At 51.8% G+C, this 53,488-nt stretch overlaps 1 protein-coding gene across 2 annotated transcripts; it reads left to right on the top strand.

Moving 5' to 3' along the window:
• The first annotated feature begins 8,618 nt into the window (after window positions 1-8,618).
• On the top strand, window positions 8,619-53,260 carry GOLGA3 (golgin A3). 2 transcript variants are annotated; one of them, XM_067014407.1, is made up of 24 exons: window positions 8,619-8,712; window positions 14,717-15,029; window positions 17,125-17,367; window positions 19,534-19,646; window positions 23,935-24,587; window positions 25,035-25,146; window positions 27,017-27,323; window positions 29,492-29,694; window positions 32,266-32,403; window positions 33,926-34,087; window positions 34,356-34,724; window positions 35,505-35,582; window positions 36,334-36,597; window positions 37,628-37,722; window positions 38,443-38,662; window positions 40,981-41,124; window positions 41,704-41,901; window positions 42,845-42,961; window positions 45,147-45,286; window positions 46,048-46,180; window positions 46,403-46,525; window positions 47,597-47,761; window positions 49,142-49,305; window positions 49,823-53,260. In XM_067014407.1, the coding sequence occupies exons 2-24, from the start codon at window positions 14,897-14,899 to the stop codon at window positions 50,037-50,039; spliced, it is 4,491 nt and encodes a 1,496-aa protein (XP_066870508.1). In that variant the 5' UTR covers window positions 8,619-8,712; window positions 14,717-14,896; the 3' UTR covers window positions 50,040-53,260. The 2 variants fall into 2 exon arrangements, with proteins under 2 accessions (XP_066870508.1, XP_066870509.1); XM_067014408.1 differs by having other exon boundaries at window positions 8,628-8,712; window positions 17,125-17,247.
• The last annotated feature ends 228 nt before the right edge of the window (window positions 53,261-53,488 follow it).

Below are 53,488 nucleotides of genomic sequence, written 5' to 3'. Positions count from 1 at the left end.
TGACTTGGTCCCAGGTTGAAGGCACGGCTTTGTGTCTAAGCCCCGGCCTGGCTTGTGCGGGCACGAAGCTGCCCTCCATGCTTAGGACCTTGACTTATCACCCGCCTTCACTTCTGACCCTGACCCCTCCCTCAAACTCAGATCAGAGACACAGGCCCCGTAGCAGATGTAGCAGCTTTCTTGGCCAAGGCTTAAACACGCAGCCTTCCTTGGGCTACGCTGGATCCGTCAGTGAAGGGCAGGGCATGCGCCGCGTCAGACTACTGGTCCACGGTGCCGGCCCGACTGCGCTGGAACTTGGATTCCCCACGTCTGACAAGCACACCGGGGTCAGAACAGAGCTTGTCAGCTCTAACCTGAGGCAGGAGCCCGGGCCAGGATGGTGGTTCTCCAGGCTCGCTGACAAGCTGTTTCACAGGGCGCACCATGCGGTGTTGCTGCGACTTTTCTCTACTTCCTGTTTCGTGACACCACCACCCCCGCCCCCCACCGCATCCAGCCCACAGTGGGTTGGAGCCTGCTGTGTGCTCGTGTCCTGGTGGCTCAGCTCGTGCCCGACGACTCCCGTGTGCTTGTGGCCGGCTCCTTGGGCCCAGCCCGTGTCCTCACACAGCCTTGCTCAGCCCATCCCCAGACCCGTGTCCCTCTTGGGCTCCTGGTGCCCCCGTCGGATGGGCTGGCCCTGCCCGCCCTTCCCATCTGCTGGGCATCCTCCAGGGGCTGCACACTTGCCCTTCCTGGCCTGTGGGTTCAAGCTCCCAGGCAACCGCCTGCAGTCCTCTTTGGGCCAGCCTCTGTCAGCGCTCCTGGTGTGACCAAGGACCCAGCAGGTCATTTTAAGTACTTCATAGCTAACAGGATTGGAATCACAGGCCCAGATCTGAGAGCCCCGGCACGACATCGGTGGATCTTGCCCCAGGGGAGTGCCCAAACAGAGAGTGGATTCTGAGCCAGGCCTCTATCAGTGGGGGCCCTGCAGCCAGACCAGTCTTCATGCAGCCGGCAGAGAAGACGCCCAGGAGAGCTCAGGTTCTGAATCAGGATTGCTGCTGCAGAGGGCACCGGCAGCCCAGCACCAGCAGCTGACCTGTGCTCTGGCGGAAGGAAGAGAAAATGGGGGATGGATTGGGTTTGAAAGTCCAGAGTGAGCCTGACTTCCAGTGCGGCTGGATGCGGGACCCTTCTCTTCCTGTGTGTGGTGGCCGCTTCCCAGACCTCAGCTTTCCTCCAAGCTGACACAGGTGAACTGGTGGCCTCCCCACCAGTTCAAACAGAAGCCTGTCGCTGACCCCAAAGCTGATTAGCAGCCAGACCCAAGCCTCTCACCACCTTCTAGCCGCCAGAACCCCATAAGCAGGTGGGGCTGGGGGAAGGCAGGCTCCAGTGTCACCACCAGGCAGCCCGCCAGAGCTCAGCCCATCCCAGGCCTGACGCTGACGGGAACCGTGCTGCTGGGTCTCGGTTACTCCCCCTGGAAGTGCTGGCCCGCAGTGGCATTCGTAGCTCCCTGCAGAATTAAGTCCGAGGACCTCAGCCCACAGGGCTGCCACCCCATCTGGCCTCCGTGGCTCTGTCTCCTCATTCCCACCCCTTCCTGGCCCCTCTGAGATGGAAGCCAGCCATGAAGTACGCACCGTGAGGGGTGTTGAGGACCCCCCAGTCGAGCCGTCCAGCACCCCCCCGGGCGTGACGCGTGCTGGTTCATTTCTGTGTTGCAAGTGGATGTCCTTTCCATCCTGTCCCATGGGACGCTGGCAAAGCAAACGCAGCAGAGATGAGCTGTGCGCGTTCCTTCCCGCTCTCAGCCTCTGCCCTGGGCCCCGGTGGAGCTGGGAAGCTGGAGGGAGGCCCAGCCCTGCGGATCTGCCAGCTGAAAGTCCTGACCTGCGGAAGGGCCTCGTGGCCAGCTCCCAGGGGACAACCGTCACCATCTCAGGAATGACTCCCGCCAGTAACTGAAACACAGCCCTTCAGAAAATTGTATAAACTTGGAATTCTCAAGTTATGATCGAACAAAGGTAATGAGCACTCGGGACGCAGCCCTTCTGGGTAAACGCACGCGTCCGGCTGCACCCTCTGCTCGCGAGGGCGCCCACGACTGTGCCTGGAGCTCCTCTGCGGTGCCGCCTTGATCCGGTCTGTGGGCCTCGCTGTTGGCAGCTTGAAACTGGCCCCACTAGGAGTATTTACACTGTGGAAATGGGCAAAGGCTGCAAATCAGGGTCATTTTGTTGTTGTTTTCTGGAGAGAAGGCTGCGAAACACCAGCACGCCGCTGCCCCCAACCAGTATAATCGTGAGAAATAATAGTTGTTGGAAGCCACTGCGGTTTGGGTTGGCTTGTTACATAGGAATGAATGGTGCTACCGCGGCCCACAAAGGCCCAGCACTGGGCGGCCCCGCCCCTCCCTCAGCAAACCCCCCCCAGGGTCTTCCGCAGCTAGACCCAAACCCGGGCCCTCGCCCGGGCTGCCTGGCGATGTCTCCTCCCCACTCCCTCGAGGGGCCTCCCAACCAGCCGTTCTAGCATCAGCCCGTCCGGCTTTCTTCCTGGTGCCGACCATTGGAAAGGAAACGTTTCCTTACTGTTTATCTCCCCTTCACAATTCAGAGCAGGACACTTCCCGCCTTGCTCGCCGGTGTAAACTTGGCTGAAGCGCCCGGGGCCGCTGGCAGTCGGGTGCTCGCAAAGACCCTGCTTTGCACCCCTCTCCTGGGGCTCTTCCCCTCCTCTCTGTTGAGCCTAGTGTGTTCTCTCATTTTGTTTTCTGTGTGTTTCCTTCTGGAGACGGTGAGCCTGACCTGCATCCTCACCTCCGGTTCTCCCCCGCCCACACGGAGCAGCGGCAGGGCGAGTGTGGGAAGCCGTGCTGAGTGCTGAGCCAACCGTCCGTGCTGCTGTGGGCGGCGCTGCTCTCAGCAGCAGCTCTGTGTGCTGGTGCCCGGGGCCTGCATAACACGCACCACAGATGGGGAGGCCTAAACAGCGGACATTTCCGGTCTCACAGTTCTGGAGAGAGGATTCGGTGTCGCAGGGCTGGTTCCCCCTGAGGCCTCTCTCCTGGGCGTGTAGACGGCCGTCTTCTCCCCGTGTCCCCACGTGGGGGTCCCTGTGTGTGCGCCCTGATCTCCTCCTCTTATAAGGATCCCAGTCACATTGGGTTGGGGACCACGCATATGGCCTCATTTTACCTCAGTTCAGAGGCCCCATTTCCGCGCACAGTCACGTTCTGAGGTCCTCAGGCTTAGAGCTTCAACGTGTGAATTTAGGGTGGCAGAGGCAGACACAGCTCAGCCCACAACACTTTGTCATCAGACATCAAACACCACAGGGTTTTATAACATCAGGTGGGCTTCCTTTAGGCAAAGCCCACACCCTATATACTATTAACACCCCGGCGCAGGCTGAGCAATGCCCTCTGACCCTGTCTGCAACGATGTCCATGTCCTGACCCCTGGAACCTGTGAATGTCACCTTATCTAGCAGAAGGGACTTTGCAGGTTAAGGGCCTTAAGGGGAGACAACTCTGGATTGTTCTGTGGGCCCTCAGTGCAATCGCAAGGGAAGCAAGAAGGGCAGGCGTTAAAGGATGCGACAGAACCGGAGGCTGGAGTGACATCTGAGGGCAGAGCGACAGCCGCAAGCCAGGCCGTGAGAGCTGGAAGAGGCGAAGGATGCAGCTCCTCCTGGGCCGTGGGGAGCAGCGACACCATGATTCTGGACGTCGGACCTCCAGAAGCGCGAGAGGGTGAAGCCGTGTCGTCTGGTGTGGCTTCTTCTGGTGGCCCCGGGAAGCTAAGACACACCCTCACCGTCTTCTCCTTCGGTTTTCAGTCTTTAGGAAGGCTCCAGCGTTTTCTGAGGCTCGGCAGGAGCGGGTGGAGAATTCTGTCTCACCTGAGCCCCCAGGGACGCCTCAGCTAGTGGATGTGTTGCGGGACGCGGCTGAGCCTCTGCCCCGGCCAGCAGGGCCGCAGCCTCAAGGTGCCCGCCACCCGTGTCCGCACAGCGCCTGAGCCACCTCTTCAAACAGCAGGCAGATGATGTCACCCCTGCCTGAAACGCGCCAGTGGCTTCCCACCACTCTGACGGACCCTGTGCGGTTTGTCCCCACCCTGCCTCATCCGGACCCCTCCTGCTCTGGATGTGCGGTGCCTTCCCTTGTAAAGCTGCTCCCGACCTGCGGGCGCCGGCCTCACGCGGAGTCAGCTCAGACAGGACTTCCTCAAAGAAAACATTCAAGTGTGGGATTAACATATACACACCAGTGTATATAAAATAGGTAAACAACAGAACCTACTGTACAGCACGGGGAACTGTATTCAATATCTTCTAATAACCTATAAGGGAAAAGAATCTGAAAAACTGTAGCTATATATATATACATATGTGTATGTATGTATAACTGAATCACTTTGCAGTACACCAGAAACTAACACAACATTGCAAATTAACTACACTTCAATTTTTTAAAAATTAAAAATAAAGTTAAAAAAAACCCCAAACCCGTGGCTCTCCTTGCTGTCCCACAATTACCTGCATGACGCCTTTTCTTACTTTCTTCATATGTTTTGAGCAACTCAGCTGAGGGGTCCTCTCTAAACTTCCTGTCTTGTATTTCTGTGCTTGTTGCCTGCCTCTGGGGTAAAATGTAAGCTCCTTGACGGCAGGGATTGTGTACGGTGTCTAGAATGGTATGTGGCATACAGGAAACCACAATGAATACTTACTGAACGAATGAATGAAGAATAACCCAATGTAGGGGCTTCCCTGGTGGCGCAGTGGTTAAAAATCCGCCCGCCGATGCAGGGGACACGGGTTCGAGCTCTGGTCTGGGAAGATCCCACACGCCGCGAAGCAACTAAGCCCATGCACCACAACTACTGAGACTGCGCTCTAGAGCCCGCCAGCCACAACTACTGAGCCTGCATGCCGCAACTACTGAAGCCCACGTGCCTAGAGCCCGTGCTCTGCAACAAGAGAAGCCACCTCAATGAGAAGCCCGCGCACCACAACAAAGAGTAGCCCCCGCTCGCCGCAACTACAGAAAGCCCGCGTGCAGCAACGAAGACCCAACACAGCCAAAAATAAATAAATAAGTTTATTTTAAAAAAAAAGAAGGACCCAATGTAAATGGCAGCCCCTCCCACCCTAACACCCTGCCAGCTTTGCGAGTTATCACTCTGAAGGTCTGGTCTTCCCCGCAAAAAGGAAGCTGGACTGGAACGGTACCTTGTGTCTCCTGTGTCCCTCATCTAACCCCCCCACCAAGAACACCGACCAGCACATTTGAGGCACTGGAATGTGTCCATCCACAGATTAATGGATCATAAAATGGGGTATATCCAGACAGTGGAATATTACACAGCCCTCAAAGGAACAAAGTTCTGATACATGATAAAATATGGATGAATCTCAAAACATTATGCTAATTAAAAGAGAAGGCAGGGCTTCCCTGGTGGCGCAGTGGTTGAGAGTCCGCCTGCCGATGCAGGGGACATGGGTTCATGCCCCGGTCCAGGAAGATCCCATTAAAAAAAAAAAAAAAAGAAGAAAAAAAAAAGAGAAGGCAGTCACAAAAGGCTGCATAGTGTGTGATTCTTTTTATATGGTATGTCCAGGATAGGCCAGTCCATAGAAACAGAAAGTAGGTTAGTGGTTGTCAGGGGCTGGGAGAAGGGTCATGGGCAGTGACTGCATGTACATGGACCAGAAGGATCCTTCGGGGGTTATCAGAATGTCCTAAAACACTTGGTACTTAATCCAGTTTTACTCACTAAATGTAGTGAATCCAGTTTTATTACTAAAAGTTAGTAAGTGTAACTGAATTTACTTTAAAAATCATTGAATAGTACACATAAAATGAGTAAATTATATTGTATGTAAGTAATAACTTAATACAACCTTAAAAATTTACTGAGATTAGTTTTTTTTTGCTGCATGGAGGTGCCATCAATTTAATATATAATTAGGCTCCTTTGTTTCTGTTTGTATTTAAATTTAGTGTTTGTCGCATTTCACTTGCTAATTTAATTATTTCCTCAGTGTCCCCCACTGGTTGCATCCCATACAGCTGTGGTACAACATCAAAATCAGGAAACTGACACTGGTCCAGAGCATGTGCTCAGCTCTCTGGCATTTTATCCCACGTGCAGATTCATGGATCCAGCACTGCAGTTAAGGTGCAAAACTGCTTCATCACCACAACGACCTCCTTTGTCCTGCCCGTTTTACTCACACTCACCCACACTATTCCTTGGCAACCACTAAGTTGTTTTCCTTCCCTATGACTTTGTTATTTCGTGAATGTTACATACGTGTAATCCTATCGTACAGTACAGTCCTTTGGAGGTTGCTTTCCTCCCTCAGCATTAATGCCGATGAGATTTGTCCACATTGGTTGCATGTATCACTAGTTCCTTTTCTATGCTGAGGAGAATTCATGGTGTGCATGTACCAAGGTTTGTTTAACCATTTATCCATTGCAGGATTGGTTGAGCATTGGTTGTTTCCAGTTTTGAGCTATTGTAAATAAAGCTGCTACAAACAATAGTGTACAGGCCTTTGTGTGGACATAAGTTTCATTTCTCTGAGATAAATACCCCAGAGTGCAGTTGCTGGGTCATATAATTTAGTATATGTTTAATTTTTAGAGAAATTGCCCAGCTGTATTCCAGAGTGGCTGTACCATTGTACATTCCCATCAGCAACATAGATAAGAGATCTAGTTCCTCCACATCATTGCCAGCATTTGGTATTGCCACTATTTTATTTTGGTTGCTCTGATAGGTGTGAAGTAATATATCAAGGTGATCTTAACTTGCATTTCTGTAACGGCTAGTGATGTTGAACATCTTTCACAAGCAAGCTTATTTGCCTTCCATATATCCTTTTTGGTGAAACATGTCTTCATATATTTGCTTATATTCTAATCGTATTTTTTAAAATTTTACGTTTTGAGAGTTCTTAAAATATGTTAGGTACCAGTCCTTCATGTAGTTTGTAAATATTTTCTTGCAGTCTGTGGCTTGTCTTTTCATCCTCTTAATAGAGTCTTTCTCAAAACGAAAATGTTTAACTTTGGTTAAGGCCAATTTATTGATTTCTTTCTTTTGTGGATTGTGCTTTTGGTGTCATGTCTAAGAACTCTTCACCGAGCCCTCAGTCCTGAAAATTTTCTCCTATAAAAGTTTTATAGTTTTACACATTTTTACACTTAAGTCCATGATCATTTTGAGTTAAATTTTGCATTTGCAGATGACATGATAAGCTATGTAGAAAATTCCAAGGAATTTACAACCAAAAATCTCCTAGAACTAATAAATGAGTTCAGCAAGGTCTCAGGATACAAGATCAACACACAGAATTCGATTACATTTCCATATACTGACAATGAACATGTGGAAACCAAAATTTAAAACACAATATCATTTACAGTCACTCCAAAGAAAATGAAATACTTAGGTATAAACTATAACAGCACATGTACAGGATCTGTATGTTGAAAACTACAAAATGCTGATGAAAGAAATCAAAGATCTAAATAAATGGAGAGACATATCATGTTCACGGATTGAAAGATAACATAGTAAAGATGCCAATTTTCCCCAAATTGATTTATAGTTTTAATGCAATTCCTATCAAAGTTTTAACGCAATTCCTATCAAAATCCCACAAAGGATATTTGTGGACACAGACAAGTTTATTCTAAAATTTATCTGGAAGGACATGGACCCCAGAATAGTTAGAACAGTCATGAAAAAGAGTAAAGTGGGAGGAATCATCTAACGCAGTATTATGGCTTTGCTGTAAAGCTACCGCGGTGAAGACTGCTGTTGTCAGACGGATAGGCATGGTGATCAACGGAACGGTGCAGAGAACCCAGAAAGAGCCAACAAGCAGCCAAATGACTTGACAAATGTACAAAAGCAAGTTCCTGGAGGAAGAATAGACTTTTCAATAAACGGTGCTGGGACAATTTGATACCAGTAGACAAAAAAGAAAGAAAAACACCTTCACCTAAACCTCATGCCCTATGCCAACAATTTTCTTTCTAAAGATTGAAAGAAAAAAAACATACATATATATATATATATATATATACACACACACACATATATAAATAAACATTGCTACGGCTCCAAGGCAGGAGTCACTTTTGCATTTGTACCTGAAAGACAAGTAACGACTAGCGCGGTAGAAAGTTACGTGCTCAGGGTCCGCGCCACCACCTCCGAGCCACACGGACCCAGCCCCCGTCTTGGGTGCTTACTAGCCACGCCCCCAACACTGTAGGGGCGGGGCCAGGACGCTCATACACTGACAGCTGGGGCGGGGCGAGGGCGGGGACCGTAGCTTAGGCACGCCACTTCCGCCGGAAGCTTAATTGACGGCTTCCTGTTGGAGTTGGTCCGGCAAGTTCGGGAGCTGCGTTTCTGACAAGGGGAAGAGCCCCAAACTCACTTTTTCAAATCCGCCTCGGGCCATTTGTGAGTGGGCTCGATCTAGACACTGCAGCTGGAGCAGTCCCGGCCCGAGGACGGCTGCTGGCTAGCAGAAGAGGACCTTCTCTCTTCCGGAACGGAGGCTGCGCGCACAGGCTGTTTCCGGGGGGCCGGACTCCGTCGCCGCGCCGCGCTCCGCCCCGCGCGGGGCCACGTCTTCTCCTGAGCGGCCGGGCGGGGCGTTCGCCGCGGCTTCCTCAGCGCCGGGGTGAGGGTCGCGGGGTGGCTCCTGGGCAGGGGCTACGGCCGGGGCGGGCGCGGGGAGCTAGGGAACCGCGGCGCGGTCTGGGTGGGGGCCGGGCGAAGGGCGGCGGGGCCGGGGCGGACGCGGAGGGCCGGCCGCGGCTCCGCCTAGAGCTACAACGCCCCGCGCTTGTCCGGCTCCTCACCGTTGGTAGCCTCCGGGCCTGGAAGCCGGCTTGTGCAGGTGTTAGGGAACTGGCTTCATAAACATACGTACATTCGAGCCCTTCCGGAGCGCTGTCTACCCGTGCCGGGGAGTGATCTGTTCAGAGGTGCCCACAACTGCTGTTTGGTCTTGTTCTTTTGCAGAACTTCTGTCAAGATGACATGCGTGACATGGTGTCGGGTGTTTAGTGTGAAGCCTGGTTTAAAGAGCCCATGTGCTCTCATCCTCTCAGTCCACCTCGATTCCATCTCGATTCTGGGTGCTTAGAGGCGTTTCACTGGTGCAGTGATACCTTCCAGAGGCAGTGGGGTCAGGCATAGTCGCTAGTCTGCAAGTGATGCAGGTGAACAGCTCGGCCTTCATTCAGCAACTGTTTGTTGAGTGTCGGTTGTGTGAGCGGCACTGTTCATTGTAGGTGCTGGGATCCAGAGCTGAAGTCGTGTCAAGGTCCCTTCCCTCACTGAGCTCACGCTGTCGTGGAGGGATGCGGAGGATAAATGAGGTCATTGCTGAGAGAGTATTGGGCGGTGCTTGGGGTGGGTCTGTAGGAGAGCCTGTCGGCAGAGGTGACTTTTGAGCCAAGGCCTCTGTGACAAGAAACTAGCCATGCAAAACTGTGGGATAAGAGTGTTTTGGGCAGAATGAACAGCAAGTGTGATGACCCTGAGGGAGGAGTAGGTTTGGTGTTTTGAGGTAGAGAAGTATGGCAAGTATGTAATGAAAAAGGAAGAAAACGATAGGGAACAAGGATGCAGTGTAGGGAGGGGTCAGATGGATGCAGCGTCCTAGTTCGTGGTGAGAGGCTTAGATTTGATTGTCAGTGTGATTGAAAACCACTGGGACGTTGTAAGCCATTTACAGGTGACTCGTGGATTTTTCTTTTTTTTACATTTTAAATTGACCCTTAAATATTGCAAATATAACTTTATTGTAGTGATAGCCTTCAGTTCCAGTGGACCTTGAATGGCAAGAAAAGGAAATAAAAGTCATCTGACATTACTCAGATTCAAAAGTAACCTTCTTTTTTAGCCAGTTGCCTTAAGCAGCAGTATAATTTTTTAATTTAATTAAACTTACAATATTATGTTAGTTTCAGGAGTATAACATAGTAATTTGATGGTTTTTTTGTTGTTGTTTTTGGCCATGCCGTGCAGCATGCGGGATCCTAATTCCCCAACCAGGGATCGAACACATGCCCCCTGCAGTGGGAGCGCAGAGTCTTAATCACTGGACTGCCAGGGAGGGCCCTGATGTTTTTATAAATTAGGCTCCATACAAAGTTATTATAAAATATTGGCTATATTCTTTGTGCTGTACATTGCATCCTTGTAACTTATTTATTTATTTTTTTAATTAAAATTTTTTTTTGCGGTACGCGGGACTCTCACTGTTGTGGCCTCTCCCGCTGCGGAGCACAGACTCCGGACGCGCAGGCTCAGGGGCCATGGCTCACGGGCCCCTCCGCTCCGCGGCACGTGGGATCTTCCTGGAACGGGGCACGAACCCGCGTCCCCTGCATTGGCAGGCAGACTCCCAACCACTGCGCCACCAGGGAAGCCCTTATTTATTTTTATTTTATTTTATTTTATTTATTTATTTATTTTAACATCTTTATTGGAGTATAATTGCTTTACAATGGTGTGTTAGTTTCTGCTTTACAACAAAGTGAATCAGTTATACATATACATATGTTACCATATCTCTTCCCTCTTGCATCTCCCTCCCTCCCACCCTCCCTATCCCACCCCTCTAGGTGGTTACAAACCACCGAGCTGATCTCCCTGTGCTATGTGGCCGCTTCCCACTAGCTATCCACCCTACGTTTGGTAGTGTATATGTGTCCATGCCACTCTCACTTTGTCACAGCTTACCCTTCCCCCTCCCCATATCCTCAAGGCCATGCTCTAGTAGGTCTGTCTTTATTCCCATCCTACCCCTAGTCTCTTCATGACATTTTTTCCCCTTAGATTCCATATATATGTGTTAGCATACGGTATTTGTTTTTCTCCTTCTGACTTACTTCACTCTGTATGACAGACTCCAGGTCCATCCACCTTACTACAGATAACTCAGTTTCGTTTCTTTTCATGGCTGAGTAATATTCCATCGTATATATGTGCCACATCTTCTTTATCCATTCATCTGTTGATGGACACTTAGGTTGCTTATTTATTTTATACCTAGTAGTTTATACCTCTTAATCCCCTTCACCTACTTTGCCCCTCCCCCTTCCCTTCACCTCTCTGGTAACCACTAGTTTGTCCTCTGTATCTGTGAGTCTGTTTCTGTTTTGTTATATTTGTTCATTTGCTTTCTTTTTAGATTCCATATCGATAACATACAGTATTTATCTTTCTCTGTCTGATTTATTTCCCTAAGCATAATGCCTTCCAGGTCTATCCATGTTGTCGCAGTGGCAAAATTTTGTTCTTTTTTTATGACTGAGTAATATTCTGGCGCACGCACTTGCGCGCGTGTGTGTGTGTGTGTGTGTGTGTGTGTGTACCATATCTTCTTTATCAAAGCAGTATACTTTCTTGAATGAGAATATCTTCTGTTGGCTTTTACCTATTGATTTTGATGAGCAGTAATTGAAAGTAAAATAACACTAATAATAATAGCTGCTATTTATTGAGCTCATGGGACGTGTGCAGTTAATCCTGGCACAGATTTTTTATTCTTTTTCTCATCATCTTACTGATGAGATCGCCAGCTAAGAGTGGTTAAGAAATCTGCCCATGATCTCACAGGTGAGGGTCGGGGAGTCAGGACCTGCAGCCAAGATGTCTGATACCTGAGCCTGTCCTTTACATTACACTGCTGTATGGTGACATTAGGCTTTCTGGGTTTTCACTTTGGCCATGCTCTGTTGTTTTTCTTTTCTTTTCTTTTTGGCTGCCCCACGTGGCTTGCAGGATCTTAGTTCCCCGACCAGGGATGGAACCCACGTCATCGGCAGTGCATGTGCTGCTGGTCCAGAGTCCTAGCCACTGGACCACCAGGGAATTCCCATGCTCTGTTGTTTCTAATTGCCGACAGGAAGATCTTAAAGAAGATGGGGTAGATGGAGCTGTTAATGTGCATATACCAAATCCATGTAATCTGCTGTCTGGGGGAAGCTGGAAGTCACATAGGTGCCTGAGATGGTAGTTTCTCAGTCTGAAGTCTCTTGATGTCAGACAGTGGTGGACCTAGAGTTACACGCATGTTGTGAAGTTCTGAGTGACAGTTTGCCTCATCTCTTTCCTCTGGGAAACAGCAGAATGCACGTGGTCAAAAGCAGTACTGTGATTAGGCTGATCTCTGCTTTTTAATCACAAAAAGGAGTGCATGTTACTAATAACAGCTTCCTTGTGCTGTGCTCCCAGCTGTCTGACCCTCCTTGCCCTGTTTTTGTCAGCAGTCTGAGATAATGAGGCCCTGGACAACTGAATCATGCTAAGTAAGATTCACAGGAGGCTGAGGATACACGGAGAATGCCAGGGTATTATGGACAAGGAGAAGTGTCCCTTCACCAGAGGCTGCTTCTGGTGGTCTGTGAATTCCGTCTCTTGTCTGGCTTCAGGAAGAGCTGCATGTGAACAGGAGCCACCTTCATAAGTTACCAGAACAAGTCACAGTCACAGGGTCTCGAACTCTCGGGGGCTGCACCATCCATCTCTGGAGGGGTTAGGGCCTTGGGACTCAGAAGGCTTCTTGTTTAGTAAGAAATCCAAATAAAGGGAAGCCAATGAGTGGAGTGTGCGTTGGCACTGGGCTCAGACGGCCTGATTCATTTGTCTTCGGCGTGCCTTCCTCAGCGACGTGAACATCTCGGCCAGTGTTCCTCTTTCCTGCACAGTGTCAGGGTCAGGCACTGTCACCGCTTGCCGCGGTGGCACGTTCTCCGCGGCTCCTTGGCCGCCCCTCTGCCCTCCTGTTTCCGGTGGTGCGTTCTGTCTTCCGTAGGTGAGTCCGGTCCCGCTGGCTGTGTCCTGCTTCTCCCGCGCACAGACACCGCTTATCTGGCCTGTGACCATTTACGCGCAGCTCTCCCAGTTTATACCTCCCAGGGTGTTCTTTGCCCTCACTAGAACTGCAGCTCCCAACTGCGTTTAGTAGAAACAGACTTGCTCTGTATTTGACAAGGCTTTGTGGATGACCAGAGATGCAAATACCGTTATCGTTTTGTTTTGGAACCACTAGCTTGCTTGTTAAGGGGTGGAACTTGGTGAGGCAGAGATCTCAGTCAGTAGCCTGTGCTGAGCACTGCTCTGAGTAGGGGATGTTCCGGGGGGCAGGGGCAGACTCGGATTGGTGGTTTCTGCATCCAGGGTCTTACAGCGTGACGGAAGAGATAGGCACACACACACTGCGGTGTGAGATGCTTGCGGGGGTATCGTGATGGCAGAAGCGAGTGGGCCACGTGCTTTACCTGAGGCCCAGGAGGGACTTGAGAGCAGTGCCTGATGGTAGACATGGAAGGGCCCGTGGGGATTTGCCTGGGGTCAAGGAGAGAACGGCATTGGCAACGGTTACCCATGTTTTCACACATTTCTATCCATGGTCCTCTCAAGTACAAACCCTTAGTACTAGCTCCACACTTAATAGTAGACAAAGGGAATCCCCTGCTGGTCCAGCGGTTAGGGCTGTGCCTTCACTGCCAAGGGCCCGGGAGCTAAGATCCTGCAAGCCGAGAGGCGTGGCCACACACATAAAAAGTAGACATAGCCTTTTTATATTCGTAACAGCACTGTTATTGATCCATGGTATCGCTGGCCTGCCGGGCGCCAGGTTGCAGAGGGGAATGTGTGGATCATTGGAGCTGCGGGCCAAACACCACTGGGTTCCCGTTGCTGGGCCGCGCCACGGGGTAGACCAGGTTGTGCCAGCCACAGGGTATGTGTTCGTGGGTGACAGGGTGACAGAGGACTGTGGAGAAGCAGGCGCACCTGCCTGTCCAGTGAGAGTCAGCTCCTGCTTAGGCTCTTCAGAAATGTCTATATGGGATTTGTAAGCTGGGGAGGAAAGTCATGTAAATTTTTGTCCTGAAACCCGCGATAGTATCCTCATTACACTTCAAAAGTGCTAACCAGTTGCCAGACTTTGGGCAAAGTCTTGCTACCTTAAACTCAGCCTGGCAGGCTGGTCTGAAAGATAGCGGATCCTGTGAGAAGTGAAGGATGCGTTGGTTACCTGCTGCGACATGCTGTCTCTGCCCCCATCCCGGGACGGCTACTTCCCTGTGTCCTCGCCCCCTGTGCTTTTCTCCAACAGTGTCCGGTTTACCATGTCCCACACCATCACGTCTTCCATGTTGCCCTCTGGATCTGAGCCGTGGCCTGGGCACTGACATACCAGGTCTCCTGGGGCAGGAGCTTGCCCTTTGAGCCCTGTGAGCTCTTGGGCCTGTGTGTCCAGTACAGAAGCCACTGGCCACATGTGGCTATTTACACACAAATTAGTTAAATTTAAATAAATACAGACTCAGCTCCTCAGTCACCCAAGGCCCACCCCCAGCTCTGTGGCCACCTCTGCCGCTTCTGGCGCCGATCATGGAGCTTCTCACCCTGGCGGGACGGTCTTTAGCCGGCACCGGTGCAGGCGCTTTGCGGGGATGGGTCCAGGTGGGGCTGGTTCAGCATTTTATCCTCAAAATCTAGGATGTTGTAGGTGCTCAAGGATTATTTGTTGAATGAATAAATCTATATTTGTTTATTATACAGATGCAAATTGGGAACCAAATGTTAGTCTTGGAATTGTTACTTCAAGTCTGACAAATGAAGTTTCATAATACCTTTTTTCTCTTTTTTTCTCCTGTCAGGTATCATGATATTACTTGGTTTGATTTCAGGCCATTTGTGAGACTCTAAATCTTCCGAAAATGGCAACCCTAGTGCGGTCCGTCCCAGGAGCTCTTGGCCGTTGCTGATGGCAGAAACCAAACTCACTTGCGGTTCACGTGCAGCCCCCGAGTGTCAGCCCAGCCCGGGTCACCCTAGCCATGGATGGTGCAGCGGCCGTACAGGAAGGCCTTTTGGAGGACAGACCCGGCAGTGGGGTCTCGGCTCACCCTGAGGCCCCCCCAGAGCCCACTGGCTCCTTGACATCACTGGGCCGGTGGGATGAAGCCCAGTGTAAGTTGCCAGTTACTCCGTGTGCTGCTGACTTTCTGCCTTCGAACAGGAGAACGTGGGTCGGCTTGCATTTTGGAGGAAGCCTGTGGTGTCTAAGACCGTAATGAACTTTTTAATTCATTCGGAGTGTGTTTTTAGTAATCAGATGAGGGTTTGGTTTGGTTTTGTTTTTTAGTTGATGCCAACTTCGAATCAAGCACCACGCGTGTTAAATAGAACGGGAACTGGGTGGAGCTTTCTGCTCCGGCAGGACAGAGCAGCACTGTCACTGTCAAGGCTTCTGTAGGTCTTCACTGCCACATCATTGTGCCCTGCCTAACGTCTTCCCTTTTGGTTGGTTGCCAGAATTTTACTAACTGGGATCCAGAAATGGTCCACTAGTGATCTGAGGATTATTGGATCACATTTGCATGTTAGCTAATGCGTTATTTGTTCATCGGAAGTACGGGGTGAATTACCCACTCCATTCCATGCCCCTTCCTGGTCGGTGTGTGCTTGAAAATCATTAACATGTGTATGTACTGATTTACTAGCAGAAACTGCATTCCTGTTCTTGTAAGACAGTGCTCAAGCACCTAAAATGGCTTTGCTGGTTACGGCTCCTGAAACGCCAGGTGAGGCCAATGCGGCTCGGCCCGAGACCAAGAGCTCTACAGTGGGACGGCTCCTCGGCCTGCCACTAACAGCAAGGAGCCCTCAAGCGAGATCCTGGGTTTATCTCAGTCTCACTCTCCTCTTGAGAGAACGGAAAGATGAATGGTACCTGCATCTCGGGATGGTCGTGAGGGCCCCTGTGAAACGCAAGCACTTGGGGAGCGCCCGGGAAGTGGTGCTGGCCGTGTGTGTTTCGTCATCGTTATTTGTTTATCCATAATTAGGCTTGTGTTTGGAGACAATCAAATCTTATTATTTATTGGGACTTTTTAAAGTGCAATATGATGCTCAAAAAATGACTTTGTTATGTAAACAGGAAGGTTTAGAGACTCTCCTAGATCCATAAGTAACCCTGTTAGAAAGCAGAACTGACCCTATTAACTTGGTTCTGAGATGCAGGATTCCAACCCTGACCCCAGCAGGAGACTGAAGGGCTGTTTGTGTAAAACAACAGATGGTTGTCAGGGTGGTGGTGGGTCTCCCTGCTCTGCTTTGTGTCTGGGGCACCCCGTTTATATTCTGGTTTGCCTTTCAGAGAGACGTGACAGTAAGTAGCTATGTTAGTTGGAAGTCACATTTCAAGTGACAGAAACCCATTTTAAATTTGCTTGGGCACAGAGGGAACTTCCTGGATGCATACTGGGTACGTCATGAGAGCCAAGTGACGCTGACCCTGTGCGAGACCGGGGCATTGCAGTGCCGGGGCCCTGGCACCTGCCTGGAAGCCCCTCCACACGTCTCCCTGGCTCTTTGGCTGCCAACTGGCTGGTCTGTCGGGGAGAGTGCTTTCTTTCTAGTTTCCTTTTGGCACAGAAATAGGTTTCAGTTAGAGCATAAACAAGTCTACTCGTAACAGTGTTAGTGGAGGAGAGTGAGCTTGGTAGCCGTGTGTAGTCACCACTGGTCAACTTGGCTTTGTATCCGTCAGCTGTTTGTCAGCCATAAGCACAGACTCTGGGTTCTGCTCAGCTTTGCCATAATCGTTCTCGGCAGCTGTTCCGACTCTGCCTTTGCTTTCTCGTTTGGAATCAGCCCGCTGAAAACGTGAGGCTGTGACACGGGTTAGCACTGCTGTTAACAACACTTGTTAGAAACATCGTCAGCTATGTTTTAAGCATGTGTAGGGTGTTTTTGCTATTTTTTAAAAAACAGACTTTTGTAAGATTTCTCATTGGTCTTGTTTAAATGAAAATGAAACATTACTACTTAAATTCCACAGCCGTAGCGCGGAGGGTGAGGAGGGCGTCCTGCAGGTGAGTGTGTCAGGCTCTGCGAGGTTGAGTGACTTGTCCCCCCTCACCGCCCAGAGGAGGGGACGATCGTGCTGTCCTCTTAGAGTGAACAGATCCATGGCATGTGGAGATTGCTCACGTATCTAGATCCCCTCTTGTCCTGCTTGAGTTGTTAAAACCGTGATGGCCCAGCACACCCTCTTTTCCAGGTGCCGGTGTTGAGGTAAACAGAGCTTCAGATGAAGGAGGAAGCCAAGGAGACACCTGTCCGAATGGGCCGGCGCCACAGTTCCCAGACCCTCCGCTGACAGTGGGTCCTGAAGCCTCTCCAGGTGTGGCTGATTTCCATGACAACCTAAGGAAGTCTCAGGGGACTAGTGCTGAGGGCAGTGTTAGAAAAGAAGCTTTGCAGTCCCTCAGACTCAGTCTTCCTATGCAAGAAACGCAACTGTGTAAGCATCTTCCCGCTGGGCTCTTTCCCCCTCTCCCCCCACCCCAGGGCCCTTGTCACCCACCATCCTTCAGTGGCATAAGGCCCTGCACCCCCCCTGCCATTTGCTGTTTTATCACTGTGGTGGGTTGTACATTTAACAATTAGCTCCATTTCAGAGAGAAGATACACTTCATGATGGCCTGATGGTGACTTGGACTTGAGGCCCAAGTTTCAAGGGCCTGTGCGTGCGTGTCTTTTGTCACCCTGGGTGGTGAGCAAGCAGCCAGTGGGGTTTTGATCTTGACAGTTACACTTTGAAGGCTTTCTTTTATGAAGTACTTTAATCAGTATTTATTTTGTGCAATCCCTGGGGAGTCAGGGGTGAGCAAGTTGCAAACTGGCAGCCTCTGAGCCCTAGAAACCTCCAGGCCTTTCTCTAATATGTACGTTTTCATACACAGACTTGTGTAATTTTACTTAATGGGATCTTTTCACACATGCTGTTTTTAAGCCTCATCTTCCCTTCAGTACCTCCTCCCGTCCTCACCCCTCCCCTCCCCTCCCCTCCCCTCCCCTTCCCTGCCCTCCCCTCCCGTCAGCCACATTCTCACATAGTCCTTTACAGGCCTCTGAAAACAGCCAGGTTTGGGGGTCATTGTTTTTTAAAGCGGGGTTATGTCCCTCACATTATTGTGTGCTTTCCTCACCTAGCTTTATCACGGGGAGGTTGCCCCACATCAGCTGATCAGCTGATGCAACTCCATATCCATTCTCTTAAGGCTGGTAGGAGCCCCGCGTGTGGCCGGTGAGAGCCACGTTACCAGTACTGCAATGAGCGTCTCCCCACGCGTGTTTGCAGCGTTGGTGCTTTCTGTTTCTGTGGGCTCCACCCTAGAAGCAGAATTCTTGGTCAGAAGCAACAGCTGTGTTTACCTCCATCATGTGTGGTCACATTGCCAGGGCGCTGACGCCCTGTGAGAGGACACAGAGGCTGTTTCCTCTGAGTCTTTACTAGTCTGGTGGGTATGCCGTGGTGCTGCCTGATACTTTCATTTGCAGCTCCCGCTTCCCTGATTACTAGAGGGTTCTTCAGAGGCATTATTTTGTTAGGGCCACAGCGTACTTTAAACATCTCTGTACACTAACTGTTAGCATGTCAGCCGAGATGTCGTGTGGAATCCTGGGTCCTGACCTGAGGGGTATGTTAGCTCTGGCCCGAGGTACCCACCCGGTTCGCCCGCCCCCAGCCCAGCCCCGAGGCCATGTCTCTGGTTCTGCGCTTGCTGATTTGGGTTCCCTGCCTGAGGCCACAGCTCCTAGGTCTCTGCTGTCCGGACCACTCAGTGTTGTGAAAAGTGTGAGAGACCTCTTGAGTGATGAGTGCACAGTTAGTGACAACACTGCTGAATTCCTAGTGAACTACAGCAGCAGCTACTTACCTCCTAGCGTCCACATTTGAAGATGCTTCCGCCCATAAAGGGGCTCAGTTATGGCATTTCTCTGCTCCCGTCAGCCTGCTGTCTGACCCCCCTGGGGAGACCTGGGGCTCTCCTCCCTTTCGCTCGCTGTTCAGCCCTTTTCGTACCCAAAGTGAAAGGTTTGGATTTTAGATATTTAAATTTTTATTAGCCAGAATGTTGTCAGAGTAGTTCCCTCCTGTCCTCGAGCAGAGACCCTGGACTGGAGCCGCCTCAGGCAGGAAACTGAGGTGAGCGGCCCAGACATGACTGCGTGAAGAAGGTGAGTTCAGCGGCGGTGACCCCGTCAGGGTTGCTTCTTACGTTCCTCTGTACTGTCAGGGAGCGGACTTAGAGCTTGGTGAGAACCTCAGAACACTCACACTGGCACCAACTTTGAGTTCAGTTCTTTTGTTACTACAAGGCACAGGTTGCCTGTATCCTGTTTTCCCAGCTGGGTGCCCATAAGGCGCGATGCACTCGTGGCATGAGCACGGCCCCTGTGCTCGGCCGGTGTGTCTCACCAGCTGGGTCCTCTCTGTGGTCAGTGTCTAAGGCTCGCAGTTTTCTCTCCATCTGCAAACACTTCTTTCAAACTAGACAGCCGTGTGTCGTTCAAAGCTAAATCGTATCGGTAATAAAACACAAAACGGCCAAGCTGCTGTTCTGATTGGTCCTCTGTGCCCTGGTGCATTGTGAGTTTCTAAATGGCCATTTCCCCACCTCAGGCTCAACAGAGGCTTCACTGCCCCTGGAGAAGGAGGAGCAGGTCCGACTTCAGGCTCGGAAACGGCTGGAAGAGCAGCTCAAACAGTACAGGGTGAAGCGCCAGCAGGAAAGAGTGAGTCTCCCTCTCTTGAACAAGCTAGTGGAAAACTTCACGTGTGAAAAACAGCAATTAGTCAGACATAATTCTAGGATCTGCTGTTTATTTCTCTCTGGGGGGATGGGCTTCTGTGCTTCTCTGCAGAGACCATTTTTGTCATGCAGTTCCCATGCTTTGGGGAGATCGCGCAGGCTCAGGTTCCCAGCCTGTCTGGTCCTTCTTCTAAGGCTGCCTTTGGAAAAGCAGGGGCAGCAGATACTTGGGCAGGACTGCTGTTTGTGCTTGAGCGGCCAGTCTGGGTTTGGCTTGTTTATTGTATAAGTGGCACAGTTTCTACTGAATTTCGCTGTACAGTGTTAGAATATGTGCCACGTCCCACACATATGATAAGTATGTCCATATGCTTTGCTAAAATCTGTTTTGTTTAGGTAGGAAACTCTCGTTAGGATACCAGTGAAAGCAGTCTTTTTAATCACATCGAGTGACTCTCTAAGAAAGGGGGGTATGAAGGTTCATTTCACTCTTCATCCAAGTTTTCTGTGGACTTGAAAAATTTCAAGTTAAAGGAATTTTAAAACTAAACAAACTTTTAAAAAACGCTTTTGGGGATTGATTTAGTAGTGACAGGTCCTCATCAAGGTTGGCCATTTGTTTTCCCAAGAGAGAACCTTGGCTTTTCGAGCGTCAGGGCTCTGAAGCCAATGTAAACGGACTGGGAGGGACAGCACCAGGCTCTGAACTGACAGAGGCTCCCAGCCGGTCAGGGGCTTCTAGGGATCTGTCCAGATGGCCTGCCAGAAAACATTACAATGATAGTCAATTGTCAATAGTAATTATGTGTGCTAGGCACTGTGTTAAATTCCCCACGGACTTTATAGTGAGGCTCGGACAGGTAAGGAACTTGCAGTAAAGTAGCAGAGCCAAGATACAGACCAGACAGTGTCTGTGTGCCGAGCTTGTCCACAGCTTGCCTCACAGGGGTTTGCACTGCAAGTCCAAGCTCTGCCTGTGTCATCTAACGTTAGGCAATTTATGTGTCAGGAGTTCAGTGTGAAGTTTCCCATCTTTAAAAATTATATGTATGCATATATGTGTACAAAACCTTAGCCTCAGTAAGATAACTTTGGTCCGGCTGCTGGACTCATCACACACTGGTCTGACCAACCTGACGGGCCCGCCTGCTTGTTCACCCCCCCTTCCCCGCCCCATGCCGCACTAAGGAAGGCAGGCAGCAAGGTGCCGGCTGCTTTGGCCCCCACCTGTCCCCTGCTCTGGAGACCCTTGGGGCAGGGCCGGCCGAGGAGCGTGCAGCCTGGTAGGTGCTGTCCTCGTGCAGATTGGCATCTGGGTGGGTCCTCCCCATGACCCAGGGGAGCTCAGAGCTGAAGTGACCACCAGTGCCCCCGCTGAGCTGGGATTTGAACCTGCCTATCTGAGCATAGAGCTGTGCTTGTGACCCATCAGCGTGGCCTGTCGGTTCATGGAGTAGCATAAACCGAGTGAGGTGTTCTTTAAGAGTACAGGTTAGTTCAAAATGGGAGAATCTGTTGATAGAACTCATCATAATGGTCGTTCCATGTGGCAAGACTTACTGATCATTTCAGTAGGTGCTGAAAAGGTATTTGATAAAACTGAGAATTCTCGATTCAAAAAATACAAAACAGGCAAGCAAAAACAGACTAGGAGTAGAAAGATACTTATTTAGGAATGTAGTTCAAACCTTATATTTAAATGGTAGAGATGATGAATGAAAGTCCTCCCCTGTTTGAGAGCATCTCCATGCGTGTGCCTTGCTGTAGAGGTGGTGATAATTTTTACGCAGGGGAGCACCCTCTCTGTGCTGTTCTTCACACGACCTTTCTCACTCCCCTGTCCTTAGCTCCTTCTCCATCAACACAATAGAGGTCCTCCTCATCCTTTGTGACCATGTGTATGTACCAGCATTGCATTAACCAACCCACAGTGATTGACATTCAGGTGGTTTCTAATTTTTTGAAATTGTAAACAGTGCTGCAGGGAATGTTTTGTGTCTTGGTATACTTTTGTGGATAAATCCTTAACTGTCAAATTATTGGGTAAAAGGTTTTATGTATTTGTTAGTTGATATGTATTGCCCTCCACATAGGATGGACTGGTTTACATTCCGGTTAACAGTCTGTAGGATCCTTGGCAGCATTCGAAATAATGAAAATTGAATCTTTGTTCTCTGATAGGTGAAAAAAACCCAGTACTTCCTAACAGTAAGCACCTCTTTGCATGTTGGCTGTTTGGGTGTCTTTGTCAGTCTTTGTCCATTTTTCTGTTGGTTGTATTTTTACTGTGTTGGTACTATATGTGAGGAAGTTATCCCCTTCTAGTATTTTCGCAAATAATTTTTTCTTAGTTTGCCGTGACTTCTTTTCTGGCATACTTTTTGCTGCACATCAGTTTTTTGGTTTGTTTGTTTGTTTTTGGCTGTGTCGCGCAGCTTGCAGGATCTTAGTTCCCTGACCAGGGATCTAACCCGTGCCCACAGCAGTGGAAGCGCAGTCTTTTTTAAAAATTCAATTTAAAAAATATTTATTTATTTGGTTGTGCCAGGTCTTAGTTGCAGCACATGGGGACTTCATTGCTGAGTGCAGGCTCTTCGTTGTGGCATGCGGGATCTTTAGTTGCCGAACACAGGCTCTTTAGCTGTGGCATGTGGGCTCTGAGTTGCAGCATGCAGGACCTAGTTCCCTGACCAGGGATCGAACCCGGGCCCCCTGCATTGGGAGTGCGGAGTCTTAACCACTGGACCCCCAGGGAAGTCCCGGAAGTGCAGTTCTAACCACTGGACTGCCAGGGAGTTCCCTGCACATCAGATTTGAATGTTTACAGTCAGAACTTTCAGTTTTTGCTGTTACTTCTTTTGGGGTTCATGTCATATCTGAGAGGATCTCCCCGTTTGAAGGATATAAGTAAATTCACCTCGGTTTTCTTATGCTAAAAGTAAGAGACGGTATAAATAGTATTAAAAAGTTGTGTTTTTCTCTGTGTAAATCTAATCCGCTTGAAATGTTTTGGATGGAGGCAAGATGTGGGAGTGAGCCTCTGGACAGCTGGCCAGTTATCTCAAATTGCTTATTTTGTAGTCTGTCTTCTCCCCACTGGTTGGAATGCTACCTTATTGTGGTGCTTCTTAAATATCTATAGACCCCACCTATGCTTGGACCAGATCCTGGGCTGTGTTCTGTGTCGTCAGCCCACCTGCTGCTTTTCTCCTTCTCAGTGGATATAATTATGGCAGCTTTGTAGTGTGTGTTACCATCTGGGAGGCCCGGCGTGCCCTGACTCTTCCTTGCTGCTCTGGCTTATTTATCCTTCCTCTTGTATCCCAGCATCATTTCGAGATGCTCCTTGCCCACCTTGTCCCTTGCCACTTTGGGATTGTGCTAACTTTGTAGAATAACATAGAATATTAATCTGTAAGAGAAAGTCATGTTGATTCAGCGCCAAGGAAGGGTGTCTTCCCTCATCTCCAGCCTCATTCAAGGCCACTTGGGAAGTTCTAGCTAACATGATGATGTGAGAAAAAGAAGTAAGAGTTATAAATATTGATAAAATAGGAGAAATGTTGTTATTTGCAGGTGTTGGTAACACCTTGGAAAAATGCTGGAGAATCAGCTGAAAAATTGCTAGCATTATAAATGTATAAAAATATAAAGTTATTAAAATAATTGGGGTTTAGAAATTGTCAGTTTCAAATACAAATATGAAAAATCAAGTTATCCTAGTATGACCAGTTATGAAATTAATGGGAAAAGATAATATTTATAATATCAACAAAATAATAAAATATCTAAGTATTAAATTTAAATGACAACAAAAGTGGTTTAGACTCTAGATAAACACTACATAACCCTCTTTGTCGGGGGTCCGGCAACAGGTATGAATAAATGTGGGGAGTGGCTCACTATCCCCTCAGTAATTGTCAACTTAAAGTTCAACGGGACTCTTTTCTTAACTTGAAGAAAAATTTCAAGGTTTATGTAAAAGAATTATCATGGGAGAACAGCCAGGAATATTGTGTGAAGCAGGTGTGAGGAGGAAGGACGTGCTCTGGTGGGTGTTTGGAAATGCCGTCGGGTCAGAGTCAGGCGTGTACTTGGCCCTCACCCGGGGCCCCGTGGAGGCAGCGAGTCACAGAGCACGGGAGGCTCGTGCCGTGGCCGCGTGGCAGGGAGCCCTCGTTGTGTAATAGGCGCGGCCTTTCTGGATGGCAATTTCTGAATGCTGCTTGTCAATTTTAAACATAATTTTTGTACTTTCTTTTCCTTCTCAGTCAAGTCAACCTGTAACTAAAACGAGACTTTTTAGCACACTTGATCCTGAACTCATGTTGAACCCAGAAACCTTACCGAGGGCCAGTGCCGTGGCTATGACCAAAGAATATTCCTTCCTGCGCACCAGCGTCCCTCGGGGGCCGAAGGTGGGCAGCTTAGGGCTCCTGGCACATCCTAAGGAGAAAAAAAGTTTCAAATCGAGCAAAATTCGGTCTCTGGCTGATTACAGAACTGAAGATTCAGACGCTCGGAATTCTGGTGGAAATGTTCCAGCTCCGGACTCTGCCAGGGCCTCCCTGGAGCAGAACCGAGGCAGTGGGACGTCAGTGGTGTCTGAGCTCAGCCTGTGTCCCGAGGCCGACGACCGCCTGGAGGATGCGTCCCTGACGGGGGACAATGTGTCTGAGGCTGACGGGACCGAGAGTGACAGCTCCTCCTATAGCAGCGTCTCCGCCCGAGGGCCGGCCGGCCTTCTGGTGAACACTGGGGGCGTGGTCCAGGCCCCCGGTGGGGTCAGCAGCCGGGAGATCGCCGCCGGCGCCCTGGGCCAGCTCCCCTCCATCTCGGATGTCCTCCGGGCCGCAGCCGCCGAGCGCCAAGAGCAGAAGGTCAACGGGGAGACGCGGCGCCGGGCCGACAGCATCTGCAGCAGGTGGGTGACACTGGGCCCGCGAGGCACTGCCTTCCTCTCCGAGTCCCTCCCTTGGTGTTTAACGCTTCATTTATATGCACTCTGTCTCTTTGTAAGAAGTGGAATTGGGTCGAATGAGTAATCACCTGCAGCGTTAAGATATCCTGCCTTCCAGGATCTGTGTAGACCTGTCTCTAAAACTGCACAGATGTGATGGGGGCTCATGTCTCCATGAGTACGTTCTGGCCATGTGGTGGCTGAAAAGGCCGTGCTGTGGGTGGGAGTGTTTATCGGTAGCATTCCTAAGAGCTTTGGCTCACTACCTAAATCTTTTTTACTTACTTATTTTTTAAAAACTGGGGGAGAGGAGCAGAGGGGTGTGGAATTTGGAGAGTATGGATGGTGTAAAGGACAGACAGTGATCAGCCATCTTCCCACTGCCTGATCCTTTGTGCCTTTATCCTTCAGCGTGTCCGTGGGGAGCTCTGTTGCTGAAACTCATGATGAAATGTTGCAGGTTCTTAAAGAAAAAATGAGACTCGAAGGACAGCTGGAAGCTTTATCGTTAGAGGCTAGTCAGGTAATGGAGATTTGATGGATGTATCAATGTGCCATGTCTTTGAGAAGAACGTGCAGTTCCTGTTCATGCGTGCAAAGTTTTACACATGTCTTTAGGAACAAGCTTTATCAGCAGCAGCAGTGCAGCAGCCTCGTCTTCTGTAGCTGGACATTTTTGTCCACTTGATTGGTCAGCCACAGAAAGAGGTGTGCTGGTTTCCCGCTCTGTGTGGTTTCTCCCTGTATCTCCGTCAGGATCTTCCTGGGAGGCTTCCTAGCTCTGCTGTCAGAAACCTAACAGTCCATGACAGTTAAATCTTTGGGGTGGATTTCACCTTTTTCTGGCTTGGTGAAATTGTCATCTTTGCCCCTTTAGTGCTTCTTTGCTTTTTCTGATACAAATTTTGCTTTGTCTGGTTAGCATATGCCTAAAGAATCATTTTCCATCCCTTATTTTTCAGCTTTCCAATCAGCAATTAGAGTAACTCAGTTCAGCTGCCTTTGATCCTCTGCACTTGGCACAGGGACGGGGGAGAGCACAGGCACTGCGGTGGGGGGGGGCGTGAGGTCGAGTGGGGGGCTGTCCCTTCCCCTCAGGAGCCTGTGCTGTGCGGGCGGGGGAGCCGTGCACGCGAGAGTGCTTGCTCTGCTGAGTGTGCTTCTCACGTCTGAGGACTTTTTTGTTCACATGGTCCTGGGACACAGACTCTGTACATAAAACTCTAAACTGAGGAGGTGATTACCGAGGTGTCGGGGTTAATTTTAGTTGCACACGATTTTTACTTTGTCCTCCTGTAGAACGTGACCTCAGCAAGTGTGTGTCCACCTCCCCTGAGTTTGATGCCCTTGAACAATCGAAGCACCTTAGCTGGCTTTTACTTTACCTCCTTATCCTCCTGGGATTTGATTTGCTCTTTGGTTGTGTCCAAGCCAAGATCTTTGTGGATTGTTACGGGTGCAAAACTTTTTGGCATTTCTGTGAATATGCTGATTATACTTATTACAAAATCTTACTGCGTTTGCTCAGTTAACTCATTTTTGGGGGGTATTTTTCCGTTTGTTGAATTTATTGTTTGCCTTCACGACATTGGTCTTCTGCTATTGCGTGTTGACGTGCAGCTGTCTGCTCTTCTTTGCATTTTGAAATTGCTGTACACACACACCCTGATAGGCTGACTTCATGGTGGGTGGGAGATGCTGATGGGTGGGTAGGGGTCATGCCCTTTGCTCAGTGTCTGTTCTCAGCTGCCCCTGGGGCTTGGGGCTTCTCGAGGCCCCACCTCTCCTCTCCCTGCTGGGTGCTGCGGACAGTGGTCCCCGCAGCCCTACCACGTAGCACAGACTGTGCCTCGGGCTGCTCCGTGCCTGGCGGCCCTGGCTGTAGCTCCTCCAAGCCTCTCCTGTGTAATGGCACTCTTTCCCTGCAGATGTGTTCTGTGAGTTTTGTTTTCCCCAGATATGAAACTGGCTGCTCTTCATCTTTAGAGACCCCTCAGCACTCTGGGTGTCCTTACACTGTGTGTTTGTGAGTGCTTGTGCGCTTTTTTGTTATTTGGACAAATATGTTTTCCAGCGTCCTTGTGGGTGAGTGGGTGCTTGCAGAGCTTTTCCCATGTGCTGCCCTGCTCAGGTGCCACCGTGCAGAAAACAGGCAGACTCTGTATTCACCCCTCCTACCTCTTGCGCCTGTTTGGAGAAACCCCTTCTTTTTGGATAACTGTAATGCTAGAGGTGACTGAATGTTTTGGAAAACATGGTGCTTTCCTGTAAAGTTCACCTGTTGGACACCTTTCTCTGTCTCATTGGCTGTATTTTGGAAGCCCTCTTAATACGCAGGGTGGAAGCAACTTATTTTCCTGAACGTCAGCGTGGCTGTGTGTGGGTCTTTCCAGGCACTTAAAGAAAAGGCCGAGCTGCAAGCGCAGCTGGCCGCGCTGCACACAAGGCTGCAGGCACAGCTGGAGCAGAGCCACAGCAGCCAGCAGAGGCAGGACTCCCTCAGTTCAGAGGTGGACACCTTAAAGCAGTCTTGCTGGGACCTTGAGCAGGCAATGAGCGCTCTGCAGAACATGCTGGAAGCCAAGAATGCTAGCCTGGCCTCCTCCAACAGCGACCTGCGGTTGGCAGAGGGGCAGTACCAGAGACTCATGGCCAAAGTGGAAGAGATGCAGAGGAGCATCCTCAGCAAGGACAACACAGGTGAGCGTCCCGCGTCTGCATGTCTGTCCCTTAGGTGCGTGCAGGCACCCAGGGGCTGCACCTCTGGTAGCGGTTGTCTTGTCTGCTCTGAGGACTGACCTTTGTCACATCATTGTGCTGGGGGTTATCCTCCCTTCTGATTCATACGTGAAGTGTCCGCTTAACTAAAGTAGCGCTGTCTTTGGTTCGGCTGAGGAATTCTGCACGTTTTTTTGCATGCGCAGCAGGGAGGCAGCTTAGGTCTTAGAAATGGACTTTGGACCCCTGACTGTCAGAAGTAATCATTTCCACTGTTCTGCCTTCTCCGTCCATTGTTGTTTGGGGGCTAGATCTGCCTGCTTATTCCAGAATTGCAGGTGCCATTTAAAATATTTAAAAGCAACACTTAAGACTGTTGAGTAGTAGATCTTTATTTTCCCTTCCATAAGTTCAGATTTTGGGTCTAGCTGGATCCCTGTGGGAACCCCGTCTGGAACGATTGACAGAACAGTGGAGTCAGGGAACCTTGCTGGTGGGCCCGGCACGGCGGACCTGTGTGTCCTTCCCTTGGGCTCTCTGCTCCTCCTGGGGGCACGTACTCCATTCCCAGAGCCCACGCTCCACACGCGGCCGGTGCCAAGAAGTGTGGTCTGTGGCTCACGGCATCTCACTGTGCTGACGGGAGGAGGGGGAGAGGGGGTGGGAGAATGGTGCTCAGAGCCCAGACCCTGGTCCTCTGGTGCAGGCTGGAGAGATGACGTTCTCGTCCCCGAGGTCTGGGCGTGAGCGGGGCGTGGCGGGGCTGCTGTGAAGCACCACGTCTGCCGATGTGGAGTCTTGGCCGTAAGGCTTGTGAGACGAGGTTTCAGATCTGATGAAATAAAGGAAAAGTGACAAACCACTGTGGCAAAAACTTTATCCGGATCCTGCGGGGGGAAGCACCAGCTGAGAGATAAAACAGCCGACTGACTTTAGTCTCGGAGCATTTTATGATACCCAATCCCTTAAGAAAATTATAAAATCCAAGACGTTCTGTATTGCTCTGGGTTGCAAGGCCTGGCCAGACCAGAGCTCGGCAGGCAGCAGACTGACCCGCAGGCAGCGCAGTGGCAGCCTCCCCACGCCTTGCTGTCGGTGTGTCTGCTGGCTGGGGGATGGGGGGCGGGGGAGGTGCTCCTGTTGCCGTACTGAAGCCCCCCTGCTCTGAACTCTGAGGCACATCTGTCCCCAGGGATTTCACATCAGGGGTCATGGAGCCTATCGTGGTTTTTTTTCTGTTTTAAGTTTTTGGAAACTATCGTTAGAATCATAAGTGTTGTCTTAAATACTTGGTGTAATTTATTTTTAAAATAATTGACTGGTTTTGTTTGTACTACGCTTTGGGTTTCTGCTGTGATTTCCTGTCTGCTCCCTTTCCACCCTGCCCTCAGCAGCGTTGCCTGCATCGGCAGACCAGCAGGGTTTAGCGTGTACACCACTCCTGAGCTTGTTGATGACTCACAGACGTCATCACGCCAAAGTCTCGAGCCAGAAAGCTCCCATGGCAATGTCGTGGACGCACGGTCCATCTCCTTGTTTGCAGATTTGCTAATTGTGAATTCTCCGACTCACTAAATGTATTTGTACCCCCATCAGTACTCACAACTCTTCCCGGTCATTTGCAGATAGGTGCAGAGCAGAGAAGGGTTGCGGTCACCTGATGTGCAAAATGGCTCAGCCTTCTCGGTTCAGCTGTTGTACCACAAGTGTCCTTTAATGGTCAACTTAGTGCCACGTTTTTTGTGCTTTTGGGGGTGGTTTTGCTCTTTACGATTAACCCCAAACACTGTGTGGTGTTCCTAAGTGCAGGAAGGCCGTGTGCTTTATGGAGAAAATACGGGTGATAGACAAGCTTCGCACAGGCACGAGGCACAGCGCTGTCGACTGTCAGTTAGTGAATCAACAGAAAGTGAAGCAAGGTGTCTTTCAGCAGAAACGCACGTAAAACCAGGCAGTGTGTTGATCAGTTGATGAGCAGTGACCAGATCCTAACCGGGATGCCCGGGAGCTGTGGCTCGGCACTTGCGGTTGCATATAAGGCATCGTGCCGAGGAGGAGGGGACCCAGCGTGCACCGCTCTCTGCGGAGATGGCTTGACAGGACCTTTGGCGCAGCTGGGCTCCCTGAGCGTCTCTGCTTGCTTGTTTCAGTGCATGACCTGCGGCAGCAGATGACAGCCTTGCAGAGCCAGCTGCAGCAGGTGCAGCTGGAGCGCACGACGCTGACCAGCAAGCTGAAGGCATCCCAGGCCGAGATTGCATCCCTGCAGAGTGTCCGGCAGTGGTACCAGCAGCAGCTCGCCCTGGCCCAGGAGGCCCGGGTCCGGCTGCAGGGCGAGATGGCCCACATCCAGGTACAGCCCCTGCCGTGGCCAGCAGCTCATGCTGCACATCTGGTGTGAAACACTTGCTTTTTCCCTAACTTGAAGCGACTTTTCTGAGTTTAGATTTCACCCATAGGTTTTTTGAAAATCTGCTGAGCACCCGTCTAGCCCACACCCCACTGCATGGGCAGGGTGGCCCTGCGGGAAGGGGTCACCGCCTTCTGTGACCTTCTGACACAGGGAGTTTCAAAGCTTCTGCTTGAGCATTTTAAATACTAAAATCCCCCTCTGGGACGTCCTGTGTTCCTCGCTCTGAGTCGCACATCCTGTCCCCTCTCTGGGGTCGCCTTTTGTCGTTGGAACCCAGCTGTCAAATCCACACCTGCGGGGGTCTCGGGCCTCTTGTTCCCCGGCTCTCCCGCGCCGTCACCGCCTCCTGTGGCGTGTTTCTTAACGTGCACAGAGCGCGGCACACGCCACCTCCTGGCAGAGCTCTCCAGCTGCCTGGTCACCAGATTGTCCCAGAGAACACTCGTTTCCCACATCCTCGCTTTCTTCCTGTGTTGTTAGTATACCAGTGTCAGCCTCTGATTCTGCTTGAGTGGGAACAGGTGTGAGTCCAGGTCTGCAGGGTGACCGGGGCCGAGGCGTGCTCTCGGGAGTAGCAGGCAAGACGCTGAAATGCACTTTGCTCCAAATCTCAGTGTTCGCACTAATTGGACCGATTGTGAGGCTGCTGACGGTACCTTGGTCAGCCTGTCTTCTTTGCGAATTTTGCTGTGGGTTTTATTTTATCTCCCCACTTTTTTTTTTTTTTTTTTTTTTTTTTTTCCCCGGTATGCGGGCCTCTCACTGTTGTGGCCTCTCCCGTTGTGGAGCTCAGGCTCCAGACGCGCAGGCTCAGAGGCCATGGCTCACGGGCCCAGCCGCTCCGCGACATGTGAGATCTTCCTGGACCGGGGCACGAACCTGTGTCCCCTGCTTCGGCAGGCGGACTCTCAACCACTGCGCCAACAGGGAAGCCTCTCCCCACTTTTTTTTTTAATCCAGGTAAACTATTGTACCTTTTTTGTTGCAATATTTAAAACATTGAAACTTTACTTTTCAAGTAGAGGATGTAAAGTACTAACTCCACCAAATGCTCCTTTAAGAAAAAAAATCTAAAGTCTACAAATATACAAAATAGAATTTTAAAAAATTTGTTGTATATATTTTTAAAATTTATTTATTTATTATTTATTTTTGGGTGCGTTGGGTCTTCATTGCTGCACGCGGGCTTTCTCTAGTTGCGGCGAGAGGGGGCTACTGTTTGTTGTGGTGCCCGGGCTTCTCATTGTGGTGGCTTCTCTTGTTGCGGAGCATGGGCTCTAGGCCCACGGGCTTCAGTAGTTGTGGCTCGCAGGCTCCCGAGCGCAGGCTCAGTAGTTGTGGCGCACGGACTTAGTTGCCCCACAGCGTGTGGGATCTTCCCGGACCAGGGCTCGAACCCATGTCTCCTGCATTGGCAGGCAGATTCTTAAGCACTGTGCCACCAGGGAAGTCCTTATGTTTTGTATTTTTTAAGCTAGAGGACCTGGCTTAAATACGTCCTTAGCATAAATAAGCGTTTGTTCTACTTACCATGTGCTTGGAAATAATTGCAAGTCAATGCAATTTTGAAGCTGTCGTGCATTTATTTGAGGCATAAAATATTTAAAGAAGCCAGATTTATATCCTGAGCTAAGTCAGAAATGGCATTTGGAAGACAGAAATGGAGAAAGAATCCAAGGGAATGGCAGTTTGAGAACGATAACTGCTTTTTTCAAATACCTTTGACACCCAGGTTCAGCGTTCCTGAATTACCGTGTGTGATATATGTTCACCCTCTCTTTCCAGTAACATAGAAATGTCCCAGGAATGTTCAGGTTGGAGAAGAACGCAGGGTAGTCTTTATTCTTTTGCTGCCTTGAGATGAGGTCCCAGCAAATGACGCCTTTCCTTGCTCTGGGCAGCTTCCATCTTAGACCCTGAAGCTCACAGCTTCTGGTCGCATTGGACACCTGTAAGTCTAGGAGTGTTCACATCAGCTCTGGAAGGGACGTGCTCGCAGGTCTGCATGGCCTGGGTCAGACCGGGGCAGATGCCAGTGTTACTTCCTGGGAATGGCCAGGGTCAACCTGGTGCATGACCAGGACAGTCAGGGACTGAAAGGGCAGGGCCTAAGGTGTGTCTGGCCATGGGTCAGTTTATCTGATGGGCAGATTCCTGGCTGTCCCTGCTCCCCAGATGAGGCCCCTCACCTCCGGGCTCAGGGATGCCCCTTCAGTGGGAACTGTCACGAAGGGCTTGCAACAAACCGCACCATCGTGGGGGTGATGAGTGCTGACTTCTGGGCTGCCGGCTGGCTCCTCTTAGGTACACAGAACCCAGATGGCCTGCGTGTCATGGTGGCTTCCAGGAGGGTGGGCAGGGAGGCCCTGCGGGGGTGGTGGTCCTGGAGAGCGGCCCTCCCAGGGGCCAGCGCTATACAGAGACCCTCACCCTAGTGGCCTCAGGGACTGGCTGGGCTGTGCTTGTGCTTGGGATCTAGCAACCTTCGACTTGTGGTGTTTTTCTTTGAAGATTGGACAGATGAGCCAGGCGGGCCTCCTGGAGCACCTGAAGCTTGAGAATGTGTCCCTGTCCCACCAGCTGACGGAGACCCAGCAGAGGTCGATCAAGGAGAAAGAGCGCATCGCCGCCCAGCTCCAGGGCATCGAGGTGGGGCCGTGCTTCTGGGGCTGCGGTGTGTCAGTGTTGTCTTGGGGTTTGTGGGTTTGTGTTTTTTTGTTTGTTTGTTTTTTTGACATTGATCAAGGTTAGGAAAATATATCAATACATACACCTATACGTAAACATTAGTACTACATGCGTGTGTACGTATGCGTACCTTTTAAAATACTCCTTTGAACCATGTGCAGTGATCTGAGGTTTCAGGATTCTGTTCCTCATGTTCCCTGTGCGCTTGTCCCCTCCCTCGTCTCTGCATTGTCAGAGGTAACCTGGGCCTTCCTCCGAACTGCCCGGTTCCGGCCTCAGCCTGCGTTACCATTTCCCGCTCCAACAGCCACGTGGACAGGTTAGGACCGTGTCCAGCCGCCTCTGTGGATTATCCCAGGGTAGGGAGATGCAGTGGCTTTGACCTTTGCTCTTTGTCAGCTGTGAGACCCTGGACTTCATATCTTAACTCTCTGGGCTTTGCTCCCTTTTCATTAAATATGAATAATTATACCTTCTTAATAGGCTTGTAGGGAAAAGTAAAGAAGAAAAGGGGTACACGGCATCCTGGCATTGTGTACCGAGAACCTCATGGTCACACGGAAGGTCGGTGTTCTGTGACTGTGGTCTCCCATCTCCCCACTTCTCTGCACGTGCTCCTTTGTCCTCACGGATGACGTGGGTGATGAAAGACAGTCGTGTTGTGTCAAACACATGCTTCAAGGGCTCAGTGTCAAAGAACTAAAAAGATTCTAAGTTATAAGCGAATGTTTTTTCCCTAAGAAAATTCCTAGATGTTGGATCTTATCTACATAGTCAGGACGTAAGGAATGCCATATTTGCCCCACGGCCCCTGGTCTCTAGTCTTACCAGGTGGCATCTGGAAGTAATCTTGTGGGACTTCCCTGGTGGTCCAGTGGTAAAGAATCTGCCTTCCAGTGGAGAGGACATGGGTTCTATCCCTGGTGACGGAACTAAGATCCCACATGCCACGGGGCACCTAAGCCTGCACACCACAGCTACTGAGCTCGCATGCCTCAACTAGAGAGCCTGTGTGCCGCAATGAAAGATCCTGCATGCCACGACTAAGACCCGATGCGGCCAAAAATAAATAAATAATCTTTTTTGAAAAAAGAAAAAGGAAGTAATCTTGTGAAAGAGAATGTGCCATGTATCACACCCCGAGCAGCCTGTCTTCACGCAGGTGGCGGCGGTGGCGGCTGCGGCGGTTTCATTCACCACTTTATCCCAGTTCTTAAAACTGGCTTGTCTGCTTGCTTCTATCTTCAGCCAGGCCTGAGGGTCGGCAGGGGAACCATGGGTGGAGGAATCGGCCGGTGGCCTGTCTTGGCATAGTGGGAGGGCGCCAGCTTTCTGCCCCCGTCCCCTCGGGCCCTCTGTCTATGGGTCATGGACAGGATGGTGCCGGGGGCGATGGGTTTGATGATGCTGGTGGGTTTGCCTGCTGAGGCTGTAGCTACAGGTTATCCTGCTTTTTAAAAAACGCTCTGTCTTCTGGGCCCAGGCTGACATGTTGGACCAGGAAGCTGCCTTGGTGCAGATTCAAGAGGCGAAGACGATGGTGGAGGAGGACCTGCAGAGGAGGCTGGAGGAGTTTGAAGATGAGAAGGAGCGGCTGCAGAAGGCGGCGGCTGCGGCGGCGGCCCTGGAGCAACAGCTGGAGCAGGCGAGCTCCGCGCGGGTCTTGTCGCTGCCTGGGGCCGCGGCCGGCCTCACGGGGCTCCTTTGTGCTGGTCTGTCCGTCACATCGACAGACCCGGCGGGGGTTCACTTCGGCCCGTGGTCTTCTGTGCTGCAGCTTTACGCAGAAGGCTGCCTCCAGAGCATCACTCCAGGCTGTTTAGAACCCGAGCACAGAAAAAGTACAAACTCCGGGAGCGTGCAGTGTTTTCGTTCAGGTGCGGTTACATTGACTCTGGTTCCTTTTTCCCTAGGTGAAGCTGACTCTGCATCAGCGGGACCAGCAGCTTGAGGCTTTGCAGCAGGAGCACCTGGGCCTGCTGAAGCAGTTCGCCTCGACGCAGGAGACTTTGCAGAGCAGGGAGCGGGCCCTCGGGGACCTGCAGGTGCACTGCGACGAGCTGCAGGCCGGGCTGGAGGAGCTCCAGGGGGAGGCCGCTGCCAGGGACGACGCCATCCGTTTCCTGCAGCACGAGAAGACCGTCTTGGAGGTGGCTGTGCAGGCGGCCCGGAGCGGCAGGGAGGAGTTTGATAGAGAGGCAGAATGCCTGGAAGAGGGTGCCCAGGACACGTCAGGAACTTTAGAGCAGTTGACCCAGGAGTTAGCCATCAAGTCCAGCCAGGTAATGCAGTTTGCTCTTACTGTGTTACGAGTGGAAATCACATATACGAGAAGTAACGCTGATTGTTTGGTCCTTTGTTTTGTTTGTTTGGTTCTTTTTTTGAAACATGGAAGAATGCTTTCAGGGGAGGGCCCAGGGCTCAGCTGGGGAAGGGGCCCACGGCAGCTGATGGGGTACTTCCGGTCCTAGGTTAGTGGCTGGGTGTGTAGATACCTGGCTGAGAACTGGGAACCGAGTTGTTTGGGGCTTTGAAAGTAATCTGCCAAGAAACACCAGCTTCAGTGCACCTATGATGAGGAGCTCAGACTTGGGAAAAGCAGCATGGAGCTTTGGTTCTTTCCTTCCTGACTGCCTGACCGCAGTGCAACCCCCTGGACGTGTCAGCCGGACGGTGGGTGAGGGTGGGGAGACGGCCGAGGGTCTGAGTGTGTGCACATGTGCGCACGCCACACCCGGGAGCTGCCATGCTATGATGTGGGTGAACAGTAAACAAATACAGATGGAACAAGAAAGCTGCAGGGTGTGGAGGAAGTAGGGTTAGTGTCGGGAATGGTTTTGTCTTCGAATCCCACTCCATGAGCGTCGAGGACAAGAGGAAGTCGGCATGTTTTCCCTCCAGGAAGTAGGTGCGATTTCTCTGCAGGTGCTGACCCATCTGTAACCTTCTAGGACAGGAGGCACGGAGGCAGGTCATTGACGCCTCTGAGCACACGTGTTCCCGTGAGGCACAGGGCCCTCCTGGAGCCATCAGTGTAATGTCTGCACACATGTCCCTCATAGGTGGGGCACCTGCAACAAGAAGCTGCCTCCCTGAAAAAGCAGGCGCAGAAACTAAAGGAACAGTTTCTTCAACAAAAGGTAAGAACGTGTGGTTAGTTTTCTTTCTGTGAAACAAGTGCATGAAGAAAATCCTGTATGTTTAATCTCTTCACTGGAAGGAAATCATTCAAGAGGAAGGTAACAGCTAGACTCCAGCTTTTTTAAGGCACTTCACTGATTATGAGATACACTCCTCACCCCTCCCGTTTTTATACCTCTGAAGTCAGGTGCATTTTCAGGGTGGGGTTGGCATCCGTATCATGCGGATCATGCCCTGCTGGCACATCAGAGTGAGTGCGTGTTGCTTCCACAGCGGCCGGGCCTCTTGCTTGACGTTGCTTTGAAAAAAAATCACACCACGATCCAGCACTGAAATAAGGCACTTCACATTAGTGAAGCCAGTTCTGCTGTCTGAGGAATGGGTGCAGAGCACCGCCAAGGGTCTGAGGAAGGGCAGCCGAGGGCGTTGTAAGCGGTGGTGGGTTTTATCACTGAGATGCGAGTGGGAGTGCCTGTCAGAAGCCAGGCAGGGCAAGTGGAGCCATAAGGAGTGGCCACATTCCCCCGAGAAAGCGAAGCAGTCAGGGCCCCCAGCGGCTGGCATGGCTCCCCTGTCCATCACCCAGTCCCGTTTAGGTATGTGTCTCAGTGAGTGGTATCTCGGATTTGGTGAAATATATATCTTTAGCCCCAGAAAGGTATATAGATAAGTGGTGAGCGTTTTTGTTTAAATGGCTTGACCCCTTGGAAGACCCGCCCCGCGGGCTGCAGCCTCCGGCCTGTTGGGCAGGTGATGGTGGAGGCCTACCGCCGGGACGCCACCTCCAAAGACCAGCTCATCGGTGAGCTGAAGGCTGCAAAGAGGAGGCTGGACTCGGAGGTGAAGGAGCAGCGGCAGGAGGCCGTCCGACTCCACGGGGAGAAGAGGTCCGCGGAGGTGCAGCACTTGCGTCTGCAGAGGGAGGCGGCGCAGGCCCGTCAGCAGCTGGTGGATCTCGAAGGGCACCTCCAGTCCACGCGGCGGGAGCGTGACGAGATGGAGATGCACTTACAGGTCTGGGGACGCCTGTGACTTGGGAAGCTTCAGGCAAACGGGCCTGGGGCTGTATGGTGGGTGGGGCGGGGCCTGTGGAGAGGTTCTGGAGAAACAGGCTAGAGTAAGGCCCTCCTGGAGCTCAGATCCAGGCGGAGGAGAGCCGCGGGGGGGGCTCCTGAGACAGTCCGAGCCGGCGTTTGAGCGGGCACCGGAGAGAGGCGGCAGGGGGCACGGGGAACGTGGGCCGTGTTGCCTGCAGCAGCTGCTTTGGGCTCCGGGCTTTAAGGGCAGTGGGGCCGCGTTTGCTGTGCACGCGCCAGGGCCCCCGTGGCCGGCGGAGTCTGTGAGAGACCGTGGTGGCCGTGCCTCTGAGGGTGTCCGGCATGGGGCTGGGGAGCGGGAGACCTCAGGCCGGATGCCTGCAGCTGAGGAGCATTTCTGAGGCAGGCGGTAGACCTGGGGAGAGCGGTGGGTGGGGTGTCAGACTGAGGGCTCCATCTCACGTGTGACGTGTCAGAAGTCCCCCGGAGGGCCGGGCAGGGTCCAGGGAGGCAGGTAGGCTGGAGGCCGCAGCTGAGAGCCATGAGGGTGCAGGCGGGACAAGAGGTCCCGGGGGCTGTGGGGAGCCAGGGGCTGGTGGGACCCCCGCAGCTGCGGGACGCGGGGCTCGTGGCTGCGAGGGCCGAGCTGGTCCTGGGGGGACGGTGCTCATTGCACAGGGGGAGACGGGGCAGTGGGCAAGACCAGGAGGGGGCGTGAGGCCACCCCGAGGTGCTGGGAGAAGCCGGGGAGGGGACCGGGTGGGAGCTGTCACCTGAGGCGTTCTCGTTGGCAGCTCTTCCCGGCTGTCCCACCAGCGGCCTTGACGCGGGCGGTGCAGGACCCTCGGCCTCCGTGAAATGGCTACTTATCGCGGGGTCCTCAGCCAGGGTCTTCCTCAAAGCCCATGCCCTGCAAGGCGGCCCTGAGAGGAAGCCAGTCCGACATTTGGGCTTCAGGTGGAAGGCTTGGCACTCCTCATTTTGTCTTTTCCTCCCTTTATTTGAAGTCTTTGCAGTTCGATAAAGAGCAGGTGGCTGCTCTCACGGAGGCCAACGAGGTGCTCAAGAAACAAATAGAAGAGCTGCAGCAAGAAGCCACGAGGTACGCGGGCGTGGGGCGTGCACTGGCAGGAGGCCGGGCGGGGGGTGTGAGCTGTGCGGGCCCCCCCCCCAGCACTGTCTGTCCAGCCCTTGCCGGTCTACAACAGGTGGCCTGGGAAATCAGAGTCCAAGTCTAAAGGTGGAAAAGTGATTCCGTCGTGATCTGACGGTTACACGTGGCTGTGCTAACACATCCTTTCGCAAACACTCCTCGTGTGTTTTTGTTTTCATTTGACTTTTCGTGTCAAGCGCTTGTGGCAGCGCCCTTCGCAGCGCCAGTGGGCTGCCCAGGGCAGACACCTGTGCTCGTTCGTCCTCACCGGCCTGCGCCAGGCCCTTCACCCCCGTGGCGTCCCACACCGCTCTGCTCTGTCAGTGCTGGTCTGCTGTGAGCCTGAGTGTTGGGTTTCTTGCTGCTGATCAGGAAGAGCGCTGCAAACCTTTCTGTTTGGTAGGAGAGGAGTCTTCTCTGTCTCCACGAGGTGGTTTAAGCAGCTCCAAGAGGGGAACAGGACAGATGAAAGCACAGTGCTGGGCTCTGTGGGGGACACCCACCGACCACATCCTGGGGAGTTGGATTCTGGGCGGCTCAGTGCTGGAGAGCGGGGAGCTGGGGGCAGATGAGGGTGGAGCTTGGATGGAGACGCACTTGGCCTTTGCTTGGTGTGGCAGGTGGGTCGGAGGTGAGCTGAGACTTCCTCCTGTCTCTGCCACGCCCCAGGGCCATCACCGAGCAGAAGCAGAAGATGAAGCAGCTGGGCTCAGACCTGAGCAGCGCTCAGAAGGAGGTGAAGACGAAGCACAAGGCCTATGAGAACGCCGTGGGCATCCTCAGCCGCCGCCTGCAGGAGGCCCTCGCGGCCAAGGAGGCAGCCGAGGCCGAGCTGAGCCAGCTGAGAGCCCAGGTGGCCAGCGGTGGCGGCAGCGACCACACCCTGCACGTGGGTAACCCGCCTACTCCGCCGGGTTGCGGAGAACGGTGCAGGGGGCTGCGGGGCCATGACGTGTACAGGCACCTCCCCTCCGAAACCCTCCTAGGAGGGTCTAGAAAGGAGGTGTGGGGCCAGCGTGTGGGCAGTGTTTCTTCAGAATACCTCGTGGTAGCAATGTGACCGGGGGCTCTGACGCTGCGTTTGACCCCTGTGAACGCATGCGGGGCGCTCGCCCTGCTGGCCCCGGCCCTCCTCATGTCTGGGGAGGAGGTTCTGTGAGTGCCACGCGTGGGGTGTGAGAGGGCTCGGGGTGAGGGTCGAGGGGTCCAGGACAGCCTTTTGGACAGGTGACATCTGAACTGGCCTTGCGTGAAGGCAGGCATCTCAGCAGAGCGCAGCTCCTGTGTGCTGGATCTTGGGAGGCACGGGGCCAAGTAGGGGTCTGGCTGGAGGGGCTGGGGGCCGGGGTCAGGGAGTTAGGAGTGGACCTTCCGTGTGACAGAGAGCAAGCTGAGACCTGGCCACTGTCCAGTCGGGAGGACCCGAGGCCAGGAGAGGCTGTGACGGTAGCTGAGGTGATGGGAACCAAGTGTAGGAGCTGATGGGAGGCGTCTCGGAGGCCAGCGCCAAGGGGAGGGCAGGTTGCTGATGGCTCTGCCGACAGGCGGCCCTTCAGATGGACAGCATGTGCGACGTGGTGGAGGGAAGTGCCTGTGAAACGCTCGGGTCCATGGTGAGGGCCGAGAGCCGCTGGAGCTGCTCCTCCTGCCATGGCGTCCTGAGTGGGAGAGAGCCTCTTGCTTTGGGTTATTGTTTAGGGTGGGGACCGGCAGCAGGGTGGGTGCGCGCAAGTGTGTGTGTGTGTGTGTGTGTGTGTGTGTGTGTGTGTGTGTGTGTGTGTGAGACCGCCTCCTTTTACTTTGGCTAGTGGGTATAGAATTCTGCGTTTGATCGTATTTTTTTCTCATCTTTGTTTCTCTCTCCTCTCAGTTTAAGAATTTGTAAGTTGGAGGACACTGTAGCATAGCGTGGTGTTCTCTTGTCAAAATACATAAATTCAGTATTCCCTCTCACGTGCTTACTTCTTACATTGGGAGGGGGAGAACTTACTCAATTGCAGTTTCCTTTTTACTTTAAAATCTGTTTCTGTTTAATTCTTCGACTTACATGGTACCAGCAATGGGTGTCACTGCCATGCAGTCTGTCACCCCCTTGCTGCCCAGCCGATAGCAGCTGGGCAGAAGCACTGCCTGGGAGCCAAAACCCTGGTTCAGCCTGTACTTGGGCCCTGGTGAGGTGGGGTCTCAGCTCGCCCACCGTGCGGGTCCTCAGTAAAACGGAGGCCGAGGGTCACCTGCAAGGACCTCCTGCGCGTCACAGGGAGCTCTGCTCGGTTCTCTGTGACAGCCTAGATGGGAAAGGAATCTGAGAAGGGATAGACACAGGTATGTGTAGCTGGATCACTTTGCTGTACACCTGAAACTAACACAACATTGTTGATCAACTCTACTCCAGTATAAACTAAAAAAAAAAAAAATGAGGCCTATGGGGCTTCCCTGGTGGCACAGTGGTTGAGAATCCGCTGCCAATGCAGGGGACACAGGCTCGAGCCCTGGTCTGGGAGGATCCCAGGTGCCGCAAAGCAACTAAGCCCGTGTGCCACAACTACTGGGCCTGTGCTCTAGAGCCCGTGAGCCACAACTACTGAGCCCACGTGCCTAGAGCCCATGCTCCGCAACAAGAAAAGCCAGCATGGTGAGAAGCCCGCAAACAAGAACAAAGAGTAGCCCCCGCTCGCCGCATCTAGAGAGAGCCTGTGCACAGCAACGAAGACCCAACTCAGCCAAAAAATAAATAAATAAATAAATAAAATTTATTTTTTAAAAAATGAGGCCGAAGTGAGGTAAATGGTAGAGCCTCCCTCATTAGGACGGCTCTGTGGAGAGACACCTGTGAGGTGCTCAGATGAGCGCCTGCCCCACAGCAGCAGCAGGAAGAGTGTGTGTGCGTGTGCATTTGTGTGTGTGTGAGAGCACGTGTGCGTGCACACACGTGTGGCATTGGTTACGTCGTACCTGGTGCAGCTTAGTTGCCACAGATGATAATTGGTAGCTCTTATCTTTCTGTGTTTTCAAAGCATTAAGTGAAAAAGTTAGTGAGTCATTACTGTGTGGCTACCTGGTAGCTGATTGCGTCCTGTAAGGGAGAGGGAAGGCTGCAGAGAGCCCATCACCTGTCACGTGTGGTCGCAGCCTCGCGCCGTCGGGGCCGAGCCGGGCTTCTTGGCGGGACCCGTGACCAAACCCACCTTCTGTCCTGGCCCTCAGGAGCGGGTCCAGGCCCTAGAGGTGGAGCTGCAGGCTGTGGGCCATAGCAAGAGGATGCTGGAGGGGGAGCTGCAGGAGGTCATCACGCTGACCAGCCGGCAGCTGGAGGAGCAGCGGGAGAGGGTGCTGGAGCTGGAGGACGAGGTAGGCGGACGCCGCGCAGCCCCGCGTGCAGGGCGGTGCCGCTGACCCGGGTCTCTGAGCGCCCGCCCTGCTGGGCCCGTGCACACGCACTGCACCAGGGCCCACTGTGCCCGCTGCCTCTCCAGTGTGGCAGGCGAGACACCGGCTTAAAGGGGCTCGACCCTTTGGAGGAACTCCACATAACTCTCAGGCCCAGACGGTCGTGGCTTCGGGTGGTGCCACACGAGCAGCGTGGTGGTGTCACCTAGGGCTCTGCACAGGGTCCCAAGGTGGCTGTCGGGAGCCGCGGGGCTGCGTGCAGAGTTGACAGTTGTCTCTCACACTCAGTCCAGGCCCGCCTGGTCTCCACAAGCCCACGGTCCCCGGGGGAGAGCTGGGCCGTCGGCCGTGGGTCCAGGAGAGAAGGGGCGTGGCTGCGGCAGCCTTCCCAGCTGTGAGGCGAGGGCCCTCGTGTCCGGGGCAATGCTCGCCCGTGCGTTCTTGCGGGTGGTGTTAGCTGTTCAGTTCCTGGCGTGCGAGGCGCTCCATGAGCCAGAATGGGCAACTCCCTGACATCACGGTGACTTTGGTTTGTTTCAGCTGCAAGAGTCCAGAGGCTTCAGGAGGAAGATAAAGTGCCTTGAGGAGTCGAATAAGAAGTTGGCTCTGGACTTAGAGCATGAGAGAGGGAAGCTTCTGGGCCTTGGACAGTCCAGCGTGGCCCTGAGGGAACACAACGGCATCTTAGAGACAGCTTTAGCCAAGAGGGAAGCAGACCTGGTCCAGCTGAACCTGCAGGTATGGAAACTCCTTTGCAGCAGGAGACTTGCTGCAGGCCGGGCAGCCCTCCGAGGGCTTCGGCTGTGTGGTCTGCATTTGGTCATCACAGCCACCTGCAGGGTAGAGGCCAGAGAATCTGCTGGAGTCGCAGCCCCTCTGCCAGCCCTGAGGCGGGGGTGGATCCGGGGAGCCTGTGTCTCCCCGCAGCTGAGCTGTGGAGGGACTAGGCTCAGCCCATGAGGTTCCTTGTGGGCGGGCGACTCCCGGAGTGTGGAGGGGACCCTTTCCCAGCTCAAGGCAATCATGCTGTGCGTAAGTGACTCCGACCCGAGGGCCGCCTGTGGTTCAGCCCTGCGGTCCAGACCCCAGCGGGGCTCTGCCTGCAGACCCCGCTGCTAGCTCCTCCACTCTGCAGCCCCTCTGGGCGTCTTGGGGAAGTCTTCACATGCGTTCAGCTCCCCATCCCAGCCCACGCCTTGAATTCACCAGAGTTCAGGACGCTTGCTTAGTTCCCACTGCTCCCGCCCCGGGCAGCCTTGCTGCGGACGCGACTGCGGTGTAACCCTTGGTTTATACGCATCTTTTGGGTTCCTGACAAGATGCCTGAATATGATCATATGGTTCCTGACAAGATGCCTGAATATGATCACATGGTTCCTGACAAGATGCTTGAATATGATCATATGGTTCCTGACAAGATGCCTGAATATGATCATATGGTCGATGATACTCCTGTGATCTGAGATTTCGGTTTTGCTCACGGCGTTCTCCAGAAATGGAATCCTCACTCCTTTCCTGGCTTGTACCCTTGTTGGCAACATGTCATGATGTCTTGAGCCGCCGTGACACTAGACTCCCCCACATGGCACTGATGAGAGTGGCCCCTGCTTGCTCCCAGGGCTCTTCAGGCTTTGGAAATTTGACGTCCTTCCTTCCTTACCACTCTTGGAATGTGCTGTAGGTGCAGGCAGTTTTGCAGCGCAAAGAGGAGGAGGACCGCCAGATGAAGCAGCTCGTCCAGGCCCTGCAGGCTGCGCTACAGAAGGAAAAGGTGATGGTGCACAGCCTTGAGGAGCAGGTGTGTGTCTTCCAACCGGTTCCAGGTTGCAGCCTCATAGAGCCTCTGGAATGTAATTTTTTAATGTCTGAAAACTGAGTTTAGTACCCTTGACACATGAGTTCCCTTCCAGGAACTTAGAGTGTGAATACCTTTGCTGACGTGTCCAAGGACGGGGTGTCATCATTGGGTTGGCGACGGCGAGGCTGGAGAGGGCCCCCACCCTGTGCTCATCAGTGAAAGAGTGTGTGCCGTCGTGCAGCTCTAAGATATGTGCACAGAGCTCCGTAGCTACATATTTTGCTGGGGAAAGATGCCCTGCACGTAGTGTGGAGTTAAAAAGCAAACCGCAGAGCAGTATGTGTTTATTTGTGTTAAAAAGGCAACCAAGAAAGGTGGTTCTGGAGACTCGTGGCCACGTTGGGCATTTGGAGCAGTCTTCCTGGCTGCTCCTTTCCACGCTCAGGTGTTCACCAGTGCATCAGGTGGTTCATCCCACAGAGGGGCCTGCCCTGGCCACCCTGCGAGCTAGAGTGGACCTCAGGCCGTGCACTTTAAAATCTTTACTGTCGTGATGCCTCGTCTGTGGTTTCTGTAAAATTCTTTCCTCGTTAGACTGTAAGCTTCCTGGGACGAGGTCTGCGGCTTGTTTACCCTCATGTCCCCAAGTGCCTGCACAGAGCAGATGCTCAGAACATGTTTGCCATTGGCGCATTCATGCATGTGTAGGTGCATGTGACCTGGGCTTTGCCGCGTTCTTTAAAAATTTCTCCACAAAAGTACACTAGAGATAGAAGGAAATAGTTCTTTATTTCCTGGGTGAGACAGTAAGACATTCTTTTAAAGTGGAACTACTTTTAGGATATGTTAAGAATATTTTAACATGGACAATTATTGGCTTATTCTTTTTTTTAAATTTATTTTTGGCTGTGTTGGGTCTCCGTTTCTGCGTGAGGGCTTTCTCTAGTTGTGGCAAGTGGGGGCCACTCTTCATCGCGATGTGTGGGCCTCTCACTATCGCGGCCTCTCCCGTTGTGGAGCACAGGCTCCAGACGCGCAGGCTCAGTAGTTGTGGCTCACGGGCCTAGCCGCTCCGCGGCATGTGGGACCTTCCCAGACCAGGGCTCGAACCTGTGTCCCCTGCATTGGCAGGCAGATTCCCAACCACTGCCCCACCAGGGAAGCCCCTATTGGCTTATTCTTGACCCACGTTTGCCTCACCTGCAGCTGATGTTTTATCCTTGCGTGGAGTTGCTGCACGTCTAATGGTTCCGAACTGAGTCAGCCACACTCCCTACTTTTCTATCCCCACCTTCCTATCTTTTGCTCTATACTCAGGTATCACTTAGTAATTTTATTCTCACCTTAAAGACGTTGTAACTAGGAGATTTTTAACTAAAGGTGCTGGGGGGATAATGTATATTTCACTTTGATTTCTTTTTTTAAGGGCAGTAATTGTAAATTATGCTTATTTATTCCTCTAAGTGCATTTGGTCTGATTGTCTTGATGGTAAAAATAGTGCATGCTAGTAAAAATTTTTAGTGTGCACGGAGATTAAAGTACAGATCATCTTGAACCTCTGCCTAGTGACAACCACGGCTAATATCTTCTATTGGAGTTTTTTTTTCCATTCATGTATGAGTTCTTTCTATATTCATCTGTCATATACTATAAATATTTCTACTAAACTTCTTTGAAATGAAGTGCTTGCTAGTGCAATTAGACAAGAAAACTAAACTGTTGGAAAGGAAAATGGAAAATTTCGTTATATTCTGAGAATTTGCTTGTTTTCTCAGAAACCTTGAGATAAACTGTTGTTAACTATGAAAAAAGCTAGTTACATCCTAAATGGATAACGAGCCATAGCTTTTTTACAGGTAGATGGTGTGATGGATGGGAAGGTGGGTTCCTCCCAGATACATGAATTATGAATACACGTAACAAGAAATATGCAGATATACTTGAGGAAGACGGTAACAACTCTCAGACCAAGAAAGTTGGGCACGTTTGTTCGCGCAGCAGGTGCTGCTGCGTTGCACACTTGAGGGCCAAGCGTGTTCCTGGACGGGGACCTTGGAAGGCTTTGGAAGGAAGGCCTGCAAGAGCAGCTAGGATGCAAGGGGTTGGGCGGCGGCCTCTACGAACCCAGGCACGTCCTGTGAGGCTGCGCCTCTGTCCTCGATGACGCCGTGTCCTTTTTCCCAGGTTGCTGCCGCCCAGGCGGAAGCGGGGCACAGCCGCCGCCATTTTAAGGCCGCCACCTTAGAGCTGAGCGAGGTGAAGGAGGAGCTGAAGGCCAAGGGGCAGGAGGTGCAGCGGCTGCAGGCGGAGGCAGACGGGCTCCAGTGAGTGCAAGTGGGTGGAGCGGGGTGCTGCCACCATCTCCAGCTCCAGTTAGTGCCTTCAATGCACCAGGGCCCCCGTGTCCTAGCAAATCGCTGAGCACTCTGCAGGCAGATCTAAAAAGGAGAGAGAGAGATCCGATTGCTGTCTCAGGATGCCGCAGCTTACGTCTGAAGCTTTGGCCCTGATGCTGTGTGCTCCCACTCTGTGCCTTGCTGGTTCTTCTCTGAGAAGAGAGAGCCCTGGGGGCTGTGCTCATGAAGACCCAACGCAGCCAAAAATAAATTAAAAAATTTTAAAATGAATTAAATTTATTTTAAAAAAAAGGCACACAGTTAGCTCTCCCACTCGGAGGCTGACGCCCCCACCCCTTCCCTTAGGATCCCCGCCGTCACATGTGGTCTTCGAGGCACCTCCCCAGCTCCCCTCGGGCTTCCCTTTGTTGCGGTGTGCGGCTCCCACTGGGGTGGCCTTGGCCCGCACTCATGTAGGCACGTGTGTTGGGCACTGCACGTGCGTCGATCCCTCCCATCATAATCCATGAACTGGGCTCACAGAGCGTCCCTCCCCGGGGGTTGTGAGGATTGTTGAGCTAGTGCATTGCAGAGCTCCTAGAACAGTCCCTGCCCGGGGTGAGCAGTAGGGCAATTTTTGTCGTGATGAGTGTCACCCAGGACGTGTAACGTCCAACTGACAGCATTTTTGAGTGGGAAGGTAATTGGAAGAATGCTGTAATTTCACTCTTCCTTGTTCTTTATGCTAGGATTCAGGAGGGGAAACATTCCCAGGAGATAGCACAGTTCCAGGCAGAGCTGGCAGAGGCCCGGACCCAGCTCCAACTCCTGCAGAAGCAGCTGGATGAGCAGCTGAGCAAAGAGCCCGTAGGAAACCAAGAGGTGACCCGCCGGGGCGGCTTTACATCTCCAGTTAACGGGACTTACAGAGCTAGACTCTGCTGGTTGACGCATTCACTTCATTCTCTGCCTTCTTGGAAAGGGATATTTATTTTTTCTAAGTATGATATTAAATGATATGCAGAGATATAGCTAGAGCAATGTTATAACGCAAGAAAGCCATCTTAAAATGCTTTTGGTCGTGTGACTTTGTCCCTTCTCTAGATGGAAAATCTCAAATGGGAGGTGGATCAGAAAGAGAGAGAGATGCAGTCCTTGAAGCAGCAGCTGGACTTGACTGAGCGGCAGAGTAAACAGGAGTTGGATGGAACACGGCAGTCATTGCAGGTGCGGGTCGCGTAAGCGCTCCGGGCAGCACTTCTCCAGCTCCTCCCCGGACTGTGCCGGGCAGCGTGCTCGGGGCGCAGCGGGAGTTCTCCGTGGGTCGAATGCTCCCACCAAACCGTTTTGCAGACGTTATCCCATTTCAGAGAGAAGCCCAGGTCAGGCAGCTGAGGGGCGCTGAGCAGAGACCAGAGCCCCAGAGCCCCACCCTGGGCTAAGCTGTGCAGTGTGGCCCAGAAACGGGATCTCATTAAGTCCAAAACATGAGACAGTTCCATTCGCCAATCTGTGATAAGCTTCTCTACGGAGAAATCTAGGCACAGTCTTGACTGCTCGAGGAAAGGGTCGGAAACGGGACTCCGGCTGGGATCCCTGCTTGTCGGTGGACAGCTTGAGATAACCCGGGCTGACTTGGATTCTGTCATAGGGACAATTAGGCTTTTCCAGTAGCTGATCTTGGAGTTTAAACAAGGGTTGGGTTCATTGTCAGATGTGGATGTGGGCCTGTTACCGGCCCCTCGGCAGAGACTCTGAAGTGTGGGTGGGAACACTGAGGACAGGACTGTAACTGGATTCTCCGCAGTGTAGACCCTTGGAGAGCAGTGGCGCGGGAGGGGAGCGGCTCATGAAGGCTGAGAGTTCCAGCCCCTTGGAATTGCGACGTACAAACTAAGATTTGCGCAGTGTGTTTAAGACCTTTCAGTTTTTCTTTTTTAACTTATGTGGGTTATACATTTACCACTTTAAAAAAATTTATTTAATTTATTTATTTTTGGCTGCATTGGGTCTTCGTTGCTGTGTGTGGGCTTTCTCTAGTTGTGGCGAGGTGGGGCTACTCTTCATTGTGGTGCGCGGGCTTCTCACTGTGGTGGGTTGCAGAACCTGGGCTCTAGACTCGCGGGCTTCAGTAGTTGTGGCGCACGGGCTTAGTTGCTCTGCAGCATGTGGGACTTCCCGGACCAGGGCTCGAACACGTGTCCCCTGCACGGGCAGGTGGATTCTTAACCACTGCGCCACCAGGGAAGCCCAAGACCTTTCAGTTTTAAAAATCTATGACTTCTTCACTTTCTTTAGAATATTAAATCTGAGCTGGAGATGGTACGGGAAGATCTGTCCCTGACCCGGAAAGATAAATTCATGCTTCAAGCTAAAGTGTCGGAACTGAAGAGCAACATGAAGACGCTGCTCCAGCAAAACCAGCAGCTCAAGCTGGACCTGCGGCGGGGAGCAGCCAGGATGGTACTGGGCCCATCGGGTGGTGGGTGGGGCCTCCGGAGATGTGTTGGTGGGAGGCTGGCAGGCTTTCCAGTCAGCCAGCCAGTCATGGAGTTACATTAACCAACACTGAGTGACGGTTGTGTGAAGATAGATGACGATGGGGTGTTCTCCTTGGACCACAGGCCAAATCTTTTAAATTTAGAGCCTTTTCCGACAGAATGTTTGCCTCTTTCTATGAATTTAGATGCCATTTTATTGTACTATGCTTTATAAAGCAAATGAGGGCATGGTTTGCTTGTGTTAACAAGAGCCCCTGGGCCTCTAGGTGAGACCAGCTAGGACACAACAGCTGCCAGAACAGGCTCAGGGGCCCGGGGACCCCGAAGCAGCCGTCATGAGCTCTGCTCAGGTTATCTGCTTACCCACCATCTGTTTTTCTACTCAGTCTATGTAAATATTTTGCAGGTGCAAAGAAGTCACTGAGAATCAGAGGTTTATTTAGCATGGTTTGCTTATCTGTGGAAAAAGTTTGAAGTCCTAGGAAGGGGAGTCTTATGAGTTGGAAAATTGACTTAATTCCGTAGGGAAACTCAGAGTCAAGGCCATGGTCTCTCTGGACAGCTCCCACCACGAGCTCTCATTTAGGGGGCTCTGGGCACTCCGGCCTCCTGAGGAGCCAGGGTTGTAGTGTTGGTTCATGCGTTAGAAGAAGGTTTCTATTCAGCCAACATTTCTTGAACCCCCGTGGCTGCCAGCTCTGCCGATTTAGAACGAGTGGGAGGTGCTTCCCCAGAAGCCCAAGGGGAGCTGGGGAGGCGCCTCGAAGACCACGTGTGACGGTGGGGACCCTCGGGGAAGGGGTGGGGGCGTCAGCCTCTGAGTGGGAGATCTAACTGTATGCCTTTTCTCTTTTTTAATAAATTTATTCATTTTAAAATTTTATTTATTTATTTTGGCTGCATTGGGTCTTCGTTGCTTCATGGGCTTTCTCTAGTTGCTGGTGAGCGGGGGTTGTTCTTCGTTGCGGTGTGCAGGCTTCTCATTGCAGTGGTTTCTCTTGTTGCAGAGCATGGGCTGTAGGTGCGCGGGCTTCAGTAGTTGTGGCACGCAGGCTCAGTAGTTGTGGCTTGCAGGCTCTAGAGTGCAGGCTCAATAGTTGTGGCGTGCAGGCTCAGTAGATGTGGCTCATGGGCTTCAGTAGTTGTGGTACATGGGCTCGGTAGTTGTGGCTTGTGGGCTCTAGAGCGCAGGCTCAGTAGTTGTGGCGCACAGGCTTAGTTGCTCCGTGGCATGTGGGATCTTCCCGGACCAGGGCTTGAACCCCTGTCCCCTGCCTTGGCAGGCGGATTCTTAACCACTGCGCCACTGGGGAAGCCCCTAACCGTGTGCTTTTAAAAACAGAGAAAGGAGCCGAAGGGAGAAGCCAGCTCTTCCAGCCCCGTGACGCCGGTGAAGATCCCTGACTGCCCCGTGCCGGCCTCGCTTTTGGAGGAGCTGCTGCGGCCCCCGCCTGCTGTGAGCAAGGAGCCCCTCAAGAACCTCAACAGCTGCCTCCAGCAACTCAAGTATGACTGCTCTGGGCTCTGTCTCGTAGTCTTTACAGATAAGTTGCAGGTCTCAGTTGGAAGAATCTTCCCTGTTGCCAGCACCGCACGTCCAGCAGGGGCGAGCGGCTCCGTGGTGTTTCTTGGTGGTGGGCTGGTCCCGTGCCTCTCCCTCCATCTCCAAGGTGGGAGCTGCCCGGGGCTAAATGACCCTGCACACCGAGCAGTGGGAGGCCCCCGTCTGAGGCGAGGGCAGGTGTGGCTCTGGCCCTGTGAGCGGACGCCCTGCAGGACAGACCCTTGGCTCTGTCTTTCCCACGTTCTCCCCGATCGGCGTGTCAGCCTCTGTGTGGTGCACAGGAAAGTGCCCAGAGTCCCTTTCGTGCTGTCCCAGGAGAGAGGCCCGACGGGCCCCCGAGGGTGCGCGTGAGCGACCTGCCGTCAGGGCCGGGTCCGAGGTGGCCGGCTGTCTTGGGGGGTGGGGGGGAGACAGCACCCCCCTCTGTGATCTGACCGCACGCCTCCCCTGTCTCCCCAGGCAGGAGATGGACAGCCTGCAGCGCCAGATGGAGGCACACGCGGTCACTGTGCACGAGTCGCTGTCCTCGTGGACGCAGGGGGACCCCGCCAGCCCCTCCTGCCTGGGCGATCACGCCAACCCCGGAGGAGACACGGAGCAACACGGTCAGAGCAGGGCCACGAGAGAGCACTTTGGAATGGGGACCGCGGAGCATCCCCACCCCGAGTGTTTGTAGCTGACCGCAGGAATGCTCTCTTCTCCGTGTTATTTATTTGACTGTGTGCTCTATTGTCTTTCTAAGAGATGAAAGTTAAGTTTTGCGTTGGCCGTTACAAGGCGTAAAGTAACAAAACGAGAGCCGAGAATTAATGATAGTCATCTACAGGTCACAACCAGCTTTTCCCACGAAGTGACCAAATCTTAAAAACCTAATTTAGGTCTCAGTGAGACATTTTGAATGTGTCTGAAGGGTTATTTGCAGAAGGAGGTATCTTAGGCCTGATGGTAGACGCTGCTCTCGGACGGTCGCTGGCGGAGGCGTTGCATGGCTGCGTCCAGCTTCTCACTTTCCTGTCTGATTCAGAAAGAACTTTCCTCCCTGCAGGAGCGAGACTTCGTTTGCACCTTTGGTTTTTATTTTATTTTGTTTTGTTTTCAATAGCCATCTCTCCGTAGAACGTGTATATAAATACCGGAAATCATAATCTAATCTTTAAAAAGTATGTGCTCATATTATTTAAGAATGACCCGAATTGTCTTTTTATTGATTGCCTTTGGAAAATCTGCAGTTAGGAAGTAACGTATATGTAGGATTTAGGAATGTCAGAAAATTATGTTTTAAGAAATGTAATTATTTTATTTACCTTCTAAAGCCAAATATTCTTAGCAGAAGTTCTTTGTTATTTTAGTTTCACTTTATTTTGAGGGTCTTTCCTTGCCATGAGTGCACAACGCCCACGTGTTTGACCCCTGGCCCTGCATGGCCTCGCTCACCTTGGCCAACCCCCGGGCAGGCCTGATGGCCACCAGGACGCCCACATAGACACCACGGTCAGCACACGCTGACCTGATCCGTGAGGCGTGGGGAGAGGCCTGAAGAGAGGAGGGGAGGGGAAGCGAGGAGGAGGAGCAGGGCCGGGGCTCGCGCGGGCTCCAAACCAGGGAGCAGGGCTTCCCCAGGCCTCACACTTCGCTCTTGTGTGGCAATGTCCGCCAGCGCCTGTGTGGTCGTCAAGAGATATGCTGGCCTCTGTGCGGTGACAGCCTTCAGAAGGGTGAGGAGGCCCTCGACCCTCTCATCTGGAGAGCAGCGAAAGGGGCAGGTCAGCATGAGAGGGTCTCCGGAGGTTTATTTGAAATCAGACACCCCAAGTGTGTGAGGTCCCGCCTAGAGTGACTGTGAGACTCGAGGTTTGTAAGCTTGCCCCTAGTTTGCTAAGATGATCTAAAGTAATGTTCATTGTTCCAAGTTAGAGAAGAGAGAGAGAACGGGTCTGTGTGGCCCCCTGTGCGGGTCGGCTGGGCTGAACATGAAGTCTGCGGTGTTACTGAGCAGGCCAGACACACTCGTGTCACCGCATCACCTGGGTCTCTCTTGTGGAGAAAACAGCGTGGTGTTTTTATTCTGCTTGTGTTCTCTCACAATATGCTGTTAGAAGGTTAATTGATAAGATTAAAGTAGCATTAATCACAAAGATGTTTAGTGTTTAAAGAAATTCCCCAGCAAGTATCGGAACGTCTAAAATATGTATATCATCTGTACAGGGTTAATCTTGGAAATTATACTTGAAAACTTTATTCTGCTCTTCATTTTAAGTTGGAAATCATTTTTGACAAAATTGTTTTCATACCATTGGAAAGAAAAATGGTAATTTATGTTCTTATTTATTTTGGCTGCGATATCTTTTGTTTTAATTTTAGAGCAAAGAAATCACACTTAGCCTCATTTTGTAGCTGCTTTCTCGCTCCTTGCTGAGGTCTTCCAGAAAATCACAGTGTATCTTCTTCCTTAGGAAAGGATAAAGGAATCCTGAGTATATCCATCAAGAGAAAGCCAGTCTCTGTTCCCCGCCCCTTTTCCTTCGTCGAGTCACCCTCCATGTGTGTACGTGCGTGCGTGCATGTGTGCGCGTATACGTGTGTGTGTGTGCGTGTACGTGTGCGCGTGCGCACACCTTTAGCAGCAGCGCCTCGTCTGGGCTCCTGCTGTCATCCTGTGCCAGCTTCATCCTCTAGTTCTGTGCGTGCCTGGCCTGCCCCCGGCCTGAGCACTCTGGCTGCCATGTCCTCCTGTGTGTGCCCCTCGTGCTGTCACGTCTGGCCTGTAGTTCCCGATCAGGGGCCCTTGTGTCTGGGCTTCCTTAACAGATCACCCTGAAGGGGGAGGTTGGACTGAATCACCTGCTCTTGGTTTGCCGCGGGTTTCTTCTCTGAGGGGCTTTACTGGCGCTCCTGTCTCCCAGAGCTTGAATCTTTAGTGAACAGCATTTGAAATATTCTTCCGCTGTGGGCAGATGTGGGAATTAGGAACTGCCTCATGGAAAACAGCAGTCAACTCTGGAGCACCTGTAGAAATGCGTTTGCTGTTGCACTGTTTGTGTATGTTGTTCATCCTGTATGTCGTGTCCTCACTGGAGAGCATGTCAGCTTGGACACTTCGTGATGTTGTGACTTGATTTTCTTATGTTCCAAAAATAACTTACTGCGAGTGGTTATTGTTGATTTTTCCACGGTACACATCAGATAGATGCCACGGATCTTTTAGGTTTACATGCCTTTGTTCTACTATTTGGAAGGTGTAACAGGCAGTGTCTTTGATGAGATGTGAAACTGGCTCACACTGTGGCCTGGGGTCCAGGTGCCAGGGTGGGCCTCGAGGAAGACAGCCTGTGGAATGCTGCATTAGGAAAATTCTCATTCAACTCCTCCTCAGTTTAAAGACTTTTCTTGGTATAGGGATACTGCAAAAGCCATGGGCCTGCAAGGGCACCGTGACATATATTCCTACTTCTCTGAGTATTTTTTTAACGAAAATTAAATGTCGTGTGTAAAGATTGCTAGTAGTGAAAGGGACCAGCAGATCTGAAAGAGAAATGTCCTGGAGCGTCCCCAAGGGCCGTGACGTGCACAGGGCGGGGCGTGTGAGAGTCTCTCGGAGCCTCACTCAAGTTCACTCACTCCCCGCAGGGCGCCTCTCAGTGTATGGTGGTCTCAGGTTACAATAGGATCCTTGACGGGAATGCTTCAGAGGATCTAGAAAACTCGGTGGTTTTAAGTTATTCATGTTTAATAAAAATTTCCTCATTAAAAGGGAGTCCTCAGGTTGGGGCTGTTCAGGGGAAAAGTGTCACCATGCACAATGAATTGTAACTTTAAAAAGCATGTTGATTTTTTATAAATTTAAGTGTGCTTGGGAATTCCTTGAATTTTGTGCAATAAACTATTTTTTGTTAAAGATTTTTATATTTCTTTGGGGTGCTTTCGTTGTCATATATATATTTTGTCATAATTGGGAGCAACTTTTATCTCATGTTGTTACCAACTCTGTTCAGATAACTTAAGAGAATTTTATTGTTCTGCCAGAGTTTCAGACGGCCGTGAAATCTATCTTCTCGTGGCTGCTTTTGGCCACAGCAGGAGGGTAGCGTCTCGCCGTGTTTCTTCCTTCTTCACCCGCACGTCACT

The sequence above is a fragment of the Kogia breviceps genome, chromosome 15 (genome assembly GCF_026419965.1).
Source record: "Kogia breviceps isolate mKogBre1 chromosome 15, mKogBre1 haplotype 1, whole genome shotgun sequence".
Taxonomy (NCBI): domain Eukaryota; kingdom Metazoa; phylum Chordata; class Mammalia; order Artiodactyla; family Physeteridae; genus Kogia; species Kogia breviceps.
The sequence above is the reverse complement of the archived record's forward strand: the minus strand, read 5'-3'. Positions and strand labels throughout refer to the sequence as shown.

Bases quoted from the DNA above. Each gene is read 5' to 3' on its own strand.
- GOLGA3 (XM_067014407.1), top strand. From the start codon at position 14,897: ATGGATGGTGCAGCGGCCGTACAGGAAGGCCTTTTGGAGGACAGACCC. The intron at 17,368-19,533 runs GTAAGCATCTTC...TCCCCACCTCAG, and splicing joins TATGCAAGAAACGCAACTGT to GCTCAACAGAGGCTTCACTG. The intron at 32,404-33,925 runs GTGGGGCCGTGC...TTCTGGGCCCAG, and splicing joins CCCAGCTCCAGGGCATCGAG to GCTGACATGTTGGACCAGGA.